The sequence below is a fragment of the Oncorhynchus mykiss genome, chromosome 11, assembly GCF_013265735.2.
Source record: "Oncorhynchus mykiss isolate Arlee chromosome 11, USDA_OmykA_1.1, whole genome shotgun sequence".
Classification (NCBI taxonomy): Eukaryota; Metazoa; Chordata; class Actinopteri; order Salmoniformes; family Salmonidae; genus Oncorhynchus; species Oncorhynchus mykiss.
In genome coordinates, this window is record NC_048575.1 from 22686877 (window position 1) to 22758965 (window position 72089).

General features: G+C 43.4%; 2 protein-coding genes across 6 annotated transcripts; both read left to right on the forward strand.

Moving 5' to 3' along the window:
* Positions 1-25700: 25700 nt before the first annotated feature.
* tlcd4a (TLC domain containing 4a) lies at positions 25701-54387 on the forward strand. Of its 3 annotated transcripts, none has more exons than XM_036935197.1 (8): positions 25701-26002; positions 40063-40232; positions 41161-41250; positions 41353-41411; positions 41643-41737; positions 45315-45388; positions 47278-47620; positions 51761-54387. In XM_036935197.1, exons 2-7 carry the CDS (start codon positions 40078-40080, stop codon positions 47591-47593), a joined length of 789 nt encoding a protein of 262 aa, XP_036791092.1. In that variant the 5' UTR covers positions 25701-26002; positions 40063-40077; the 3' UTR covers positions 47594-47620; positions 51761-54387. The 3 variants fall into 3 exon arrangements, with proteins under 3 accessions (XP_036791092.1, XP_036791093.1, XP_021476191.2); XM_036935198.1 differs by having other exon boundaries at positions 25702-26002; positions 51783-54387; XM_021620516.2 differs by lacking the exons at positions 25701-26002; positions 51761-54387 and adding an exon at positions 39657-39792 and having other exon boundaries at positions 47278-48144.
* Positions 54388-63846: 9459 nt separating this feature from the next.
* LOC110535493 (cytochrome c-type heme lyase) lies at positions 63847-70101 on the forward strand. 3 transcript variants are annotated; one of them, XM_021620517.2, is made up of 7 exons: positions 63847-64036; positions 64440-64612; positions 65114-65293; positions 66697-66845; positions 68193-68312; positions 68583-68669; positions 68852-70101. In XM_021620517.2, exons 2-7 carry the CDS (start codon positions 64475-64477, stop codon positions 69048-69050), a joined length of 873 nt encoding a protein of 290 aa, XP_021476192.2. In that variant the 5' UTR covers positions 63847-64036; positions 64440-64474; the 3' UTR covers positions 69051-70101. The 3 variants fall into 3 exon arrangements, with proteins under 3 accessions (XP_021476192.2, XP_021476193.2, XP_036791094.1); XM_021620518.2 differs by having other exon boundaries at positions 63852-64036; positions 64440-64613; positions 65118-65293; XM_036935199.1 differs by lacking the exon at positions 63847-64036 and adding an exon at positions 64075-64209 and having other exon boundaries at positions 64437-64612.
* The last annotated feature ends 1988 nt before the right edge of the window (positions 70102-72089 follow it).

A 72089-nucleotide genomic window follows, 5' to 3' on the forward strand; every position in this document is an offset into this window, starting at 1 on the left:
CGACAGGACAAGACAAGGTTACAGCAAACATGACGACAGTCTGGTTCAGGCATGAAACACAACAAACAAGAATCCGACAAGGACAGGAACAAAAACAGAGAGAGATATAGGGGACTAATCAGAGGGAAAAGGGGAACAGGTGGGAGAAGGGGTGACGAGGTAGTCAAGAGGAGACAAGGAACAGCTGGGGGAAAGCGGGGGAGAAAAGGTAACCTAACAACGACCAGCAGAGGGAGACAGGGTGAAGGGAAAGGACAGAGACAAGACACAACATGACAGTACATGACAGTACCCCCCCACTCACCGAGCGCCTCCTGGCGCACTCGAGGAGGAAACCTGGCGGCAACGGAGGAAATCCTCGATCAGCGCACGGTCCAGCACGTCCCGAGAGGGAACCCAACTCCTCTCCTCAGGACCGTACCCCTCCCAATCTACGAGGTACTGGTGACCACGGCCCCGAGGGCGCATGTCCAAAATTCTACGGACCCTGTAGATGGGTGCGCCCTCGACAAGGATGGGGGGGGGGGGGGGGAGACGAGCGGGGGCGCGAAGGACGGGCTTGATGCAGGAGACATGGAAGACCGGGTGGACGCGACGAAGGTATCGCGGAAGAAGAAGTCGAACAGCGACAGGATTAATGACCCGAGAAATACGGAACGGACCAATGAACCGCGGGGTCAACTTGCGAGAAGCCGTCTTAAGGGGAAGGTTCTGAGTGGAGAGCCAAACTCTCTGACCGCGACAATATCTAGGACTCTTAGTTCTACGCTTATTAGCAGCCCTCACAGTCTGCGTCCTATAACGGCAAAGTGCAGACCTGACCCTCTTCCAGGTGCGCTCGCAACGTTGGACAAAAGCCTGAGCGGAGGGGACGCTGGACTCGGCGAACTGAGATGAGAACAGCGGAGGCTGGTACCCGAGGCTACTCTGAAAAGGAGATAGCCCGGTCGCAGACGAAGGAAGCGAGTTGTGGGCGTATTCTGCCCAGGGGAGCTGTTCTGACCAAGACGCAGGGTTGCGAAAAGAAAGACTGCGTAAGATGCGACCAATAGTCTGATTGGCCCGTTCTGCTTGACCGTTAGACTGGGGGTGAAAGCCGGAAGAGAGACTGACGGAAGCCCCAATCAAACGGCAAAACTCCCTCCAAAATTGAGACGTGAATTGCGGACCTCTGTCCGAAACGACGTCTGACGGAAGGCCATGAATTCTGAAAACATTCTCGATGATGATTTGTGCCGTCTCTTTAGCAGATGGAAGCTTAGCAAGGGGAATGAAATGAGCCGCCTTAGAGAACCTATCGACAACCGTAAGAATAACAGTCTTCCCCGCTGACGAAGGCAGTCCGGTGACAAAATCTAAGGCGATGTGAGACCACGGTCGAGAGGGAATAGGAAGCGGCCTGAGACGGCCGGCAGGAGGAGAGTTACCGGACTTAGTCTGCGCGCAGACCGAACAAGCAGCCACGAAACGACGCGTGTCATGCTCCCGGGTGGGCCACCAAAAACGCTGGCGAATGGAAGCAAGCGTACCCCGAACGCCAGGGTGGCCGGCTAACTTGGCAGAGTGAGCCCACTGAAGAACGGCCAGACGAGTAGGAACGGGAACGAAAAGAAGGTTCCTAGGACAAGCGCGCGGCGACGGAGTGTGAGTGAGCGCTTGTTTTACCTGCCTCTCAATTCCCCAGACAGTCAACCCGACAACACGCCCCTCAGGGAGAATCCCCTCGGGGTCAGTGGAGGCTACTGAAGAACTGAAGAGACGAGACAAAGCATCAGGCTTGGTGTTCTTAGAGCCCGGACGATAAGAAATCACGAACTCGAAACGAGCGAAAAACAGCGCCCAACGCGCCTGACGCGCATTAAGTCGTTTGGCAGAACGGATGTACTCAAGGTTCCTATGGTCAGTCCAAACGACAAAAGGAACGGTCGCCCCCTCCAACCACTGTCGCCATTCGCCTAGGGCTAACCGGATGGCGAGCAGTTCGCGGTTACCCACATCATAGTTACGTTCCGACGGCGACAGGCGATGAGAAAAATATGCGCATGGGTGGACCTTGTCGTCAGAGAGGGAGCGCTGAGAAAGAATGGCTCCCACGCCCACCTCTGACGCGTCAACCTCGACAACGAACTGTCTAGAGACGTCAGGTGTAACAAGGATAGGAGCGGATGTAAAACGATTCTTGAGGAGATCAAAAGCTCCCTGGGCGGAAACGGACCACTTAAAGCACGTCTTGACAGAAGTAAGGGCTGTGAGAGGAGCTGCCACCTGACCGAAATTACGGATGAAACGACGATAGAAGTTCGCGAAGCCGAGAAAGCGCTGCAGCTCGACGCGTGACTTAGGGACGGGCCAATCAATGACAGCTTGGACCTTAGCGGGATCCATCTTAATGCCTTCAGCGGAAATAACAGAACCGAGAAATGTGACGGAGGAGGCATGAAAAGTGCACTTCTCAGCCTTCACAAAAATACAATTCTCTAAAAGGCGCTGGAGGACACGTCGAACGTGCTGAACATGAATCTGGAGTGACGGTGAAAAAATCAGGATATCGTCAAGGTAAACGAAAACAAAGATGTTCAGCATGTCTCTCAGGACATCATTGACTAATGCCTGAAAGACAGCTGGAGCGTTAGCGAGGCCGAAAGGAAGAACCCGGTATTCAAAGTGCCCTAACGGAGTGTTAAACGCCGTCTTCCACTCGTCCCCCTCCCTGATGCGCACGAGATGGTAAGCGTTACGAAGGTCCAACTTAGTGAAAAACCTGGCTCCCTGCAGGATCTCGAAGGCTGAAGACATAAGAGGAAGCGGATAACGATTCTTCACTGTTATGTCATTCAGCCCTCGATAATCTATGCAGGGGCGCAGAGACCCGTCCTTCTTCTTGACAAAAAAAAAACCCCGCTCCGGCGGGAGAGGAGGAGGGGACTATGGTACCGGCGTCAAGAGCTACAGACAAATAATCTTCGAGAGCCTTACGTTCGGGAGCCGACAGAGAGTATAGTCTACCCCGGGGGGGGGGGGTGGTTCCCGGAAGGAGATCAATACTACAATCATACGACCGGTGTGGAGGAAGAGAGGTGGCCCTGGACCGACTGAACACCGTGCGCAGATCGTGATATTCCTCCGGCACCCCTGTCAAATCACCAGGCTCCTCCTGTGAAGAAGAGACAGAGGAAACAGGAGGGATAGCAGACATTAAACATTTCACATGACAAGAGACGTTCCAGGAGAGGATAGAATTACTAGACCAATTAATGGAAGGATTATGACAAACTAGCCAGGGATGGCCCAAAACAACAGGTGTAAAAGGTGAACGAAAAATTAAAAAAGAAATGGTTTCACTATGATTACCAGAAACAGTGAGGGTTAAAGGTAGCGTCTCACGCTGAATCCTGGGGAGAGGACTACCATCCAGGGCGAACAAGGCCGTGGGCTCCCTTAACTGTCTGAGAGGAATGTCATGTTCCCGAGCCCAGGTCTCGTCCATAAAACAGCCCTCCGCCCCAGAGTCTATTAAGGCACTGCAGGAAGCTGACGAACCGGTCCAGCGTAGATGGACCGACAAGGTAGTGCAGGATCTTGAAGGAGAGACAGGAGTAGTAGCGCTCACCAGTAGCCCTCCGCTTACTGACGAGCTCTGGCCTTTTACTGGACATGAAGTGACAAAATGACCAGCGGAACCGCAATAGAGACAGAGGCGGTTGGTGATTCTCCGTTCCCTCTCCTTAGTCGAGATGCGGATACCTCCCAGCTGCATGGGCTCAGCACCCGAGCCGGCAGAGGAAGATGGTAGTGATGCGGAGAGGGGGGCGACGGAGAGCGCGAGCTCCTTTCCACGAGCTCGGTGACGAAGATCAACCCGTCGCTCAATGCGAATAGCGAGTTCAATCAAGGAATCCACGCTGGAAGGAACCTCCCGGGAGAGAATCTCATCCTTTACCTCTGCGCGGAGACCCTCCAGAAGACGAGCGAGCAAGGCCGGCTCGTTCCAGCCACTGGAGACAGCAAGAGTGCGAAACTCAATAGAGTAGTCTGTTATGGATCGATTGCCTTGACATAGGGAAGACAGGGCCCTGGAAGCCTCCTCCCCAAAAACAGATCGATCAAAAACCCGTATCATCTCCTCCTTAAAGTCCTGATACTGGTTAGTACACTCAGCCCTTGCCTCCCAGATTGCCGTGCCCCACTCACGAGCCCGTCCAATAAGGAGAGATATGACGTAGGCGACACGAGCAGTGCTCCTGGAGTAAGTGTTGGGCTGGAGAGAAAACACAATATCACACTGGGTGAGGAACGAGCGGCATTCAGTGGGCTCCCCAGAGTAACACGGCGGGTTATTGATTCTGGGCTCCGGAGATTCGAAAGCCCTGGAAGTGGCCGGTGGATCGAGGCGGAGATGGTGAACCTGTTCTGTGAGGTTGGAGACTTGGGTGGCCAGGGTCTCAACGGCATGTCGGGCAGCAGACACTTCCTGCTCGTGTCTGCCTAGCATCGCTCCCTGGATCCCGACGGCTGAGTGGAGAGGATCCGAAGTCGCTGGGTCCATTCTTGGTCGGATTCTTCTGTTACGGTGCGTGAATGAGGACCCAAAAGCGAATTAACTTAAACAGAGCTTCTTTAATTACCAAACATAGGTAGGCTCAGACGGACCGGCAGATTCCGACAGGACAAGACAAGGTTACAGCAAACATGACGACAGTCTGGTTCAGGCATGAAACACAACAAACAAGAATCCGACAAGGACAGGAACAAAAACAGAGAGAGATATAGGGGACTAATCAGAGGGAAAAGGGGAACAGGTGGGAGAAGGGGTGACGAGGTAGTCAAGAGGAGACAAGGAACAGCTGGGGGAAAGCGGGGGAGAAAAGGTAACCTAACAACGACCAGCAGAGGGAGACAGGGTGAAGGGAAAGGACAGAGACAAGACACAACATGACAGTACATGACAGTTCCAAACCTCTCTGCCAATAACAGCAAATGTTCACCCTCTGATAGGTTCGAAATTCTAGCAACCTATGAAACCAGAGGTTGACCCCTCTCTGAGGATAGGGGTCACCATAAAACAGAATTTAGACAGCATTCAATGCCCTAAGTGACATTCATCAGGTTAAGGCCGATGGCTGTAAATCAGCTATAGGCACTTTAGAGTGATATAGACGTCTAGTCCATGGTTCAATCTGGCCTTGCAAGTTGTCTTATGTTTTGACCAGGGCCCAGGCACTTGGAGGCAGATGGGGAGAGAACAGAAAGAAGGATGAGCATATACTGAATGTACAAAACATTAAGAACTGTTGAGTGTGAAAAACCCAGCTGCGTTGCAGTTCTTGACACAAACCATTGCACCTGGCACCTACTACCATACCCCGTTCAATGACACTTAAATATTTTGTCTTGCCCATTCACCCTTTAAAAGACACACATACATAATTCATGTCTCAATTGTATCAATGCTTAAAAATCCTTATTTAACCTGTCATCTTCCCCTTCATCTACACTGATTGAAGTGGATTTCTCAAGTGACATCAATAAGGGATCATAGCTTTCAACTGGATTCACCTGGTCAGTCTAGAGCAGGTGTTCTTAATGTTTTGTACACTCAGTATATAATGAGTGTCTTGTCTTTGGAATGGGACAGATTGCTATGAACCTCACAGAGGAACGTGTCTATGTCTGTCTATTGTTTGTCTATTGAACATTTAAGTATAGAAGTCATTCGCCTTCTCTTTGGGTTAAGCATTTTCCACAACTTGAGCGAATTCACAATTCCTGACACCTCCCCACTCAGGCCACTCCCAGACAGTCCTAGCAAAATTCTTGCTTGAAAAAATGCTCTTTGCTAAGAAGCTATTTTTATTTACTTTTTCTCATTTGAACTGGAAACCATTACATTAAGGTACTTAATTGTTACCCAGGATTGATATTGAGATAAAAACAGCTGCATTGGACCTTTGTTGTATTTAAGTGACCTACTCTCAAGTCCTTTAGCATGTCATGGTCAAGCTTCTAAAATGGTCAGCAATACGGTACCTTTCCACGTTGTAAGAGGCCAGAGTGGCATTTGTTACTGACCCACTTGTGTCATCCTCATAGAGGTCAACCTAAAAGAGCTCTGATTTCAAAAGATATGGTCTGTGTGTGTGCGTGTGTGTGTGAGTCATACCTCAGACATTACCTCTCTTCTGCTGGGTTTTTGAGGTTAGCAGTCCGTGTAGCCCATGCATGTTCCAAGACATATTTTCTATGTTGTCGAGATCCATCTCATCATTAACGTAAGGCCTGCATGTCTTTTACCTACCAGTCTAGAGTGATTTATTTAACTCAGACAAGGTGCGCCCAGCCCTACCTTGTCTAACATCTGGTATAACCTGATGATGACTCTGATAACATGAATTTGCAAATACAGACATGAATGCTCAGTTTTCAAATATGTATATTTTTTATCTAAATGAGACTAACCTGGTCAGATAAAATAAATACATCCTGCAAACATCTTAAAAAGCTCTCTAAGTTCGATCACTTCACCTTGTGTGTGTGTGTTGCCGGGACGAGTGAGTGTGTGTGTGTGTAGGGGCTCCTATTCCCATTGGTGTCTTGATGTGGGTTATGATGTGGTCTGTGAGTTAATTAAATGGCAGATGCTGCATGCTGCAAGCCTTTAGGTTTGTGTATAACTCATGGTTTGAGATGTATGGACTCGGGCCATGACAGTGGTTGTGCCCAGTGCGTTCTCAGCAGGAACAAGATGTCACACATCCATGACCATATTAGGTTGAATGAGTTTGTGCTCGTATCTGAACTTAAGGATGGACTAAACATACAGAGTTCTGAAAATGTGTCAACTTGCTTAGTCTCAATGTACATTATCCAATATGAAAGACCATGTGTTGTTGTAGGACATAAATAAGTACAATTTGGGGTTTGAGTCCCTACCAATTGTCTTTTATTTAACCATGAAAAAAGTATAGGAAAGCCCTGTGCCAAGTCTCTGCTGTTATCGACCGAGACAGATTTAGCAACGTGTATATTTGTCACACTGACATTCTAAGATAAGACTTATAAATAGCGGAAATGTCAGCAACAGAATACAGACTTTCCCCTTTCTCTGGGCCAGTAAAGCGCAACGTTTCCATTATAGTCTATGCCCATTGTAGTTGAACTGTCACGCCTGCTCCCGGTCTTCCTCCCTGGAGCTCGAGGGCGCCAGGCTTCCAAACATTACGCACTCCTGCCACCATCATTATGCACACCTGCCTTTCCCCATCACGCCCATCAGCAATTATTGGACTCACCTGAATCACTTCTGTCATTTCCTCTCCTATATCTGTCTGTGTCCCCACTCTGTTCCAGGCTTCAGCATTGTTTGTCATATGTCCTTGTATTCCCGTTTGCTGACACTGGTCCTGTCTTGTTTCATGTCTGTTCCTGATGAAATGTTTCACTCCCTGCTTCTCTACTCCAGCATCGGTCCTTACAGAATGCTGAAGCCACCAAACGAAGCATCGGGGAGTGGCTTTCCGGTTGGCGGTGACGTCGGGTTCGGAGACCGCCACCGATGGAACTGGGGGTGCCTAAGCCAGCTTGTCCGGCTGTCACACTCTAGCTGGCTCGAGAGGTTTCTTGCCCCAGTTGGCTCGGAAGGCGCCCTTTCCACGTCAGGCCTCAGCCGGCTCGTCAGGCTGCTCCGCCTCCGCCGGATCATCGGGCTCCCACGCCTCAGCGGGATCGACAGGCCTTCATGCCTCAGCCAGATTGTCAGGCTCCTATGCCTCAGCCGGCCCGCAAGGCTCTCATGCCTCTGCCGGTTCGTCGGGATTTCACGCCCAGCCGGCTAGTCCAGCGCCCCTGCCGGCCTGTCAGGCTCACCCATGTGGGATGCCGGGTCGTGTCCCTAGACGGGAGGGTACTGTCACCCCTGCTCTCGCTCTTTCCCCCCTGGCGCTCGAGGGCGCCAGGCTCCCCAGCACTCCTGCCACCATCATAACGCACACCTGCTTTCCCCCGTCACGCAGATCAGCGATTATTGGACTCCCCTGAACTCTGTCATTACCTCCCCTATATCTGTCTGTTCCCCCGCTCTGTTCCCCGCTTCAGCATTGATTGTCATATGTCCTTGTATACTCGTGTGCTGACGCTGTTTCTGTCTTGTTTCATGTCTGTTCCTGATTCTTACAACAACATTCGTGACAGAAGATCCCACCACCCACGGACCAAGCAGTGTGCCCAGGAGGAGCAGGGATTCTGGGCCTGGGAGGAAAGCCAGGAGTGGAGGACATTCTGGACTTGGGACGAAATAATGGCAGGAGACAAAAGCCTGCCGTGGAAGCAGGCGGAAGCAGAGAATAAGGGACAGCGATGACACCGGGGTTCACGGCTACAACGTAGGCCCAAGAAGCAGCCTTAAAAAAAATTTGTGGGGGCACACGGGGTGGTCGGGTGAGGGGTGAGTCAGAGACCATGGAGGAAGCATTGGGTAGATTGAGAAAGAGTGAACGGAGGGGTGGGATAGAGACCTTCGAGGAGTGGTTGGCGAAATGTGAAGAGAGTGAAGCGGAAGAGCTGTTGGTTTGGCTGGGGAGGCAAGACAGTCACCCTGAGGAGCGTGTTAGCCGTCCGATGCCACCTGTGCCAGCTCTCCGCACTCGCTTTGAGGATAGTGTCATCGTTCCGGTACAATGTGTGCCGGTTCTACGCACCGTGTCTCCAGTGCGCCTCCACAGCCCAGTGTGTCCTGTGCCAGTCCCCCGCACTTTCCGTGCGAAGGTTGTTACCTGTCAAGGACACGTTGTGCCAGCTCTACGCTCCAGACCTCCAGTGCGCCTCCACAGTCCAGTACGTCCTGTGCTGGTTCTACGCACCGTGTCTCCAGTGCGCCTCCACAGCCCAGTGCGTCCTGTGCCAGCCCCCCGCACTTGCCGTGCGAAGGTTGCCTATAATTAAATATCATTGACTATCATTCAAGGAAGTGTTTGGTTGTCCGTTTCAGTCACACTTGATGCAAGCACACAAATGTGCTCTTAATTTGCTCTTCCTGCTGTGCAGGATGGAAAGGTGTTATTAGTGAGAGAGATGTACAAGTAAAACACAATGTCAAAGAGTACGGCCGAAATAAAACCTATCCTTCCACAACTCTGAAGACAGAGCTCGTCCTTTTCATTCCGGCAAGAGTATTAATTAAATGTGCATAAAACTTTTCAAAGATTTCCCTCATTATACCTGATGTTGTTCATTGATAGTACTACGTGGCATGGTTATAGAAATACTAATATGCTTTCTTGCATCTGTCATTATACTGGGTTTCTCTCTCACAATGACAGCTGCTTTATCACTACACAGCAATAATAAACAGCTGGTTCCACTGTTCTGTCTTTGACATAATGTTTTGGTGTGTTCTCTCTGTTCCTCTTTATCAGTTTTAATTCAAAACCAGAAAGCTGAGGTTGTGTAATAGCTTGATTAATTCAATGGTAGTTAGCCTACACCAACACCTCACTCGAGTCAGCTATAGCTACATATATTTTGTATTTCTTCACACTGTTCTCTGTACCATAAATGAAAGTGACATTACATAACACATTCCACGTATCCAAAGCATCTTTACGTAGTAACTACAGTGGGGCAAAAAAGTATTTAGTCAACCACCAATTGTGCAAGTTCTCCCACTTAAAAAGATGAGAGAGGCCTGTAATTTTCATCATAAGTACACTTCAACTATGACAGACAAAATGAGAAAAAAAATCCAGAAAATCACATTGTAGGATTTTTAATGAATTTATTTCCAAATTATGGTGGAAAATAAGTATTTGGTCAATAACAAAAGTTTATCTCAATACTTTACGTTTTCTGTAAGTCTTCACAAGGTTTTCACACACTGTTGCTGGTATTTTGGCCCATTCCTACATGCAGATCTCCTCTAGAGCAGTGATGTTTTGGGGCTGTTGCTGGGTAACATGGACTTTCAACTCCTCCAAAGATTTTCTATGGGGTTGAGATCTGGAGACTGGCTAGGCCACTCCAGGACCTTGATATGCTTCTTAAGAAGCCACTCCTTCGTTGCCCGGGCGGTGTGTTTGGGATCATTGTCATGCTGAAAGACCCAGCCACGTTTCATCTTCAATGCCCTTGCTGATGGAAGGAGGTTTTCACTCAAAATCTCATGATACATGGCCACATTCATTCTTTCCTTTACACTGATCAGTCGTCCTGGTCCCTTTGCAGAACAACAGCCCCAAAGCATGATGTTTCCACCCCCATGCTTCACAGTAGGTATTTTGTTCTTTGGATGCAACTCAGCTTCTTACGAGTTAGAAAAGGTGACTGGAGTCAGCATTGTCCTCCAAACACAACGAGTTGAGTTTTACCAAAAAGTTATATTTTGGTTTCATCTGACCATATGACATTCTCCCAATCTTCTTCTGGATCATCCAAATGCTCTCTAGCAAACTTCAGACAGGCCTGGACATGTACTGGCTTAAGCAGGGGGACACGTCTGGCACTGCAGGATTTGAGTCCCTGGCGGCGTAGTGTGTTACTGATGGTAGGCGTTGTTACTTTGGTCCCAGCTCTCTGCAGGTCATTCACTAGGTCCCCCCGTGTGGTTCTGGGATTTTTGCTCACCGTTCTTGTGATCGTTTTGACCCCACGGGGTGAGATCTTGCGTGGAGCCCCAGATCGAGGGAGATTATCAGTGGTCTTGTATGTCTTCCATTTCCTAATAATTCCTCCCACAGTTGATTTCTTCAAACCAAGCTGCTTACCTATTGCAGATTCAGTCTTCCCAGCCCGGTGCAGGTCTACAATTTTGTTTCTGGTGTCCCTTGACAGCTCTTTGGTCTTGGCCATTGTGGAGTTTGGAGTGTGACTGTTTGAGGTTGTGGACAGGTGTCTTTTATACTGATAGCAAGTTCAAACAGGTGCCATTAATACAGGTAACAAATGGAGGACAGAGGAGCCTCTTAAAGAAGAAGTTACAGGTCTGTGAGAGCCAGAAATCTTGCTTGTTTGTTGGTGACCAAATACTTATTTTCCACCATAATTTGCAAATAAATTCATTAAAAATCCTACAATGTGATTTTCTGGATTTTTATTCCTTATTTTGTCTGTCATAGTTGAAGTGTACCTATGATGAAAATACAGGCCTCTCTCATCTTTTTAAGTGGGAGAACTTGCACAATTGGTGGCTGACTAAATACTTTTTTTGCCCCACTGTATGTATAGGGCTCTTTGTTCCAAAGTCTTTCCATTGGAGTTGTAGAAAAAATGTCCATCACAGTATATCAATCAGGCAAACTATTAAGCATTTTTTTCCAGAGCAAAGTGTTCCCATTTGTAACATAAGGAAAAAGTTGTATGAAGTCTGAGAGGGTAGAGGATCTTCCCACAGAGGGACAGGCTCTCAAACCTACAGATGCTTTCGACGTAGACAATCAGGACCGTCTTCAATCCCTGGATAACTCCTGCATCGCACAAGGGGACGCATGTCCCTGAGCTGTTACACAGCACCTGAAACAACAAAGAGAGCGAGAGAGAGAGAGAGAGATGTGAAATAGAATGGTAAACGCAGCAATCTGGCTGGTTCCATCAGGCTAGGTTATCAAGGTGAGAGTGAGTAAGTAAAACAGAGGGATGAGCACAGGTTCAAACACCGTAACACTCCAAGCCACTCACAAGCCCGCAAACATCACCAAGTTGCACCTCCACTCCTTCTCAACTCACTCTTGGGAAACAGAATGTGCTGTACTCTGCTGGCTCTGGATATACAGTCAGGAGGGAGGGATGGAGGGAGACGGAGATTTCGAGAAAGAGTAGGGAGATGGAGTAAAACTGAGAAGAGGGGACATAGATCTGGGCCTATAGAGAGCACCTTCATGCCTGAAGGAGTCTGAGAAGAAAAGGAAGAAAACTAAAAATAATAGGAGCGAGAGAGACAGAGAGAGAAAGAGAGGATATAGAACTATGGAGACTCCATGCCTTGTGGGCTAGAGGAGCGTGAAGGAGTATGGTCTGGGGAGTAGGGGAAGGAGGAGAAGAAGAGAGTGAAAGAGGGGGTAGGGCTAGGAGAGAGTGAGGGAGTAGTGTTTGGGGAGTAGGGGAATTACAGGAAAGCAGACAGACAGACGGCTGTGGAGACACAGGGCCGCAGGGTCTGGAATATACATCATACAGCTGTCTCTCTCATAAGGTTGGCTCTCTCAGCACAGACTTAGTCTGGGCACACACACACCAACCAACACTGTAATATCCTCTCCTCTCCACACACACCGTCATGGAAATCAAGTCATACTGGCACTACAATCATACTGTCATTAACAGGGTTGGGGGGGTGGCTGATGATACTTGAATTATTACTACTGAAACAATCAGATAACTACTGTTATTTACCAAAAAAGTCATAATTCACACAGTAACAGTACTAGAAGTACAATATCTCATATTAATACAGGTGTGATTGATAACCATGCCTGACATCCGCATATTTCATATGACCTCACAGCTCCAGTTCCTAGCATTAAGTTCAGTGTCAGCCAGCAGTAAAGAGCTGAACAGCTGACTCGACACTCTAGCTCAAAAGGTTATATAGCTCAGAGCCATGAGATCTGAGAGTGTTTGCTCTCAGCTAGGCCCTAATTGGGAAAAACACTGTCTCCATCTGTCATCACACAGGTGCAAATTTGAGTGGAAGTAGAGTGAGCCTTTCACACAAAATAAATCAAAGGCTTGAGGACTCTCTGTGCCCCCTCCCTTCACCCTTCTGTACTGTACCTAAGATACTGGATTCACTGTTGGTGAATTGATTGAGAAGTTGACCAATATTTGCTGGTGGTTGCAATGAAATGCCATGTTTAACTACTACTCCTGTACACTTGGATTATTGCTGCTTTGTACGGGAAACCCCCAATGTAGGTCAGCGTTCCATTTCGAAGAAACGTATTGAGTGAAATATTCAGTCAAAAACTTCCACCCCTGTCCACTATACTGTTCTGTTCATACATCATGTATTCCTGAAAAAAAAGCAGTAGCCTTTGCTGGGAAAGCTTCTTAGATTGGGCTTTGTTTGGGCATTTCTAGCATTGGAATCACAGTACACCTCACGTAAGAAGAGTGTTGGCTCTCTAAAGCCTTTCTTTTGTAGCGCTGCATTCATAAACCTGACTGGAACATTCCTAGCATGCTTTCCCTGGCACGGTGTGTGTGTTGGCACCGTGGGGTTTATACCATAGGCCGACTGACTATCCCTTCTTCTGTTGTGCTGTGTTCTGGGAACAGGAATGATTCAGCCCCGCTTCACAACCTTGCTGAGGCCTAGAATGAGCAGAACCCGCACCTGATGTCCATGACGATCAGCTGTATGACGTCAGACCACATCCGCACTAGGCACACCTGGTCATTTGTTCAAGGCCCATAATTTGTTCAGTCGACCGACAGACAGAGAGGTACTAATTGCACTTCACATCTGAGTGAGGTGTTCATGATGCATCACAGGTTGAGGAAGAGCGTTCTAGAACGGGAGAGAAGTCGCATACCTGATAACATCATCACAACAAGCACTGCACCAGGCACAGGCCTATAGTCAACAACACATTGAGCAATAGAAGGTAAGGCCTCTGTCCGTCTGTCTATCGTCAGTTGTAGTCACTTTCTGATTCACTGTCTGGGGTAGATGGGGTGAGTCACCAGACAGCAGACTAGACTGTCTACAGGTGTTAAAAAGTGTTAAAAGAACTACCAATTACTGTCTGACTTAAGAAACCAGATCTGGACGTTACGCCCGCTATACTGACTGTACTAAGCTATCTGTAAGCAGTAGAGGAGTCTAGCTGGTGTCAATTCAAACCAGAGTGAACATACGAGTAACTACCAAAATAAAGGAAACACAAGTAAATGAAGGAGACAAAGTATATTGAAAGCAGCTGCTTCCACACAGGTGTGGTTCCTGAGTTAATTAAGTAATCAAAACATTAAAATCAAATCACTCAAATCAATCAAATCACATAAAATTTTATTAGTCACATGCGCCGAATACAATAGGTAACCTTATAACGAAATGCTTACTTACGAGCCCCTAACCAACAATGCAGTTTTAAAAAATGCAAATAGTCTTGGTAGCCATTTGATTATATGTTCAGGAGTCTTATGCACATTTCACATGCTGATAGAAATTTGGTAAAAAGGATTTAAGTTTCCCTGCTTTAAAGTCCCCGGCTACTAGGAGCGCCACCTCTGGGTGAGCGTTTTCTTGTTTTCTTATGGCGGAATACAGCTCATTAAATGCTGTCTTAGTGCCAGCCTCTGACTGTGGTGTATGTAAACTGTTACGAAAAACTCTCTAGGTAGATAGTGTGGTCTACAGCTTATCATGAGATACTCTACCTCAGGCGAGCAATAGCTTGAGACTTCATTAGATATCGTGCACCAGCTGTTATTTATAAAAATACATAGTCCGCCGCCCCTTGTCTTACCAGACGCCGCTGTTCTATCCTGCCGGTGCAGCGTATAACCATCAACCAGTATGTTGATAGTGTCGTCGTTCAGCCACGACTCTGTGAAGCATAAGATATTACAGTTTTGAATGTCCCGTTGGTAGTTTAATCTTCCGCGTAGGTCATCGATTTTATTCTCCAAAGATTGCACGTTTGTTAACAGAATGGAAGGAAGTGGAGGTTTATTTGATTCCCTACGAATTCTTAGAAGGTAGCCCGCCCTCTGGCCCCTTTTTCGCCACCTCCTCTTCACGCAAATCACGGGGATCTGGGCCTGTTCCCGAGAAAGCAGTATATAACTCGCGTTGGGCTCGTCAGACTCGTTAAAGGAAAAAAAGGATTCTGCCAGTCCTTGGTGAGTAATCACAGTCCTGATGTCCAGAAGTTACTTTCGGTCATGAGAGACGGTAGCAGCAACATTATGTACAAAATAAGTAAAAACACAAGTTACAAACAACGCAAATAAACGAACAAAGAAACACAATCGGTTGGGGACACGGAAAACGTCAGCCTTCTTCTTCGGGCGCCATTTTATCAAAAAATGCCATTGTGTATAAAAATGCCCAGTTGCCCATTACTTTGGTTATCATGGCTAGAAGAAGAGATCTCAGTGACTTTGAAAGAGGGGTCTTAAATGAGCATAGAGGGTTTAAATGATGTGTGCATGTGTCTCAGTCACCAGATCTCAACCCAATTGAACACTTATGGGAGATTCTGTAGCGGTGCCTGAGACAGCGTTTTCCACCACCATCAACACCAAATTATGGAATTTCCCATGGAAGATGTTGCATCCCTTCAATAGATTTCCAGGAATTTGTAGAATCTATGCGAAGGCACATTGAAGCTGTTCTGGTGGTTCTAGTGGCTCGTGGTGCCCAACACCCTATTAAGACACTTGATGTTGGTATTTCCTTTATTTTGGCAGTTACCTGTATATCTTTGGCCATTTTCGTCATAGAAAGTTCTAAATAACCGCACCTCCTCCTTTCAATACTATCAGCCTCTACAAATACAGTATGGTTCATAATTGAGTGGAGAGAGCGATAGATCTGTGAATGTAAGACCGGAACCTCATTAAGTGCCAGAGAAATATCGATTCATCAAAAGAGTTGGGTTGAGTCAGTGGGTTTATGAGTTGGCCCGCCACATGCCCCCCCCCCCCCCCCCCCCCCCCCCCCCCCCCACAGACAGACTAGATGCATTAGACCGCGCTGACTTGCTGACTGTCTCTCTGATAGATCGGTGGTTTGCACAGCTGCTTGAAGTAAATGTCTGTGAATGCTACTTTTCTATTATTATTATTTTTGACAGCTGGAGTGGAGACGGGTTGGGTTACTGGGGAGGTGGGGAGATGTCACCGAGGCTCTGTTTGAACAGATGGAACTGCTGGTCCCAGTGAAATACAGACCGACAGTGAATAGGGCCCACATTCAATCTATAGATGCCTGAAAGTTTTATATGAAGGAGATAACAAGCAGAGAATGTTCTTACTAGTAATTACAGTGTTACCACACAGGTATAAAAGCAACCTAATGTAAAGGGTTGCCTTTTATTTTAGGCAGAGCACAAAGATCCCAAAGGAAATTGCTTATCCAGGGCTACTGGCAAAGTTTAAACAGTAACCATCTGAAACCAACTTATATGGATGCATTTAACACAGACAGTGGCTCGTTAATGTGTGGTGCAGTGTCTCGTATACATACATGAGCTAATATCCACACATTGAATTTCTGAGGTGCAGCTTCTTCTATATTCCAGCATGCTGGCCCTGACGTGTTTGGTTAACAATCAATCCAAAAGCCTGAACAGAGTCCATGTCAGTACCATTAAATATCACATGAAAGCAGAGGAAAAGGGAGTGATGGTAGGATCGTATTTCTTGGTCGGAATCTTTCAAGAAACAACCAAACAATCCGTTCCATTCTCTAACCTTATTTCCTAATAAGGTTAAGATGAACCATATGGTGTTCCACCGCTGGAGCGGAGTGAGCATTCAGGGGGAAAACAAATGTAGAAAGGCTAAGGCTGGCTTTAGCTTAGCCTTGGCAGAGGCTACTGTAACAGCTCACACAGGAATGCCAAGTAATGGGAAGGCCACTGAGTGGATCCTTGGTCATGGTCATTTGGTTTGGTTCAATGTTTGACCTTCAATCAAAGCCATTGCACTATATAACATCTATAGTCTTCCATCACTATTCTTGGTTCTCCCAATTGTTTTCCAGTCATGGAAAAGTTGAGTGTGTCGAGAGGATCTAATTGACATATGACCTAGTCTGTTGAGAGGCAGGACCTAGGCTATCTGTCACTGCTATACATGATTCGGGTTAACATTAGCCAGCTTAACCGAGTGTTACTACAGACTGAGCCATGGTTTGTCTGTATGTCATTTCACCTTTAGACCAGGTGAGGTCATTGTCATATGGGGAATTCAATAAGACACCTGATTGTGAGAAAGGTGTAAACCCTATAAGATCTGCTTCCAAATAAGAATACATTTCCTTGTCTGAAACCGGCCTTGGGAAAACACTACTCACATCAAAATACAGCCCAAATTTATTCTGGAATGCATTATGTAACCAGGTTTTATTCTAGCAAAACAAAAGTATTAATATGCCCCTTTGAGCACACTTCAAACCTCTCACTGTGAAGAAGCTGTCATCTCATTGGATTGTGCTGACACATCTGGGGAAGGAAACAGAGGGGGTGATGGGGTGCGTGTAGGAGTGTGATCTCACAAATGCCCTTTTATGGCTAACACACGCTTAACAACCTTCCCCTCTCCTTACAGAGACCCCCACTCCCCCTCTCTTCCCACCTGCCCAGCACTCTGGCCTGACCCCACACTTCACTGTGATTCCTCCCCAGAATGTGTCCTGCCTCCACTGTGAAACCCCCCTGCTTCCTGCCACCACTCCCACACAGACATGCTCATGTTTGGTCAAAACAAATAAACGTCAGCATTTTAGTTATGCTCAAGAATGGATCCTGCTAGTGCTGACACGAAAACTATACGTTGGAAGGAAAGAGGGAGAGTGTTGAACAGAGTTGTAAAACATTGTATGTACTGTACATCCCTACAGTATAAGGGTAATAAACTCACGCTCTGCACCACACCCCTTTTTTCCCTTCCTCCCTCTCTCCCACCATTCATCCCTGTTGTCCAGAGCAGAGCTGCAGACAGGCTACAGTCAGCTGGCTGTGAGGAACCAGTCAGGTCCTGCCACATCCTGTGAACAAGGCCCTTCTCCTTCTGTCCGGCACCCAGCCCCCACCATTACACAACACACAGAGGGAGAGAGGAGACGGTAGAAGAGAGGAGCGGTGGAGAGAGAAAGTTGGAGGTCCAGGTTTTTCTGTTCAGTCCTGTAGAAACCTCCCACCCAACTATACCTATTTTCCCCTTCCCCTTCCTCTTCCCCTCTCTGTCTCTCTGTCTCCGTCACTCCCTCTTCCCCTTTCTGTCTCTTTCTCTCCCTCCCTCGGTCTCTCTCTCTCCCTTTCAAGAGGTAGAAATAATAAGCTATGCAGCCACTTTTACAGTACCAGACACTTCATACATCTCATAAGCTGTCTGATGTAAGGTTAAAGTTAAAACTGAAGAAGTATGCAGCCTATCAATTACTTCAATAGAATTGTGCAGTCGTGGCCAAAAGATTTGAGAATGACACAAATATTAATTTCCACAAAGTTTGCTGCTTCAGTGTCTTTAGATATTTTTGTCAGATTTTACTATGGAATACTGAAGTATAATTACAAGCATTTTACAAGTGTCAAAGGCTTTTATTGACAATTACATGAAGTTGATGCATAGAGTCAATATGCATCAGTGATGACCCTTCTTTTTCAAGACCTCTGCAATCCAACCTGGCATGCTGTCAATTAACTTCTGGGCCACATCCTGACTGGTGGCAGCCCATTCTTGCATAATCAATGCTTGGAGTTTGTCAGAATTTGTGGGGTTTTGTTTGTCCACCCGCCTCTTGAGGATTGACCACAAGTTCTCAATGGGATTAAGGTCTGGAGAGTTTCCTGGCCATGGACCCAAAATATTGATGTTTTGTTCCCCGAGCCACTTAGTTATCACTTTTACCTTATGGCAAGGTGCTCCATCATGCTGGAAAAGGCATTGCTCGTCACCAAACTGTTCCTGGCCTCAGGATGATTTACTGTTGGCATGGCACAGGACTGATGGTAGCGCTCACCTTGTCTTCTCCGGACAAGCTTTTTCCGGATACCCCAAACAATCGGAAAGGGGATTCATCAGAGAAAATGTCTTTACCCCAGTCCTCAGCAGTACAATCCCTGTACCTTTTGAAGAATATCAGTCTGTCCCTGATGTTTTTCCTGGAGAGAAGTGGCTTCTTTGCTGCCCTTCTTGACACCAGGCCATCTTCCAAAAGTCTTTGCCTCACTGTGCGTGCAGTTGCACTCACACCTGCCTGCTGCCATTCCTGAGCAAGCTCTGTACTGGTGGTGCCCTGATCCCGCAGCTGAATCAACTTTAGGAGACGGTCCTGGTGCTTGCTGGACTTTCTTGGGCGCCCTGAAGCCTTCTTCACAACAATTAAACCGCTCTCCGTGAAGTTCTTGATGATCCGATAAATGGTTGATTTAGGTGCAATCTTATTGGCAGCAATATCTTTGCCTGTGAAGCCCTTTTTGTGCAAAGCAATGATGACGGCACGTGTTTCCTTGCAGGTAACCATGGCTGACAGAGGAAGAACAATTATTCCAAGCACCACCCTCCTTTTGAAGCTTCCAGTCTGTTATTCAAACTCAATCAGCATGACAGAGTAATCTGCAGCCGTGTCCTCGTCAACACTCACACCTGTGTTAACGAGAGAGTCACTGACATGATGTCAGCTGGTCCTTTTGTGGCAGGGCTGAAATGCAGTGGAAATTTATTTTGGGGATTCAGTTCATTTGCATGGCAAAGAGGGACTTTGCAATTAATTGCAATTCATCTGATCACTCTTCATAACATTCTGGAGTATATGCAAATTGCCATCATACAAACTGAGGCAGCAGACTTTGTGAAAATTGATATTTGTGTCATTCTCAAAACTTTTGGCCACAATTGTACTTCATTATTCCTAATTCACAATATCAAAATGACAATAAATATCAACGTTGATATCTGGGCATATCTACAAGTAGGCCTACAATAAGACAAAGTTATGAAGAACATAGTCTACGCCTAGAAAATTAGATGGGAATGAGTTGATTGAACTGGTTTCCTCTAAGAAATTGACCTAGACCACTGAAAGGCCCATGAATCATGAATATGTAATTAATCTTACAGTACAGGAAGAGATTTTACACATCAACTGGGAGGGAGGGACCTTTGACTGGTGAGAGGACTGAAAGCCAATTAAATGTTTAACATTCTAGATTAATGCTGGCAGACACATGTTGATAGTGATGTGGTAGCAAAGGAATCTGAAAATTACAAGTTGTGAAAATGGTACTACAACCTGGTCCCAGATCTGGCGAGATTATATTCTATTATGAATAAAACTTCCATGTCTGATCTGAGAGTGAATACCTAGAGTACTATGTCAGACCTGATCAGGAAATATGATATATTATATTATGATTCAACCTACCATGTCTGGCCTGAACACCAGAGAGAAGGAGTACTGCAGGGTGTTCAGAGTGGTGACCACAGAGGAACCCCAGGACTGACAGACCTCAAGGCTACGGGAGATACTCTGGATGGTAAACTGATGGGGAAGGGAAGTGATGAAATGAGTAGGCTCAATTGATAGGACAAAGTAAGCTAAAATGATACAAGTTACAGCAGGGACAAGTAACACATGCAATGCTGAATACACAGAGATACAGATAGTCTCTCTATGGTAAGTCGTGCTGGGAAATTTTTACACCGAATAAAGAAGGGGTTGTCTCCATCTGCTGGTGAGAATGGGATTTGCACTGAGATCTTGGGTTTACACCTCATTTTCTCATGTCAATGAGATCTAATTATTTTTATTTTTTATTGATATATATATATACATATATATATATATATATATATATATATATATATATATATATTTTAAGTCATTGGTTTTTCAACTTTTAAAAAAAAAATATTTTCTATTATGAACACAACAAATACAAAAACAGAAATATAGAAACAAGAGTACATAAACCTAACAGTCAGAGGGGTATTACATATCGAGTACATTTCAATTTGTCAAAACGTTTTATGGTGCGTATTGCTTTTTTGTTTTTACATTTACTGATCATTTCAAAATAATATTTAAATTATATCTTAAATAATGTGAAGAAGGGTTTGTTCTCTGCCCACTTCATTTTATGGATAAAGAATCTTCCATGAAAAATAAACAAATTAACAATGAAAGTTAAACCAGGGTCATATCATTTGGATCAAAATAAAACATTATCAGAGTCTCTTAGATTAACATTAATAGTCATTTATTTTCAAATAAAATCTTCTAACTCACTCCAAAATCTTCTGACATAAGACCAGCCCCAAAATAAATGGTCAAGAGTTTCTGGGTCACAACCACAAATTACACATTCGTTATCTATAGCTATTTTAAATCTATGTATAATTGAATGTAGATTCATAGAAGATTTTAAGAATGACTAGATTCTGTGAATGAGTGTGTATGATACTTCTTTCACCTTATTAGATATGCAATATTTGCCACACAACAACAAGACTTTGTTCCAGTTCACTTGTCCTAGTGCTGTATTCCAGTACATTTTAGCAGAGGGAATAGTAACATCTCGACGTAGTGGTCTCATATATAGTGCCTTGCGAAAGTATTCGGCCCCCTTGAACTTTGCGACCTTTTGCCACATTTCAGGCTTTAAACATAAAGATATAAAACTGTATTTTTTTGTGAAGAATCAACAACAAGTGGGACACAATCATGAAGTGGAACGACATTTATTGGATATTTCAAACTTTTTTAACAAATCAAAAACTGAATAATTGGGCGTGCAAAATTATTCAGCCCCTTTACTTTCAGTGCAGCAAACTCTCTCCAGAAGTTCAGTGAGGATCTCTGAATGATCCAATGTTGACCTAAATGACTAATGATGATAAATACAATCCACCTGTGTGTAATCAAGTCTCCGTATAAATGCACCTGCACTGTGATAGTCTCAGAGGTCCGTTAAAAGCGCAGAGAGCATCATGAAGAACAAGGAACACACCAGGCAGGTCCGAGATACTGTTGTGAAGAAGTTTAAAGCCGGATTTGGATACAAAAAGATTTCCCAAGCTTTAAACATCCCAAGGAGCACTGTGCAAGCGATAATATTGAAATGGAAGGAGTATCAGACCACTGCAAATCTACCAAGACCTGGCCGTCCGTCTAAACTTTCAGCTCATACAAGGAGAAGACTGATCAGAGATGCAGCCAAGAGGCCCATGATCACTCTGGATGAACTGCAGAGATCTACAGCTGAGGTGGGAGACTCTGTCCATAGGACAACAATCAGTCGTATATTGCACAAATCTGGCCTTTATGGAAGAGTGGCAAGAAGAAAGCCATTTCTTAAAGATATCCATAAAAAGTGTTGTTTAAAGTTTGCCACAAGCCACCTGGGAGACACACCAAACATGTGGAAGAAGGTGCTCTGGTCAGATGAAACCAAAATTGAACTTTTTGGCAACAATGCAAAACGTTATGTTTGGCGTAAAAGCAACACAGCTGAACACACCATCCCCACTGTCAAACATGGTGGTGGCAGCATCATGGTTTGGGCCTGCTTTTCTTCAGCAGGGACAGGGAAGATGGTTAAAATTGATGGGAAGATGGATGGAGCCAAATACAGGACCATTCTGGAAGAAAACCTGATGGAGTCTGCAAAAGACCTGAGACTGGGACGGAGATTTGTCTTCCAACAAGACAATGATCCAAAACATAAAGCAAAATCTACAATGGAATGGTTCAAAAATAAACATATCCAGGTGTTAGAATGGCCAAGTCAAAGTCCAGACCTGAATCCAATCGAGAATCTGTGGAAAGAACTGAAAACTGCTGTTCACAAATGCTCTCCATCCAACCTCACTGAGCTCGAGCTGTTTTGCAAGGAGGAATGGGAAAAAATGTCAGTCTCTCGATGTGCAAAACTGATAGAGACATACCCCAAGCGACTTACAGCTGTAATTGCAGCAAAAGGTGGCGCTACAAAGTATTAACTTAAGGGGGCTGAATAATTTTGCACGCCCAATTTTTCAGTTTCTGATTTGTTAAAAAAGTTTGAAATATCCAATAAATGTCGTTCCACTTCATGATTGTGTCCCACTTGTTGTTGATTCTTCACAAAAAAAATACAGTTTTATATCTTTATGTTTGAAGCCTGAAATGTGGCAAAAGGTCGCAAAGTTCAAGGGGGCCGAATACTTTCGCAAGGCACTGTACATGTTATTACATTTACAGTTTAAAATGTCAATTCCTTCTAGTTGTATTGAGGCTACAAAATCCTCAACAGTTGCAGTTGGAGAATTGATATATTATCCTAAAAGAATAGCACCTTTAGGGGCAGCTCAAACAACAATTTGATGTCAATGAGATCTAACAACATAGATGTGTGAATAGAACTGAATTTACAAAGATCACAGCAATGAACAACTTTGTTAGGTAAGCTGTTGTAAAAAAAAATAAAGGCTTCATACTTCATTCAAAGAATTGAGAAAACGCATCTAAAGGATCGTATTATTAAAACACACTTTCCAAACATAGGTCTTTGTAGACCCACTTTCTCTGTGCTTGAACCTCGTGTGAAAATAAAAGTCCAGCACATGCGCCATATGTGGACAAAAAAAATATGAATAACTTATGGGGGACCTATCGTGTGATTGTGTGTGAATCTCCAACGTATCTGTAATTCGATACCCATAGGATAAAGCGCATTGGGAAGGTCGGCTCTTTTTAGTGACTCGAATCTTTTCGACTCGTTCAGTCAAAATAAAGAATCTTTCGACTCATATCGTTCATTTGAGTCAATAATGCCCAGAGCATGCAGGACCCCTACAGGCGAAAGATAGAAAACAAACTCGAAAGAGCCATGATTCTACGAGCCTCTCCTTAACCATAGGAGTTAATGGACCTGTAATTTGTGACTGAGACTTTTAAACAAACGTATACTTTAAACAATTTTCATGTTTTAGACATACAAAAAATATAATTTCTTGATACATTTGAAACCAGGTCTAGTTGTGTCCGGAACCGGACAAGATTGTGAACGACTCTTGGCGGAATGCATTGCTAGACTGCCGTGAGGGTGATAAGTAGGTAAACTCAATTCTTCCGCTGCTCTCTCCTTCGCCAAATACTTCTCACATTGCAGAGTAGAAACGTCCGTGGGCGTGGCGTGGCGTGGCGTTTGATCGGAACAAGGAGTCTGGGTAGCCAGGCAGGTTGATAACAAAGATTATAGAGATACTGACAAGATACCTGTCTCCGCCCTAACAATGGGAGTCGTTGTACACAAAGCGGTACGGTGGGCTGTCTAGCTCCCGCTTATACTTTCTTTAAATCGGTGCATATATCTCATTATGGAAACCCTTTTTTGAATATTCGATTAAGGTTGTTGACGTTAATCGCCTGTAATCAATGGGGAGAGATGCTTTGCTACTAGCCTCGTTTCACGAATAGCCAGAGCCTGGGTTTAAACAAACATCTTCTCTTTTCAGGAAGAGAAAAGCTCAATTATTAGGGGCAGAATAGAAAAGTCATTTTTTTGTATATATCTTCGAATATTATAGGCTGCAGCTCACCTTCAAAATGTCATAGAGAGGAATCAATATATCCCCATATGCATCGGAGTCACGTCTTTCCCAGGCATAGCTTGTTGTTACCATACGGTATCACCGAGTTAAGCATTGTTATATAACGCTTGATATCATTTGGATACGTTTCATTTATTTAAAGCAAACAATAGATATCCGTATTTGCCATTTTCTTTAACAAGGGTGTGTTGCCCTCACTCAATTCGAGCCCTGGTTTTAACCAAACACACCAAACCCTTCCCAGACACGGAGATATTTAATCAGTGCATGCGACAATATTGGAGTATTTGGCTATACCAAAATCAATGAAAAGCATAACTGTGTCTGTCAAACAGGTAGGCTTAACACTTATTTTTTGGAATAGGAAGAAATAGGCTCAAATTATATGTCATTCTATGATTATGCCCATAGAAAATGTTGGTGCGTGCGTGTACATCTGCATGGGAGTTACAACGTTACAATCACAATGCAGCCAACTGCCTATAGTAGGAAACCGAGTTTCTTATTAAACAATTTGCCTCCTGTTATCACACATGGCACAATCCCATAATTGTTACAATCAATAAAAATAACATATTTAACATATATTTGTATATTCCCGTAGAACTGTAAAAAACTAAAAACATATTTGAGCTTTAGAAAAAAGTGCTTTCATAAATGCATGGCGGGCCTCATTTCGCTGGAGCAGTGTAAAATAAGCTCTATGTCAATGATCCAGCCTTAACGAATTTCGTTTATTTACATATCGAATTTGATTGCCCAACATCAGTTTCAGCATTTATTTATTTTGTCTCCAAAAAGTGTCCTCTTTCCTCTTCTGTTTTTTCTCCCAAAGTTACAGGGATGTCACGTGTTCCTACTTATAGCAATACACTTGTAACAACTTAAGTATTACGAAACTTATGTTCGATCAATTAAACCTCACGTAGCAAATAAGCCATTCTTTTTTGTTGACCAAATTCGACACTCTCATTGGACATCCATTCAAAAACTCCTTGCTTGGTAGGCGAAACAACGAACAAACGCCACCTGCTGGAGGGAGACCCATTTTCCGCCAAGTTGGGCCTCTCTCTTCCTCTTCCTCTCCTGGTGATAAGAACAGTCGTTCGCGAAATGCAGCCCATGGAACGATTCGATCTAGAGTTTGAGTTTGTTAAGCAGAGGCTGTGTACGTTTTTGTTTTACAAAGCTTTGTCCATCACAATATTCAATAATAAATTAATTGCAGTCATTCTTGCACCATGCGATCAAATGTTAATTCTAAACATGTATTTTTCCTCTCTAACTCATTGTCTATTTTTTTGCGCGCATATGACAGACGGTGGTCTTCGCACGTCTCTGCAATCGAACGACTAAAATGATCCAGTCACGTAGAAAAACGAATCATGACTCTCGAGTCAGTAAAAAGAATCGTTCAAAAAGAACGAATCATTCGCGAACTGCACATCACTACCCTATAGTAACCTCGCCCGTCATTTCCATAAACGACCATCAGTTATGCAGTTAGGCTACTCTGCTGCATCCCACACCGCTGTCAATATGCGTGTTTTGTGGGGTGGATTTATCATCTATTTCATTGCAATTTAGAACAATGGTCTGGCATCCTTTTGCTAGGTAGAAGCAAGCTAATAGGCTATGAGTCAGAGAGCTATCCGTTTGAACAAAATGATTAAACATGGCATTCGACAGAATTTGCTATGCCTTAGCACCATCACAAACCAGTTGAGTGCTGAACATATTTGAATGAGAGGTAAGTCTCGAGGATTTGTGTAAATTTAGGCTATGTGCGTTTATAATTTAAGCATACACTATATATATATTATAATAGTTATTCTTTGACATTTAAAGGGAATGCTGCGGTTCGGCCAATGCGGCGTGAACTGGCCCATTCATGTTGTTGTTGGTTACATTGTTTTACATTAACATTATGTTGCATCGATTGACTGCATGATCTTTGATTATAATGCATCTGCCGTGTAATTGCAATATTACACGTTACGTCACAGCAGATGCTGCGATTAATAGCCTACATTTTGTTGGGTGATGATTTGCAAGTAAAGACCATGACATCCAACGTATCGCCACATTTAGCAACATGGTGGAAAAAAATCTGATTTGATATGCCCGACGCAAAATAGGTTTATCTAGAAAATAATGTAAAATAAGTAATAGTTTAATACATTTGCACCAATTGGCCAAAATATTGTGGGTGTTTTTATGTTTTGTGAACAAGAACCCCCCCCCCCCCAAAAAAAAAACTGATACCATGTGTTGTCTCATTGCTGAAAATGTTAACGTTTCCCTCATGACTGCCATGCACCCTCAAACCCCCATTACTTCTTCGTGTGGCCACTCCCATGACTTATTTGAAAATACATGTAAAAGTCATTTACACGTGCTTGAGGCAGTTTGTTTTAGTTTCCTCTACCTTGTTGAGGCAACCGCATGACCCTGGATGTATCTTGACCTAGGCCAATTCCAACCTATTCCAACAACTGTCATCAGCAGCGTTGACACACTGAGTGGTAGTTATATAGATTTCATAGTGAGGCAAAAACTGTTGCTCAATTGCGCTATGGACACCATTATGCGTCAGCTGTCTCTATATGTTGACATTTGACCTCAGACATCTATCTGCCCTAGGAAGCACTGTGTGTGTCTCTGTGTCAAACCAAATCATATAACTGCCCCTGCATGTGTTTCATGTGCTGCATCCAGTTGTGTAAAGTAAATAAGTAAAATACTTTGAAGTAGGCTACTAAAGTAGTTTTCTTGTGTATCTTTACTTTACTATTTATATTTTTGACAACTTTTACTCCACAACATTCCTAAATAAAATATGTACTTTTTACTCCCATACATTTTCCCTGACACCCAAAAGTAATCGATTGTATACAAGTTAAATCATTTATATAATCATTTATTTAAACCCACTCCCCCCATTGGTGTAATGTTAGCTAGAAACCGCAAGTGTCTATCCAGTTAATGAAAAGGCACCCGCAAAAGAAAGTTCAAGGAACTTGCATTTGCGTTGTGCATGATCACGAGCAAGGTCATTGTAGCCTATCATTTCTCTTCCCCTGTGAGAACCATGAGCACGGGCTGACTTGGATTTGCTGTGCCGCAGCCTGCCAGCAGCATACCTACTAAAGGCTGCACCATGTCCATACATGTAGAAAAAACAAAGACGTACACTGCTCAAAAAAATAAAGGGAACACTAAAATAACACATCCCAGATCTGAATGAATGAAATATTCTTATTAAATACTATTTTCTTTACATAGTTGAATGTGCTGACAACAAAATCACACAAAAATTATCAATGGAAATCAAATTTATCAACCCATGGAGGTCTGGATTTGGAGTCACACTCAAAATTAAAGTGGAAAACCACACTACAGGCTGATCCAACTTTGATGTAATGTCCTTAAAACAAGTCAAAATGAGGCTCAGTAGTGTGTGTGGCCTCTACGTGCCTGTTTGACCTCCCTACAATGCCCGGGCATGCTCCTGATGAGGTGGCAGATGGTCTCCTGAGGGATCTCCTCCCAGACCTGGACTAAAGCATCCACCAACTCCTGGACAGTCTGTGGTGCAACGTGGCGTTGGTGGATGGAGCGAGACATGATGTCCCAGGTGTGCTCAATTGGATTCAGGTCTGGGGAACGGGCGGGCCAGTCCATAGCATCAATGCCTTCCTCTTGCAGGAACTGCTGACACACTCCAGCCACATGAGGTCTAGCATTGTCTTGCATTAGGAGGAACCCAGGGCCAACTGCACCAGCATATGGTCTCACAAGGGGTCTGAGGATCTCATCTCGGTACCTAATGGCAGTAAGGCTACCTCTGGCGAGCACATGGATGGCTGTGCGGCCCCCCAAAGAAATACCGACCCACCGCCAAACCGGTCATGCTGGAGGATGTTGCAGGCAGCAGAACGTTCTCCACGGCATCTCCAGACTCTGTCACGTGCTCCGTGTGAACCTGTTTTCATCTGTGAAGAGCACAGGGCGCCAGTGGCGAATTTGCCAATCTTGGTGTTCTCTGGCAAATGCCAAACGTCCTGCACGGTGTTGGGCTGTAAAGCACAACCCCCACCTGTGGACGTCGGGCCCTCATACCACCCTCATGGAGTCTGTTTCTGACCGTTTGAGCAGACACATGCACATTTGTGGCCTGCTGGAGGTAATTTTGCAGGGCTCTGGCAGTGCTCCTCCTGCTCCTCCTTGCACAAAGGCGGAGGTAGCGGTCCTGCTGCTGGGTTGTTGCCCTGCTACGGCCTCCTCCACATCTCCTAATGTACTGGCCTGTCTCCTGGTAGCGCCTCCATGCTCTGGATACTACGCTGACAGACACAGCAAACCTTCTTGCCACAGCTCGCATTGATGTGCCATCCTGGACGAGCTGCACTACCTGAGCCACTTGTGTGGGTTGTAGACTCCGTCTCATGCTACCTCTAGAGTGAAAGCACCGCCAGCATTCAAAAGTGACCAAAACATCAGCCAGGAAGCATAGGAACTGAGAAGTGGTCAATGGTCACCACCTGCAGAACCACTCCTTTATTGGGGGTGTCTTGCTAATTGCCTAAAATTTCCACCTGTTGTCTATTCCATTTGCACAACAGCATGTGAAATTTATTGTCAATCAGTGTTGCTTCCTAAGTGGACAGTTTGATTTCACAGAAGTATGATTGACTTGGAGTTACATTGTGTTGTTTAAGTGTTCCCTTTATTTTTTTGAGCAGTGTATATACAGTGGGGCAAAAAAGTATTTAGTCAGCCACCAATTGTGCAAGTTCTCCCACTTAAAAAGATGAGAGGCCTGTAATTTTCATCATAGGTACACTTCAACTATGACAGACAAAATGAGAGAAAAAAAATCCAGAAAATTACATTGTAGGGTTTTTAATGAATGTATTTGCAAATTATGGTGGAAAATAAGTATTTGGTCAATAACAAAAGTTTATATCAATACTTTGTTATATACCCTTTGTTGGCAATGACAGAGGTCAAACGTTTTCTGTAAGTCTTCACAAGGTTTTCACACACTGTTGTTGGTATTTTGGCCCATTCCTCCATGCAGATCTCTTCTAGAGCAGTGATGTTTTGGGGCTGTTGCTGGGCAACACGGACTTTCAACTCCCTGCAAAGATTTTCCATGGGGTTGAGATCTGGAGACTGGCTAGGCCACTCCAGGATCTTGAAATGCTTCTTACGAAGCCACTCCTTCATTTCCCGGGCGGTGTGTTTGGGATCATTGTCATGCTGAAAGACCCAGCCACGTTTCATTTTCAATGCCCTTGCTGATGGAAGGAGGTTTTCACTCAAAATCTCACGATACATGGCCCCATTCATTCTTTCCTTTACACGGATCAGTCGTCCTGGTCCCTTTGCAGAAAAACAGCCCCAAAGCATGATGTTTCCACCCCCATGCTTCACAGTAGGTATGGTGTTCTTTGGATGCAACTCGGCATTCTTTGTCCTCCAAACACGACGAGTTGAGTTTTTACCAAAAAGTTATATTTTGATTTCATCTGACCATATGACATTCTCCCAATCTTCTTCTGGATCATCAAAATGCTCTCTAGCAAACTTCAGACGGGCCTGGACATGTACTGGCTTAAGCAGGGGGACACGTCTGGCACTGCAGGATTTGAGTAACTGGCGGCGTAGTGTGTTACTGATGGTAGGCTTTATTACTTTGGTCCCAGCTCTCTGCAGGTCATTCACTAGGTCCACCTGTGTGGTTCTGGGATTTTGCTCACCGTTCTTGTGATAATTTTGACCCCACGGGGTGCGATCTTGCGTGGAGCCCCAGATCGAGGGAGATTATCAGTGGTCTTGTATGTCTTCCATTTCCTAATAATTGCTCCCGCAGTTGATTTCTTCAAACCAAGCTGCTTACCTATTGCAGATTCAGTCTTCCCAGCCCGGTGCAGGTCTACAATTTTGTTTCTGGTGTCCTTTGACAGCTCTTTGATCTTGGCCATAGTGGAGTTTGGAGTGTGACTGTTTGAGGTTGTGGACAGGTGTCTTTTATACTGATAACAAGTTCAAACAAGTGCCATTAATACAGGTAACGAGTGGAGGACAGAGGAGCCTCTTAAAGAAGTCACAGGTCTGTGAGAGCCAGAAATCTTGTTTGTTTGTAGGTAACCAAATACTTATTTTTCCACCATAATTTGCAATAAATTCATTAAAAATCCTACAATGTGATTTTATGGATTTCTTTTCTCGTTTTGTCTGTCATAGTTGAAGTGTACCTATGATGAAAATTACAGGCCCCTCTCATCTTTTTAAGTGGGAGAACTTGCACAATTGGTGGCTGACTAAATACTTTTTTGCCCCACTGTAAACCCTAGATTGCCAATGCTATGTATTGGTCAGTGGGAGGCTTTGAAGCCACCGGTCGGCCATATTGGCACTCCCCAGAAGGAGCAGTTCTCCATAGGAATGACTGTAATTCTACAGTATTTCAATGAAGTGTTTAAACAACAAAATTACATGTATGAGTTTTAGGATCTCATCACGGTATCTCTGCATTCAAATTGCATTCGATAAAATGCATTTGTGTTCATTGTCCGTAGCTTATGCCAGCACAAACCATAACCCTAACGCCACCATGGGGCACTCTGTTCACAACATTGACATCAGCAAACTGCTCACCCACACAAGGCTATACACGCTGTCTTCCATCTGCCATGTACAGTTGAAATTTGGATTAATCCTTGAAGAGCACACGTCTCTAGCGTGCCAGCGGAGGTGAGCATTTGTCCACTGAAGTCGATTACTAAGCCAAACTACAGTCAGGTCAAGACCCTGGTGAGGACAACGAGAACGCAGATAATCTTCCCTGAGACATTTCTGACAATTTGTGCAGAAATCGTTCAGTTGTGCAAACCCACAGTCTCATCAGCTGTCTAGATGGCTGGTCTCCGATGATCCCACAGGGGAAGAAGCTGGACGTGGAGGTTCTAGGCTGGCGTGGTTACACGTGGTCTGCGGTTGTGAGGCCGTTTGGACATACTGCCAAATTCTCTAAAACGACATGGTTTATGGTAGAGAAACTAACATTAAATTATCTGGCAACAGCTCTGGTAGACATTCCTGCAGTCAGCATGCCAATTGCGCGCTCCCTCAACTTGAGACGTGTGGCATTGTGTTGTCTGACACAAATGCATTTTATTGTCCCCAGCACAAGGTGCACCTGTGCAATGAACCTGCTTTTAATCAGTTTCTTGATATGCCACGTGTTTTAGGTGGATGGATTATCTTGGCAAAGGAGAAATGCTCACTAACAGAGATACAGTGCCTTACGAAAGTATTCGGCCCCCTTGAACTTTGCGACCTTTTGCCACATTTCAGGCTTCAAACATAAAGATATAAAACTGTATTTTTTTGTGAAGAATCAACAACAAGTGGGACACAATCATGAAGTGGAACGACATTTATTGGATATTTCAAACTTTTTTAACAAATCAAAAACTGAAAAATTGGGCGTGCAAAATTATTCAGCCCCCTTAAGTTAATACTTTGTAGCGCCACCTTTTGCTGCGATTACAGCTGTAAGTCGCTTGGGGTATGTCTCTATCAGTTTTGCACATCGAGAGACTGACATTTTTTCCCATTCCTCCTTGCAAAACAGCTCGAGCTCAGTGAGGTTGGATGGAGAGCATTTGTGAACAGCAGTTTTCAGTTCTTTCCACAGATTCTCGATTGGATTCAGGTCTGGACTTTGACTTGGCCATTCTAACACCTGGATATGTTTATTTTTGAACCATTCCATTGTAGATTTTGCTTTATGTTTTGGATCATTGTCTTGTTGGAAGACAAATCTCCGTCCCAGTCTCAGGTCTTTTGCAGACTCCATCAGGTTTTCTTCCAGAATGGTCCTGTATTTGGCTCCATCCATCTTCCCATCAATTTTAACCATCTTCCCTGTCCCTGCTGAAGAAAAGCAGGCCCAAACCATGATGCTGCCTCCACCATGTTTGACAGTGGGGATGGTGTGTTCAGCTGTGTTGCTTTTACGCCACACATAACGTTTTGCATTGTTGCCAAAAAGTTCAATTTTGGTTTCATCTGACCAGAGCACCTTCTTCCACATGTTTGGTGTGTCTCCCAGGTGGCTTGTGGCAAACTTTAAACGACACTTTTTATGGATATCTTTAAGAAATGGCTTTCTTCTTGCCACTCTTCCATAAAGGCCAGATTTGTGCAATATACGACTGATTGTTGTCCTATGGACAGAGTCTCCCACCTCAGCTGTAGATCTCTGCAGTTCATCCAGAGTGATCATGGGCCTCTTGGCTACATCTCTGATCAGTCTTCTCCTTGTATGAGCTGAAAGTTTAGAGGGACGGCCAGGTCTTGGTAGATTTGCAGTGGTCTGATACTCCTTCCATTTCAATATTATCGCTTGCACAGTGCTCCTTGGGATGTTTAAAGCTTGGGAAATCTTTTTGAATCCAAATCCGGCTTTAAACTTCTTCACAACAGTATCTCGGACCTGCCTGGTGTGTTCCTTGTTCTTCATGATGCTCTCTGCGCTTTTAACGGACCTCTGAGACTATCACAGTGCAGGTGCATTTATACGGAGACTTGATTACACACAGGTGGATTGTATTTATCATCATTAGTCATTTAGGTCAACATTGGATCATTCAGAGATCCTCACTGAACTTCTGGAGAGAGTTTGCTGCACTGAAAGTAAAGGTGCTGAATAATTTTGCACGCCCAATTTTTCAGTTTTTGATTTGTTAAAAAAGTTTGAAATATCCAATAAATGTCGTTCCACTTCATGATTTTGTCCCACTTGTTGTTGATTCTTCACAAAAAAATACAGTTTTATATCTTTATGTTTGAAGCCTGAAATGAGGCAAAAGGTTGCAAAGTTCAAGGGGGCCGAATACTTTCGCAAGGCACTGTATATAAATAAATGTGTGCACAAAATTTGACAGAAATAAGCTTTTTATGCGTATGCAAATTTCTGGGATCTTTTATTTTTAAATATTTTTTGGTCGAGTGGTTAGACCTCCTCACTATGGTAATAACCAATATGGCATTGGAGTCCTCTAAAATGGAACCCAGGCCAGAGAGAGAAGTAGAGATTGAGTGTTTTTCAGGAAGATAAGGTATATGTCTAGCCTAGCTGTTTCAGAGATGTACATCTTTGGAGTTCGACATGGAGGGTGGTTGACTTATCCAAAAGCCAATCAAATCAGCCCTTTATGCAAATTATTCAACTGTGACAGACAGGAAAAGAGTGCAGAGGGAGCCATGACTCCCACACCAACTGCAGTAGCCTGCTGTGGCTGACATGCAATTGTTAACATCAGCCATGACACTGCTTTGTTGGCTGGGACCTTTGTTGTGTTTGAGGGAGCTGGAATTGGAGAAAATCTAGGTGCACTGACTGACTAGGTATATTTGTGAAACTTTGTGTAGGCCCATCCCAAAGTATCACATTTAACAATTCCGTCATCCTTGTTTTGTATAAAGAGTAGTCCTCCGGTGGTGCGTGTATGCATAGGTTATACAAGTAGGTCTAAGCGTAGCAATAGGATAGCCATGTTTTACAGATTCAAAAGTGGAGCATGCCTCTGTTTTTGTTGACATTTTCTCGGTACTAGGCCCACATTGAACCATTTCCATTCCAATAAGTGTCCAAGTGTTCATAGCCTATATGATATGAATACACACACACACACACACACACACACACACACACACACACACACACACACACACACACACACACACACACCACTACTAGGGCTCCTTAGTGGCTCAGCGGTCTAAGGCACTGCATCTCAGTGCTTGAGGCGTCACTACAGACACCCTGGTTTGATTCCAGGCTGTATCACAACTGGCCGTGATTGGGCGGCACACAATTGGCCCAGCATCGTCCGGGTTTGGTCGGTGTAGGCCGTCATTGTCAATAAGAATTTGTTCTTAACTGACTTGCTTAGTTAAATAAAGGTTCAATTAAAAATAATAATTTACTAATGCTCTTGATTGTAAACCACACTGATTGAACTGGCTCACTGGGAAGGTATTCAGAAGGTATCAGGAGATGTCCTGTGTGAGTGTGTGCGTGTGTTTGCTTTGCTTTCTGCAGTGCTGATGAGTGTATCTCTGAGTGGCAGGATCGGGTTGGTTTACTGCCACACACCACTGCTGAGGCAGAGACAGGCTGTCTCCTGGGTCATAGCCCCAACCGACGTTCTGCTCTACTGCTGCTGGGATCTGAGCCCTTACGGTCATGGATTCACAGTGTACTAGCCCATTATCCTATCGACTGGTATAGGCAATAATAATAATAATGAAGTACATACAGTTGACATCGGAAGTCTACATACACTTAGGTTGGAGTCATTAAAACTCGTTTTTCAACCACTCCACACATTTCTTGTTAACAAACTATAGTTTTGGCAAGTCGGCTTGGACATTGTTCCAACAATTGTTTACAGAAAGATTATTTCACTTATAATTCACTGTATCGCAAATCCAGTGGGTCAGATGTATACATACACTAAGTTGACTGTGCCTTTAAACAGCTTGGAAAATTCCAGAAAATGATGTCATGGAGTTAGAAGCTTCTGATAGGCTAATTGACATCATTTGAGTCAATTTGAGGTGTACCTGTATATGTATTTCAAGGCCTACCTTCAAATCAGTGCCTCTTTGCTTGACATCATGGGAAATCAAAATTAAATCAGCCAAGACCTCAGAAAAACATTTGTAGACCTCCACAAGTCTGGTTCATCCTTGGGAGCAATTTCCAAACGCCTGAAGGTACTACGTTCATCTGTACAAACAATAGTACGCAAGTATAAACATCATGGGACCACGCAGCCGTCATACTGCTCAGGAAGGAGACACATTCTGTCTCCTAGAGATGAATGTACTTTGGTGCGAAAAGTGTAAATCAATCCCAGAACAACAGCAACTGACCTTGTGAAGATGCTGAAGGAAACAGGTACTAAAGTATCTATATCCACAGTAAAACGAGTCCTATACCGACCTAACCTGAAAGGCCGCTCAGCAAGGAAGAAGCCACTGCTCCAAAACCGCCATAAAAAAGCCAGACTACGGTTTGCAACTGCACATGGGGGCAAAGATTGAGAAATGTCCTCCAGTCTGATGAAACAAAAATAGAACTGTTTGGCCATAATGACCATTGTTATGTTTGGAGGAAAAAGGAGGAGGCTTGCAAGCCGACGAACACCATCCCATCCGTTTAGCACGGTGGTGGCAGCATCATGTTGTGGGGGTGCTTTGCTGCAGGAGGGACTGGTGCTCTTCACAATATAAATGACATCATGAGGGAGGTAAATTATGTGGATATATATTGAAGCAACATCTCAAGTCATCAGTCAGGAAGTTAAAGCTTGGTCGCAAATGGGTCTTCCAAATGGACAATGACCCCAAGCATACTTCCAAAGTTGTGGCAAAATGGCTTAAGGACAACAAAGTCTAGGTATTGGAGTGGCCATCACAAAGCCTTGACCTCAATCCCATAGAAAATTTGTGGGCAGAACTGAAAAAGAGTGTGTGAGCGAGGAGGCCTACACACCTGACACAGTTACACCAGCTCTGTAAGGAGGAATGGGACAAAATTCACCCAACTTATTGTGGGAAGCTTGTGGAAGGCTACCTGAAGCGTTTGACCCAAGTTAAACAATTTAAAGGCAATGCTACACTCAATTAGTATTTGGTATGTAAACTTCTGACCCACTGGGTATGTGATGAAAGAAATAAAAGCTGAAATAAATCATTCTCTCTACTATTATTCTGACATTTCACATTATTAAAATAAAGTGGTGATCCTAACTGACCTAAGACAGGGAATTGTTACTAGGATTAAATGTCAGGAATTGTGAAACTGAGTTTAAATGTATTTGGCTAAGGTGTATGTAAACTTCCGACTTCAACTGTAACTGTCATGTGTATACAGTAGAATCATCTGGAGATCAAAACTAACATGCTGTGTTGCCGAGTAGAAAATGTAGGCCTAATTTTAGTAGCTGCATTTTACTGCATGAAAGGTATTGTCTGCATGCATTGATATTCATAATGTGGCAATATGGTACAGAATGAAATAAGAGCCAGAACATCAGGACGTTCAAGGGTGTCCAATCGCAGCAGCACCCAAGGCAGCATGACAATCTCCACAGCGCACTGTGTGTGTGTGTGTGTGTGTGTGTGTGTGTGTGTGTAATGGCTTCTGCTGGTCTGAGCTGGTGCTTGGTTGGCTGGTGATGTTTGAGCCAAAGGCTTATCTGTATGGATCAGTGCTTTCTCTACTCTGCACGGGTCAGAAAGGAAGATTCTACAGCAGAATCCATCTCTCTACTGTATGGGGACTAAATGTACAACTCCAGACATGACTGTTGTGTGCTAAAGTTTGCCTTCTAGAATCCTGACAATAGAGGTCAATAGAAACACGCACAATTTATGTTTGTTTGATGCATAGGCCTATATGGTCAGATTTCTGAAAATTTTGCCCCAGTTACACGCACCATATCTACACTGAGTATTCAAAACATTAAGAACACCTGCTCTTTCCATGGCCGACTGACCAGGTGAATCCAGGTGAAAGCTATGATCCCTTATTGATGTCACTGTAATATCCACCTCAATCAGTGTAGATGAAGGGAGACCGGTTAATGAAGGATTTTTAAGCCTTGAGACTAGAGGTCGACCGATTATGATTTTTCAACGCCGATACCGATTATTGGAGGAGCAAAAAAAGCCAATACCGATTTTAATCGGACGATTTAAAATTAAAAAAAAATATATATATTTGTAAAAATGACAATTACAACAATACTGAATGAAAACTTAATATAATACATCAATAAAAATCAATTTAGCCTTGAATAAATAACGAAACATGTTCAATTTGGTTTAAATAATGCAAAAACAAAGTGTTGTAAAAGTGCAATATGTGCCATGTAAAAAAGCTAACGTTTGAGTTCCTTGCTCAGAACATGAGAACATATGAAAGTTGGTGGTTCCTTTTAACATGAGACTTCAATATTCCAAGGTAAGAGGTTTTAGGTTGTAGTTAATATAGTATTTATAGGACTATTTCTCTCTCTACCATTTTTGTATTTCATATACGTTTGACTATTGGATGTTCTTACAGGCACTTTAGTATTGCCAGGGTAACAGTATAGCTTCCATCCCTCTCCTTGCCCCTACCTGGGCTCGAACCAGGAACACATCGACAAGAGCCACACTCGAAGCAGCGTTAACCATCGCTCCACAAAAGCCGCGGCCCTTGCAGAGCAAGGGGAATAACTACTCCAAGTCTCAGAGCGAGTGACATTTGAAACACTATTAGCGCGCACCCCGCTAACTAGCTAGCCATTTCACATCTGTTACACCAGCCATTAGGCTGATAGGCTTGAAGTCATAAACAGCGCTGTGCTTGCGAAGAGCTGCTGGCAAAACGCACAAAAGTGCTGTTTGAATGAATGCTTACGAGCCTGCTGCTGCCTACCATCGCTCAGTCAGACCACTCTATCAAATCATAGACTTAATTATAACATAATAACACACAGAAATGTGAGCCTTTGGTCATTAATATGGTCGAATCCGGAAGCTATCATTTCGAAAACAAAACGTTTATTATTTCAGTGAAATACGGAACCGTTCGGTATTTTACGTAACGGGTGTCTAAATATTCTTGTTACATTGAACACCCTTCAATGTTATGTCATAATTATGTACAATTCTGGCAAATTAGTTCGCAATGAGCCAGGCTGCCCAAACTGTTGCATATACCCTGACTCAAGAGAAGTGACACAATTTCACCTGGTTAATATTGCCTGCTAACCTGGATTTAATTTAGCTAAATATGCAGGTTTAAAAATATATACTTCTGTGTATTGATTTTAAGAAAGACATTGGTGTTTATGGTTAGGTACAGTCGTCCAACGATTGTGCTTTTTTCGCAAATGCGCTTTTGTTAAATCATCCCCCAGCGTTGCATCGATTATATGCAACGCAGGACACGCTAGATAAACTAGTAATATCATCAACCATGTGTAGTTATAACTAGTGATTATGATTGATTGATTGTTTTTTATAAGATAAGTTTAATGCTAGCTAGCAACTTACCTTGGCTTCTACTGCATTCGCGTAACAGGCAGGCTCCTCGTGGAGTGCAATGAGCAGGTGGTTAGAGCGTTGGACTAGTTTACCGTAAAAGTTGCAAGATTGGCTCCCCCGAACTGACAAGGTGAAAATCTGTCGTTCTGCCCCTGAACAAGGCAGTTAACCCACCGTTAGGCTGTCATTAAAAATAAGAATGTTTTCTTAACTGACTTGCCTAGTTAACTAAAGGTATTAAAAAATAGGCAGAATCAGCGCCCAAAAATACAAATTTCCGATTGTTATGAAAACTTGAAATCGGCCCTAATTAATCGGCCATTCCGATTAATCGGTCGACCTCTACTTGAGACAATTGAGACATGGATTGTGTATGTGTGCCATATTAGAGGGTGAATGAGCATGACAAAATATTTAAGTGCCTTTGAACGAGGTATGGTAGTAGGTGCCAGGCGCGCTGGTTTGAGTGTGTCAAGAAATGCAACACTGTTTTTTCACACTCAACTTTTTCCCGTGTGTATCGAGTGGTCCACCGCCCAAAGGACATCTAGCCAACTTGACACAACTGTGGGAAGCATTGGAGTCGACATGGGTCAGCATCCCTGTGGAGCTCTTTCAACAGTTTGTATAGTCCATGCCCAGGCGAATTGAGGCTGTTCTGAGTGTAAAAGGGGGTGCAACTCAATATTAGGATGGTGTTCCTAATGTTTGGTATACACAGTGTATGCATGCCTTTGAACGAGGTATGGGGTGGCAGGTAGCCTAGTGGTTAGAACGTTGGACCAGTAACCGAAAGTTTGCTAGATCGAATCCCCAAACTGACATGGTAAAGATGTATTGTTCTGCTCCTGAACAAGGCAGTTAACCCACTGTTCCTAGGCTGTCATTGTAAATAAAGATTTGTCATTAGCTAACTTGCCTAGTTAATTAAATGCCTTCACTTTTAATATTTAACCTACTCTGTGTTTATAGTCTGTCAGTCCATATTTACTACCCATATTGATCTACTACAGGGTCTCTGGAACAATTCCTGGGGGACATTCTAGGTAAATTATTTAGTTTATGCTTTGCCTGTCCCTGGCCATAACGTATGTCAGTATAGCCACAAACCTTATATTCTCCACAGCACAGCACCACAGCTTCCTCTGTTGGTGTCAGTATGTCTCTTTGGGCCAGTATGACGGTTCATTAGCCTAAAGCACCCGTCTTCTCCACTCCCTTAGTTTAGTCAAGCCAAAGGTGAGTTCTGTTAAACATTGACTGACTTTGGATTTCCCTGACTGACACACATTTAACACCATCACACTGAGACAGTCACACCACAGTCATGCCATGGACTTGCAAGAAGTGATTTGTCTGGTGCAATTCAAATGGATAAACACAGGCTGAAGAAAATAACTTTTCTAGGATAAATAGTAGGTGAGTGAAGATCAACTCTGTTGATTTGGATTTATAAGTGATAAGCTTGAGGTTGGGCCGAAAATGTTTGTGTTCCTTACTGCCTGTAACCTAAAACTTAGTATACTGCCTGTCTACCTAGTTGTTTCCACAGTTGTTCTTTGTTTTGCCTATATGTTTTCTCAATGCAACCTATATGTGTTTTGTTGAATCTATCCAACTCACCGTTCACCTTTCACCCTCTTTCTCCCTTCCTCTCTCTCCTCCCACTCTCTCCCTCCCTATCTTCAGTGGGCTTAGGCGGCCATGGACCTGTTCAGCCAGCTCATCCTTGTCATCTCGGTCACCAGTTTCCTCTCCTTCCAGTGGCTCTTCCACCGGGTCAGTCCCTGGGTCTCCACCCGTGTCAGCCCTGGCTTCTTACGCCTTGCAGACAAGCAGAAGGTGGAGTGGAACTCAAGGTATAGAACACTGGCTACTGGCTGCAACACACACTGATAATATACTTTGTGTCAGCACATTAATGCATACATTTTAGTGGATGTAGAATAGAGTCATCGTCCATATTTCCATAATGGGCACACTTGGTTAATGTTTTCGAACGTATCCCACAAAATTGTGGGTCGGAATATTTACAGTAAAGTGTCGACAGTCTGCTAAGTTGTTAATTTGTCGTGCAGTTGTTTAACACAGTTCATGACTTCCAGTTGTTTAACACAGTTCATGACTTCCAGTTGTTTTACACAGTTCATGACTTAATGTGCCGCCATATCTCACCAGATTTACTAATCAAAATATCGGACAAAAATACACTCTTATCACACCGCATGGTACACTGTGTACCATGCACAGTTATGATATAAAATCCTTATGGTGTCAGTTGTTGTTGTTGTTATTATTACAACTGTCCATAGTAGAGTACTGTATACTGCAAAGCCACAGCTGTCTTGAAGATTACAGATTACCCTCAGATGACCCTGTCTGTGAAGGTTTTGTAGTGGTCTTGTCTTTCTCTGGCAGACTGGCAGGGAGATGTTGATGTGGGTCGTTACAGGAGGAACACAGACCTGGCTTACAGTAGATACAGCCTAACTGAGTCCGCCTGGGCGCCTGATTTACTTGACAACCTGTCTAACTTTCTCGACTGACTGACTGGCTTTCTGCCTGTCTGACTGCCCGCTTGCCTGTCTGACTGCCTGATAGCCTGCCTGTCTGAGTGACCCCTGAACGGTGTTTAATCTCCTGTTCTAATTGGGCTGAATCTGTCTGCCGGTGGCCGTGCAACCAATCAATTAATTCCACCTGCACTGTGCACAGGAACGCTTTATCTGCATCACTTATTAAAGTGTTTTATCACAGATTTGACCAGGGGTGTGTGTGTTCTTTTAGGACAGTGTCCACGCTTCATGCCCTTGTGGTGGGACTCTTCTGTCTCTACATCCTGCTCTTTGATGACGCCATCAATGAAGACCCCGTCTGGTGAGGACTCTGTCGCTTTGTTGAAGTGCATGATGGAACCAGTGTGTTGTGTACATACTATTTACCCATTTTGTGTCTTGTCCTGTCTTTTTCTGCCAACAGGGGAGATCCCACACTTGTGAAGATAAATGTTGGCGTGACAACAGGCTACCTCATATCTGGTGAGAACAAAGACACTTTAGTCTCATACCCACTTGCAAAGGTCCTCATTCACTACAGGACGTCTTGGCAATCCCTAGCCACTCTTCGGCGACATTGGCAAAATCAGTTTTGTTTTGCCCTTTTTTGTCTGTACCAGAATTTTTGTTGTTGTTGCATTTCTTAACACTTTTGTTCACCTTGATGTAATATCTTCTGTTTAATATTGTGTTGTTCTTTTCGTCTGTTCCCAGATCTGCTGCTAATATTTTACTATTGGAAGGCGATAGGCGACAAGTTTTTTGTAGTGCACCACCTGGCAGCGTTATATGCTTACTACTATGTACTGGTGAGTTCCCTATTGTCCAATAGCAGAACATGCAGGCAAGATGGGAAAGAGACGACTAAAGGTGAACAGCTGTGCCATGTCATGCTGGGTGATTGTGATGACAGGGCCGGGAGATTGGGTGTAAGGAAAGTGTGAACGCGTAAGTGTAACGCGTGAACATAGTTCTGTTCCTATTAGCTCTGCTAGGACTCTGCTAGTGAGAACATGTGGCGCTAGCCTGCCGGCACTATTTTCACCTTCTTCTAATGCATCTCATTAGCTAATCCTCAGCTGTTGAATATATGTGTATGGGAATCAATAGTATAGGGCCATACTGTTGGCTTGATAGTATATCATTCACCCAGGAGCTGGACTCTTGTGATCTCGTGAAATGTGATAGCCTATGTGTTGGAAGTTATTGGGAATTGCTTTCGTTGGTAATGTTTTGTCTCACGTGAGGGATTGTGATTGAGTTCGAAAAGGGTTGAGGTTATGATACAAGAAGAGTGCATACATTTTGGTTAGGATGATTATTAGGGATAGTTTGGATTGAAAGAATGACTGATATGTTTGTTGATTGTCGGGTATTACCATGCTTAATCGGCACTGTCTAGTCAAGGAACATGCTTGTTTGTCTGGACAGTGACAATGGACCTGGTTATAACCACTGGTTATAATGGTGAAGCAGGTTGTATGCCCAGCCATCCAGGACACTGCTGTTCACCCTTGGTCTGTAGCCATCCAGATCACCAGGTTCTGTAGCTCATAACAATGTTGGTATTTTTTGCATGGAATGCTTAATGATGGTAATGGCCGACACCCTCCTTCCCTTCTTCCTCACCTTGCCCTTAAGTCCTGCATTTATTTCACTGATCCCTCAGCCTTTTATGGAGCTGGACTGAGCTGAGCTGTGCATGCCTCCATTTGTCCTGGCATTCCCATTGTTGGTGGAGGGGTCTCCAACTACTGTATGTGCATGCCAAAACAACGTTACTGCCTCTTACTGTTTTGTGGCAGAGATGAGCTCTGCCTCCTTTCTCTCAAACTCTTGTCCTCTGCCCCACTATTTCCAAAGCTGCTTCTTCCTAGACTGTTATGGCAGACGACCCTTGAGAATAACTGAAATGTTGATGATGATAATAACACTTTGCCATGAATAATGCTTAAGTGTGTCTCATCTATGAATGTGTCCTCACTGTAATGCTTTAGCTCTGTGAGGGCTTGCCTACTTAACTTCAAGCCTCACGTGTCCCTGTTTTAAGAGTGGCTTTGTTTCAAGCCAACCCATAACCTTAAATCTTTCTACAATAAGCTTAGTTGAGTTTATCCCTTAGCGTTGTATGCAAATTGTATTCATATCCAACTTGAAGGACCAAAAATGTACAGTGTATGCATTGCAAAGCTACTCTGAGGTACAATGCATTTCAATGTACATTTGAGAGAAAATGTGAAAGTAATTTTTTTTTTTAAAGGCCATACTGGTGTAGGCCATACGGTCACTGGACACTCACGACTGCTTAGCACAGTCATGCTTGTTATTACAAAATACAAAAACCAAGTAACTTTGGGACATACTATACACATTTGCTACAATCTGTTCAACTTAAAAGCCCTTTATAACTTGTTATACTAGTTGATGGATTTTACTTTTTTGGTCTGGCTTTCTATCAAAGCTGTTATGTCAGTATGTTGTTAATTTGGTGACTATTATTAATTGATCCAGCTGTTTTATGTAGATGTAGATTATATTAGATCATTGTAAAAACAATAAGGCTATTATACCCAGAACAAGCAAACTAATTCATAGGCTAATATTTGATTGCTGTTTGATTTCTAAAGTGCATGTTATCAATGTTGTTGCTTCTTTATGCTTCTAACTATAGTTGCACCTTTCTCTCTAATCTGTCTGTCTCATAGAGATAGATAAGAGGACTCTAGTGCCCAAAAGCCAGTTTAAGAATGGGCAGCGCCATTAAGGACATTCAACATTTTGAAGTAGTCAACTGGGTTTCACTTCCTATGGGTTAGGGTATCAGCAATGAATTATACTTGTGAGCAAACATTCCATAATTGCAGGTGGCAGTAAATTGCCAACCTTGGTTTTATACCTGTTCAAACAACCCACTCCAGGTGGCAGTGTGCACCCTTTCCATTTGTTTACCAACTCATAGAAGTGGTAGAAGAGGTAAATTGACTACTTCAAAATGGAGATGGCCTCAATGGCGCTGCCCATACTCTCACATACGCCGTAATGGGCCAGATACAACGTTGCGACCTGTAACTTTCTCTATGGTCTGTCTCTCTATCCTTTGCTAATACAGTCTCTTAAAATAATATAGTCTCACAATTACCAGCAAAACATTCATGCAAAAACTACCCAATTCAAATTAGGTTGTGTAAAATGTAAACGCTTAAGATCAGGCCTGACTCCTCGAGACTGAATCCTTCCTGTCTTGTCTGCTGTTATTGCCTTTGTGCTACACTGAGCAGATATGACCTATCTGTCCAGTAACGGTATGGATTTACCAGTACCTAGAGGTCCTAGCATGGAGATGCTGGGAAAGTTCATATCCTCTCTGGTATAACTTGAACCATGTCCATACATGAGAGTAAGTATATGCCACGTATGAACTTTTGTTTCAGTCTTATAAGGTAAGTTTCCACTTTTGGTGTGTGCTATTTGGATAATCTTGCCCTGTGTTAAGCCTGAAATACCAATAGGATATGGAAATGAGACTTGTTTTTATGAGCAGATTTGTATACCACCCGGAAGAGAGCGAGCTGATACCAGCCCTTAGATCATACCAGCACTCATGTCCGAGGGTGATAATATAGGGTCGATACCTTCCTATAACAGCTTGTGATTATAAGCATTGCTCTTATATGCATGGCTAATCATTGCTCATTTGGCTAGTAGCTGAATGTCTACACGTCAAACCCTGGCTGTGCGTGCACACTATGTTGAGGTTTACTTAACACTATGCTATTAGAAATGTTGCCAACCCATTCATGTTGTGTGTGTGTGTGTGTGTGTGTGAAGGGACTGTAATTTAGCTGTTTCACCGACACCGTAATTTTACTGAGTCACTAACTTCGTGTTTTTTTTTAGTCCTGGAACCTCATTGCTGTCATCGAGGCTGTCATCGTAAATATACCCTCAGTGATATGAATGAGCACTCCGTATATTGGGTTCTACTGAAGATTAAATAAGAACACAGACTAAATGTGGACCCTTGAAAAGCCTGAAGACGTTAGCTGAGTCTCCTGAAAAATAGCCACGGAGCAGAACTATAATCAGAAAGTGATTTAAATGATTACATTTTAGATCCAAACCCCTCCAAAATGGCTCCTTAATTAATTAAACATTTCAGTATGGTAAAAGTGAGATCTTAAGTCGTTTCCCCCCCCAAAATGTTTTACCATCATCATGTGTTCTTTTGTTAATGATGTTGGATCCATCTTTCTGTACACACATGGTGTGAAGGCCTTCCTTTAACTATACTGATGTGATGTTTGATCAAATGAAAGTATTTTGAGTCCCTTTCTTTCCTGTTTCATTGTTTCTCTCCATTTTCCTCTTTTTACCCTGTTCTTCCAGGGACATGGAATGTTGCCTTATTTTGCTAACTTCCGTCTGCTTGCAGAGTTCTCCACGCCGTGTGTCAACCAGCGGTAGGTAGCAGATGTATATAAACTCATTGAATATGTCTATGGTAGGTACCAACCACACCAAGGCCTGAGTTTAGACAGGACAGTGACACTCATGACCAATTGGCTCAGAAGCCCTGCAAAGCAGCTGCTGAAAAAATAAACCCTATTCATTTGTTAAGTAACTGTCCAGTGAAAATCTCACTTAATATTTTTCTAACTCACACCCAAATAATGTTGTTTACTCATCCTAAAACATAAACTCCACCTCAAACTTGATTCTCAAACAAATTGTTTAAATGCTTTCTTTTTCCTCATAGAGGATGATGCGAACTGGGCGATCAGCGGTCGTCTCGCGTGAATATTTTTACTGACCGCTATACGCCCACACCATTCTGTTGTTTGGGGTACGCCCACACCATTCTGTTGTTTGGGGTACGCCCACACCATTCTGTTGTTTGGGGTACGCCCACACCATTCTGTTGTTTGGGGTACGCCCACACCCACCATTCTGTTGTTTGGGGTACGCCCACACCATTCTGTTGTTTGGGGTACGCCCACACCATTCTGTTGTTTGGGGTACGCCCACACCCACCATTCTGTTGTTTGGGGTACGCCCACACCCACCATTCTGTTGTTTGGGGTACGCCCACACACACCATTCTGTTGTTTGGGGTACGCCCACACACACCATTCTGTTGTTTGGGGTACGCCCACACACACCATTCTGTTGTTTGGGGTACGCCCACACACACCGTTCTGTTGTTTGGGGTACGCCCACACACACCGTTCTGTTGTTTGGGGTACGCCCACACACACCGTTCTGTTGTTTGGGGTACGCCCACACACACCGTTCTGTTGTTTGGGGTACGCCCACACACACCGTTCTGTTGTTTGGGGTACGCCCACACACACCGTTCTGTTGTTTGGGGTACGCCCACACACACCGTTCTGTTGTTTGGGGTACGCCCACACACACCGTTCTGTTGTTTGGGGTACGCCCACACACCGTTCTGTTGTTTGGGGTACGCCCACACCATTCTGTTGTTTGGGGTACGTCCACACCATTCTGTTGTTTGGGGTACGCCCACACCATTCTGTTGTTTGGGGTACGCCCACACCATTCTGTTGTTTGGGGTACGCCCACACCATTCTGTTGTTTGGGGTACGCCCACACCATTCTGTTGTTTGGGGTACGCCCACACCATTCTGTTGTTTGGGGTACGCCCACACCATTCTGTTGTTTGGGGTACGCCCACACCATTCTGTTGTTTGGGGTACGCCCACACACACCATTTTGTTGTTTGGGGTACGCCCACACACACCATTTTGTTGTTTGGGGTACACCCACACACACCATTTTGTTGTTTGGGGTACGCCCACACACACCATTTTGTTGTTTGGGGTACGCCCACACACACCATTTTGTTGTTTGGGGTACGCCCACACACACCATTTTGTTGTTTGGGGTACGCCCACACACACCATTTTGTTGTTTGGGGTACGCCCACACACACACCATGTTGTTGTTTGGGGTACGCCCACACACACACCATTTTGTTGTTTGGGGTACGCCCACACACACACCATTTTGTTGTTTGGGGTACGCCCACACACACACCATTTTGTTGTTAGGGGTACGCCCATACCATTCCAACACAGAAAAGCTGCTTTTTAATTGTAAGGAAAAATTATTTCACTCATATTGTAATTATAGGTCATATTTCATACAAACCTGGAAACACTGGACAATTAATTTCATATATTGATTTCAATATATATGATTTTTTTGTTTTTATGTCCATCTGTGAGAGATTACCCTTTATATTGTTTGAATCCCATTAAGCCCAGAGTTGTGTTAACTTCAGTTTTTCTCCTCCTCTACTTCATTGTACTGACTGTCTTTCTTCCAGCTGGTTCTTTGAAGTGTTAGGTTACTCCAAGTCCTCCAGGCCCAACATCGCTAATGGGATGGCCATGGCCGTTGTCTTCTTCCTGGTTCGCATTGCCGTCATGCCCCTCTACTACAGCCGCATGTGGTTCGTGTATGGCACCGAAGCCTTCTACCGCGTCCCGCCGGAAGGCCGCGCTGCCTGGATCATCTCCAGCATCTGTCTGGATGTCATGAACGTCATGTGGATGCACAAGATTGCCCGCGGCTGCTACAAGGTTATGCGCTCGGCCCGACGACACAAAGTGGGGACACAGGAGAACGGAAAGGCTGAATAAAAAGCAAGAGGATGGTGGATGTTATGGGTAAGGAGAGCCCATTGAACCACTGTCCCCTTTTAGTGCACAATTCGATTAGTAACTTTACCTGACTGGGACTACTGTTTCAGTGTCAACTAACTTACAAAAAGCTAAGTCTTGCACTGACTGAATTTTATGGTAGTAGACGCAGGATATTGATGTGGACAAAGGGGCAATATCTTGGGCAGTGATGTGTATAACTGCCTCTTAGCAATACTTCCTGTGCATGGCAAATGTATTTTTCTGTTGCATTTTATCACAAAACAGCGTGTCTGGGATGAAGTCTGTTTTTCCCAAACGCTTCACCAAGTCGAACGTTTACTGCTTGTTCTAGACCATAGACTCAAATGTGTGAATGGTCCTGTGCTCCCCAAAACAACTTGAAGCACCTCCCTTTCATTTGGATTTTTATATACATTTGAAGTCGGAAGTTTACATACACCTTAACCAAATACATTTCAATTCAAGTGTATATAAGTTTAGGTTTTTCACAATTCCTGACATTTAATCCTAGTAAAAATTCCCTTTCTTAGATCAGTTAGAATCACCACTTTATTTTAAGAATGTGAAATGTCAGAATAATAGTAGAGCGATTTATTTCAGCTTTTATTTCTTTCATCACATTCCCAGTGGGTCAGAAATGTACATAGACTCAATTAGAGGTCGACCGATTATGATTTTTCAACGGCGATACCGATACCAATTATTGGAGGACAAAAAAAGCCGATACCGATTAAACGGACGATTTTTGAAATGTATTTGTAATAATGACAATTACAACAATACTGAATGAACACTTATTTTAACTTAATATAATACATCAATTAAATCAACTTAGCCTCAAATAAACAATGAAACATGTTCAATTTGGTTTAAATAATGCAAAAACAAAGTGTTGGAGAAGAAAGTAAAAGTGCAATCTGTGTCATGTAAGAAAGCTAATGTTTAAGTTCCTTGCTGAGAACATGAGAACATATGAAAGCTGGTGGTTCCTTTTAGCATGAGTCTTCAATATTCCCAGGTAAGAAGTTTTAGGTTGTAGATATTATAGGAATTATAGGACTATTTCTCTCTATACCATTTCTATTTCATATACCTTTGACTATTGGATGTTCTTATAGGCACTTTAGTATTGCCAGTGTAACAGTATAGCTTCTGTACCTCTCCTCGCTCCTACCTGGACTCGAACCAGGAACACAACGACAACAGCTACCCTCGAAGCAGCGTTACCCATGCAGAGCAAGGGGAACAACTTCTCCAAGTCTCAGAGCGAGTGACGTTTGAAACGCTATTAGTGTGCACCCCGCTAACTAGCTAGCCATTTCACATCGGTTACACCAGCCTAATCTCGAGAGTTGATAGGTTTGAAGTCATAAACAGCGCAATGCTTGACGCACAACGAAGAGCTGCTGGCAAAACGCACGAAAGTGCTGTTTGAATGAATGCTTATGAGCCTGCTGACACCATCGCTCAGTCAGACTGCTCTATCAAATCATAGACTTAATTATAACATAATAACACACATAAATGTGAGCCTTAGGTCATTAATATGGTCGAATCCGGAAGCTATCATCTCGAAAACAAGACATTTATTATTTCAGTGAAATACAGAACCGTTCTGTATTTTATCTAACGGGTGGCATCCATCAGTCTAAATATTCCTGTTACATTGCACAACCTTCAATGTTATGTCATAATTATGTAAAATTCAGGCAAATTAGTTCGCAATGAGCCAGGCGGCCCAAACTGTAGCATATACACTGACTCTGCGTACAATGAACGCAAGAGAAGTGACACAATTTCACCTGGTTAATATTGCCTGCTAACCTGGATTTCTTTTAGCTAAATATGCAGGTTTAATAATGTATACTTCTGTGTATTGATTTTAAGAAAGGCATTGGTGTTTATGGTTAGGTACACGTTGGAGCAACGACAGTCCTTTTTCGCGAATGCGCACTGCATCGATTATATGCAACGCAGGACACGCTAGGTAAACTAGTAATATCATCAACCATGATTAAGTTTAATGCTAGCTAGCAACTTACCTTGGCTTCTTACTGCATTCGCGTAACAGGCGGGCTCCTCGTAAGGCAGGTGGTTAGAGCGTTGGACGAGTTAACTGTAAGGTTGCAAGATTGAATCCCTGAGCTGACAAGATAAACATCTGTCGTTCTGCCCCTGAACAAGACAGTTAACCCACCATTCCTAGGCCGTCATTGAAAATAAGAATGTGTTCTTAACTGACTTGCCTAGTTAAATAAAGGTGTAAAAATATATTTTTGTAAATCAGCGTCCAAAATGACCGATTTCCGATTGTTATGAAAACTTGAAATCGGCCCTAATTAATCACCCATTCCGATTAATCGGTCGACCTCTACCCTCAATTAGTATTTGGTAGCATTGCCTTTAAATTGTTTAACTTGGGTCAAACGTTTCGGATAGCCTTCGACAAGCTTCCCACAATAAGTTGGGTGAAATTTGGCCCGTTCCTCCTGACAGAGCTGGTGTAACCAAGTCAGGTTTGTAGACATCATTGCTCGCACACGCTTTTTCAGTTCTGCCCACAAATATTATATAGGATTGAGGTCAGGGCCTTGTGATGGCCACAGCCATTTTTCCACAACTTTGGAAGTATGCTTGGGGTCATTGTCCATTTGGAAGATCCATTTGCGACCAAGCTTTAACCAAGCTTTTAATGTTGCTTCAATATATCCACATAATTTCCCCTCCCCATGATGCCATCTATTTTGTGAAGTGCACCCAGTCCCCCCTGCAGCAAAGCACCTCCACAACATGATGCTGCCACCCCCGTGCTAAACGGATGTGATGGTGTTCTTCGGCTTGCAAGCCTCTCCCTTTTTCCTCCAAACATAATTATGGCCAAACAGCTCTGTTTTTGTTTCATCAGACCAGAGGACATTTCTCCAAAAAGTACAATCTTTGTCCCCGTTTGTAGTTGCAAAACATATTCTGGCTTTTTTATGGCGGTTTTGGAGCAGTGGCTTCTTCCTTGCTAAGCGGCCTTTCAGGTTATGTCAATAAAGGACTCGTTTTACTGTGGATATAGATACTTTTACCTGTTTCCTCCAGCATCTTCACAAGGTCCTTTGCTGTTGTTCAGAGATTGATTTACACTTTTTGCACCAAAGTACGTTCATCTCTAGGAGACAAAACGCGTCTCCTTCCTGAGCGGTATGACGGCTGTGTTGTCCCATGATGTTTATACTTGCGTACTATTGTTTGTACAGATGAACGTGGTACCTTCAGGCATTTACAAATTGCTCCCAAGAATGAACCAGACTTGTGGAGGTCTACAATTGTTTTTCTGAGGTATTGGCAGATTTCTTCTGATTTTCCCATGATGTCAAGCAAAGAGGCACTGAGTTTGAAGGTGGGCCTTGAAATACACCCACAGGTACACCTCCAATTGACTCAAATGATGTCAATCAGCCTATCAGAAGCTTCTAATGCCATGACATACTTTTCTGGAATTTTCCAAGCTGTTTAAAGGCACAGTCAATTCGTGTATGTAAAATTCTGACCCACTGGAATTGTGATTACAGTGAATTGTGAAATAATCTGTCTGTAAACAATTGTTGGAAAAATGACTTGTGTCATGTACAAAGTAGATGTCCTAACCGACTTGCCAAAACTATAGTTTGTTAACAAGACATTTGTGAAGCGGTTGAAAAAACGAGTTTTAATGACCTAGGAGGGAGGTTCCTTGATGTGCAGAAGGGCAAAAGACAAAGGAATGTGTAACATTGGGGAAAGTAGTGGTATGTGTTAATTGTAGGGGTGCCCATTGGGCACAAGTAGGGGTGCCCGAGGGGTACAAGAAATTTGTGAAGTGGTTGAAAAACAAGGTTTAATGACTCCAAACTAAGTGTATGTAAACTTTCGACTTCAACTGTATATATTTTCTGGTTGCCTGAATCACAGAGGTTGAATATAAACATTTTGAACACAGAAGAACCAATGCAGGAAGTATTTCAGTAATGGTCTGTGTCATTAAAAAGCCCATGCTGCTGTCTGTCTGCTGAGGGAGGACAGGGTGTAGCAACTTCCCCTTTAAACCCAAACACAGTGTCTGTAAGAACTGGATGGACATCTACTGTAGTGCAATTAAACCTTGATTCCTTTCAGCTCTATCTCATTCACTCTCAAGGAGTCACTCTGAAACTGACCCAATGCTGAAGAAGACCTACCGTATATATCCTTGCTCAAATGGAATAAGGCCTCTCTCCACTCCATGGGAAAAAGGGAAAGTTAAAGAGGAAATGGATGAATCCATTCCTTATATTTGCCCAGCTGAGTTACAGATTTTGGGGGATTTTGAGTTTAAATATACTTTTAAAATATTTTTGTTTTACTCAAAAAGAGGACGGCGTCGGTTCATTTTGCTGGTATCGTCATAGGAAATGGCGTGCTGCTTGCCTGAGAAAGAGGATGTTGAAAGAGAACTTGAGAACGTGTCAGTTGAAGCGATAGCGAAATGCCTCGTGAGCATTGTTAGCTGGATTCTGACATTCTTCTCAGATTTGATTTGCTCAGATGTAATACATGAGCTTTTTGTCCTCAACATTTCAATAATTTGAGAGTTTAAATGCCATAATTTCATAATGTGTATGGTCACAAGTTGTTTTTCTCTTTCGAATTTACACACATACTGTCTGTCAACATACATGCACTGTCAACCGGGGCATGCTGTAATTAACTTTCAGTACTGGGTCTCAGATCAATATGAAACCAGAGTTTCCTCCATTTTTGGATGTGGGGCCATTGAGACAATATTATTGGATGAGTATGTCCCTTGTTCTAGGATCTTGGGGTAAGGAACTTCTTCTGAACTGTCTCAAATGTTATTTATTTTTTACCGGTTATATACTGGGGCAGCACGTCAATGTTTGTACCTACATATATTATTTAAGGAGATGTATGACAGAGGTATTGATGATGTACATTTATGAGGAAAAGCTTTCATGATACAGTGACATGCATTTATAATCAATGTTATATACCTGCTTTCTCACTGAGCAGTTGAGTATAGTGCGCACACACACACACACACACACAACATACGTGTACAGTCTTTGGAAAAGAGGGTGTGTCGTACTACATTAGTATTTTACTGACTGAATGACTATTTAACACAAAGGAGAATGATGACAAATGTTTGTGAGGATAAGGAACTACTAGCATTGTCCTCATCCAAATGAAAAGTAGACTTTTCAAAAACTTGTGTACTTGAATTTTGACTGTACTTTCATTTATATGGTGGACACAAATAAGCATATTTTTAATGGTCTGTGAAACAAAATAGGGAACTCAAGTCATCATATTTGGCCTTGTCATGCTCTCCAGTCTTCTTTTGTGATGGTTGCCTTTTTAAAATCAGATTTGAATTGCACAGTGAGCTTTTGTTACGGCTTTTCCAATGGAATGTCCAAAATATGTTCTCTCTACAGTGTTTGTTTTGATAAGCCCGCCTCAATGTAATTTCAACACATGTTCATTCTGAAAAGGATCGCATAATTATACACTATTGTGTGGGGTGGATTATGGCAATGAATGTACAGTAATCAACTATTTCTCAGTGAAACGTGTGCCAGTATAGAGCAGTGTTAACTGAAGCGCTATACATTTCCGTTGAACTAAACTGCACAAACCCTGACCATGTTCTACTGTCGTCTCCTCTCCTTATCAACTCTCCTCGATGTTCACTGATCTGAAAGGTTGGGGGGGGGGGGGAATATGGTTACGGAGGGAGGGATTATGGAAAGGAAGCTATGGTAGAGTTTTGGTATATAGTCACAATGAGACCGTCAGCCCTCAGTACTGTGTGTTGTGGCCATACAGTCCGTCTATGGTTGTGGCGGTATGCTCATGCATGATCATGTTCCTCTCTTCACACACCCTCTATAAATGCATGTGGTATTGCATGGAGATCACTGTAAACAAATAGCAATTTTTATTGCAAGCTGTATTTTGTTTCTTGTTTTGAAATCCATGTACATGATGTCTAAACCCTATTAGTATTCTTCTGTACTTGTTGTTCATGATGTTATCCAGCGATGATGATTGTGAACATGTGAAACAACTGTGGCTAACACCCAGCACAGAAATATCCAATTAGGGAAATTATACTTGATAATAATCAGCACAGTTGCAATATGGGCAGTGCAAATAAACATGAATACCTTAAGTCTCGCATTTTATTGTAATTGTGTATTTCTTCAAGTAATGGTCATGTTTATTAGTAAAAACCAATAGAAAGTACACACCACTGGTGATTGTACAAGATAGGCTTTCAAAAATACTAGTTCTCTCATTTTTCAAGTTTTTACTGAATGAAAGATGGGGAAATACATCCTACAGAGATGATTTAGTGAACTGAGCCCTGAATTGTTCCAAAAAATGTTTGGGTGATGGCTGTTGTTTACTTTTGTTGTTTGATCTTTTACAATACATGTCAAATCTGTGAAGATATGTGTTGCTTTTTATGATTTGAATGTTTTTGTTTTTATTACCATGTTCCAAATGTAATGAAGATATGGGGTCCAATGTTCACCCAAAGAGAGAAATATACTAGAAAACACTCAGCAGCATCCCTGACCTGTTTGTGGAAAGGGAACGTTTACATGTTGGCAAAAACATGAACGTTTTAACATTTTAATTCACACTTGTTGTTCTTAATTTTACACACCTGATGCCATTTGCCTGAGTAAAGCAATATGCAGCATTTTAAGTGTCAATAAATATTCTGAATTTAATTGTTTTCTTACTGTCTGTTTGTGTGTTCTACTTTATGAAGGGGATTTGGGACATGAAATATTACAAATGAACATATGAGGCTATTGCCAAAACTTTTCTAAACCCAGAGGCCCAACATTGTATGACTTCTAGGAACGCACGCTTGTGAAGCAGACCAGAACGGGTTTGGGTTTAGAGAACTCAATGAGAAGTGGAAAATTCATCCTTAGTTAGGCACAACCTAGATTCAAGCCAATGTCTTAAGTAACAACACAAACTCAAAAAAGTTCTGGGACATTGTAAAGTCCATGGAGAATAAGAGCACCTCCTCCCAGCTGTCCACTGCACTGAGGATAGGAAACTCTGTTACCACTGATAAATCCACTATAATTGAGAATTTCAATAAGCATTTTTCTACAGCTGGCCATGTTTTCCACCTGGCCACCCCTACCCCGGTCAACAGCACTGCACCCCCCCCCACAGCAACTCGCCCAAGCCTCGCTCCCATTTCTCCTTCTCCCAAATCCAGTCAGCTGGACCCCCACAAATCAGCCGGGCTAGACAATCTGGACCCTTTCTTTCTAAAATTATCTGCTGAAATTGTTGCAACCCCTATTCCTAGCCTGTTCAACCTCTCTTTCGTGTCGTCTGAGATTCCCAAAGATTGGAAAGCAGCTGCGGTCATCCCCCTCTTCAAAGGGGGGGACACTCTTGACCCAAACAGCTACAGACCTATATCTATCCTACCCTGCCTTTCTAAGGTCTTCGAAAGCCAAATTAACAAACAGATCACCTACCATTTCGAATCCCACCATACCTTCTCCGCTATGTAATCTGGTTTCAGAGCTGGTCATGGGTGCACCTCAGCCACGCTCAAGGTCCTAAATTAGATCTTAACTGCCATCGATAAGAAACAATACTGTGCAGCCGTATTCATTGACCTGGCCAAGGCTTTCGACTCTGTCAATCACCACATCCTCATCGGCAGACAAAACGGCCTTGGTTTCTCAAATGATTACCTTGCCTGGTTCACCAACTACTTCTCCGACAGAGTTCAGTGTGTCAAATCTGAGGGCCTGTTGTCCGGGCCTCTGGCAGTCTCTATGGGGGTGCCACAGTGTTCAATTCTTGGGCCGACTCCCTTCTCTGTATATATCAATGATGTCGCTCTTGCTACTGGTGAGTCTCTGATCCACCTCTAAGCAGACGACACTATTCTGTATACTTCTGGCCCTTCTTTGGACACTGTGTTAACAACCCTCCAGACGAGTTCAACGCCATACAACTCTCCTTCCGTGGCCTCCAACTGCTCTTAAATACAAGTAAAACTAAATGCATGCTCTTCAACCGATTGCTGCCTGCACGTGCCCGCCCGTCCAGCATCACTACTCTGGACGGTTCTGACTTAGAATATGTGGACAACTACAAATACCTAGGTGTCTGGTTAGACTGTAAACTCTCCTTCCAGACTCGCATAAAACATCTCCAATCCAAAGTTAAATCTAAAATTGGCCTCCTATTTCGCAACAAAGCATCCTTCACTCATGCTGCCAAACATACCCTCGTAAAACTGACCATCTTACCGATCCTTGACTTCGGCGACATCATTTACAAAATAGCCTCCAACAACCTACTCAACAAATTAAATGCAGTCTATCACAGTGCCATCCGTTTTGTCACCAACGCCCCATATACTACCCACTACTGCGACCTGTACGCTCTCGTTTCAAACTTGTCGCCAAACCCACTGGCTCCAGGTCATCTACAAGACCCTGCTAGGTAAAGTCCCGCCTTATCTCTGCTCGCTGGTCACCATAGCTGCACCCACCCGTAGCACGTGTTCCAGCAGGTATATCTCACTTGTCACCCCCAAAGCCAATTCCTCCTTTGGCCACCTCTCCTTCCAGTTCTCTGCTGCCAATGACTGGAACGAACTACAAAAATCTCTGAAACTGGAAACACTTAACTCCCTCACTAGCTTTAAGCACCAGCTGTCAGAGCTGCACCTGTACATAGCCCATCTATAAATAGCACAAACAACTACCTCTTCCCCTACTGTATTTATTTATTTAGCTCCTTTGCACCCCAGTATTTCTACTTTGCACACTCATCTACTGTCAAATCTACCATTCCAGTGTTTTAATTGCTCTATTGTATTTACTTCGCCACCATGGCCAATTTATTACCTTTACCTCCCTTATCTCACCTCATTTGCTCACATTGTATATAGACTTTTTTTCAACTGTATTATTGACTCTATGTTTGTTTTACTCCATGTGTAACTCTGTGTTGTTGTTTGAGTCTCACTGCTGTGCTTTATCTTGGCCAGGTCGCAGTTGTAAATGAGAACTTGTTCTCAACTTGCCTACCTGGTTAAATAAAGACAGTTCTTTCATGGTCTCAGCATTATAGTTTGCTGAGATAAATTCCTGAAGCTCCTTCTGATAGAAGGCCAGTGTTGCTGCTGAATTGCTAAGCGTTGCAGCTGTAGCAGTGCTGTCATGTGTCCTGCGTAGGAGGCGATCAGATGCCCTGCATAGTTTGTTAGGTAGCTCTTGGTCCGAACTGTGACAGAGAGAAACAGGCATAACAAGTGAAGCAAATTATTTGTCCATATGGGGGAAATGGCCAAAACCATTCTCATCTGCACCATGCTTGGCATGGCATGGGTTCTGTCGTTTGGCAAGTGCATTGGAGCTCACGCACAAAGTCTTTGAACAACGGAATGGATGTCGGTCATTGAAGAACTGAATTAATCAAATGTGGATGTGGCCGCCATGGCAGTAGGTGCATGTTCCTCGATGAGGTTTCTGCTTGCCCTCTCGAAGATTTCAGATGTGGATATTTTCTGGTCGACCATCACTGCCAGATCAGTAGGCTGAGACTGGATAATGCTAAAGCTGTGGTACATAGCATCATCATCAGAGTGATCATAGCCTGTGTCATAAAATTCAACAACCACACTTCGTTCAGAGGTAGGGTTGGGTTTGTTACCAGCGGGGGAAAGCTGGCCAGGATGTGCTCGAGAGCAGACTCAATGGTTGACATATGACTGTCCAGTAACTTAAGCTCCTTATGCATCTCACCGCGTTGAGATTTGTGCCCAGGCGATGGTGTTTATTGAGCAGTGGATCACAAGGGAAGTGAGACCAGTCATTAGACCTGGAGCTTTCTGAATAATCATTGATCTCTGTGGGAGACTCATCTGATGAGAATCCGGAGGCTTCGCCCTCAAAACGTGCAAGTTGAGATTTCAATGCTCTTGGTTTGAGCATTGAGGTCTAAAGCTGCTACCCGGTTGAGCATGTTCAGCTCCCAAGCAAAGAATGCAACATGTGTGCTCATCTATGGCTGGGAGTTGTGCTGCTGCCATGTTGCGTAGCTACCATGTTGTTGTCATGTTGTGTTGCTACCATGCTGTGTTTTCATGTGTTGCTGCCATGCTATGTTGTTATCTTAGGTCTCTCTTTATGTAGTGTTATGGTGTCTCACTTGTCATGATCTGTGTTTTGTCCTATATTTTTATTTTTATTTTATTTAGTATTTTTAATCCCCGCCCCTGTCCCCGCAGGAGGCCTTTTGCGTTCTGGTAGGCCTAAAAATTTGTTCTTAACTGACTTGCCTAGTTAAATTATTTTAAGTGTTCAAATAATACATTTTTACATAAGGGAAGTGTGTTCCAAGAAAAGGTAACAAAAAATGCCTTGTTTGTTTTGCTGTGTCTCATGTAAATCAAATCTAAATCAAATGGATTTATATAGCCCTTCGTACATCAACTGATATCTCAAAGTGCTGTACAGAAACCCAGACTAAAACCCCAAACAGAAAGCAATGCAGGTGATGAAGCACGTTGGGCTAGGAAAAACTCCCTAGAAAGGCCAAAACCTAGGAAGAAACCTAGAGAGGAACCAGGCTATGAGGGGTGGCCAGTCCTCTTCTGGCTGTGCCGGGTGGAGATTATAACAGAGCATGGCCAAGATGTTCAAATGTTCATAAATGACCAGCATGGTCAAATAATAGGTCTGGGACAGGTAGCACGTCCGGTGAACAGGTCAGGATTCCATAGCCGCAGGCAGAACAGTTGAAACTGGAGCAGCAGCACGGCCAGGTGGACTGGGGACAGCAAGGAGTCATCATGCCAGGTAGTCCTGAGGCATGGTCATCGGGCTCAGGTCCTTTGAGAGAGAGAAAGAAAGAGAGAATTAGTGAGAGCATACTTAAATTCACACAGGACACCGGATAAGACAAGACAGGAAAAGTACTCCAGATATAACAAACTGACCCTAGCCCCCCGACACATAAACTACTGCAGCATAAATACTGGAGGCTGAGACAGGAGAGGTCTGGAGACACTGTGGCCCCATCCGATGATACCCCCGGACAGGGCCAAACAGAAAGGATATAACCCCACCCACTCTGCCAAAGCACAGCCCCCACACCACTAGAGGGATAGCTTCAACCACCAACTTACCATCCTGAGACAAGGCCGAGTATAGCCCACAAAGATCTCCGCCACGGCACAACCCAAGGGGGGGCGCCAACCCAGATAGGATGATCACATCAGTGACTCAACCCACTCAAGTGACGCACCCCTCCTAGGGACGGCATGAAAGAGCACCAGTAAGCTAGTGACTCAGCCCCTGTAATAGGGTTAGAGGCAGAGAATCCCAGTGGAAAGAGGGGAACCGGCCAGGCAGAGACCACAAGTGCGGTTCGTTGCTCCAGAGCCTTTCCGTTCACCTTCATACTCCTGGGCCAGACTACACTCAATCATATGACCCACTGAAGAGAGGAGTCTTCAGAAAATACTTAAAGGTTGAGACCGAGTTTGCGTCTCTCACATGGGTAGGCAGACCATTCCATAAAAATGGAGCTCTATAGGAGAAAGCCCTGCCTCCAGCTGTTTGCTTAGAAATTCTAGGGACAATTAGGAGGCCTGCGTCTTGTGACCGTAGCGTACGCGTAGGTATGTACGGCCGGATCAAATCAGAGAGATAGGTAGGAGCAAGCCCATGCAATGCTTTGTAGGTTAGCAGTAAACCTTGAAATCAGCCCTTGCCTTGACAGGAAGCCAGTGTAGGGGAGGCTAGCACTGGAGTAATATGATCACATTTTTTGGTTCTAGTCAGGATTCTAGCAGCAGTATTTAGCACTAACTGAAGTTTATTTAGTGCTTTATCCGGGTAGCCAGAGAGTAGAGCATTGCAGTAGTCTAACCTAGAAGTAACAAAAGCATGGATTAATTTTTCTGCATCATTTTCGACAGAAAGTTTCTGATTTTTGCAATGTTACGTAGATGGGAAAAAAAGCTGTCCTTGAAACAGTCTTGATATGTTCGTCAAAAGAGAGATCAGGGTCCAGAGTAACGCTGAGGTCCTTCACAGTTTTATTTGAGACGACTGTACAACCATTAAGATTAATTGTCAGATTCAACAGAAGATCTCTTTGTTCCTTGGGACCTAGAACAAGCATCTCTGTTTTGTCCGAGTTTAAAAGTAGAACGTTTCCAGCCATCCACTTCCTTATGACTCTATGTGTATGCTTTGATTGCCTTGGTTAAGGCTTCGGAGGCTTCAAAATAAAGTTACACTTACCATTGGTTCCAACCCGTCGTGCTTCGGGGTTGAGACTCCCGCCTAAATATGTATCAAGGTCCAGGCTCGAAACTCCCACCAAGATGAAGCTATCTGACTGGCACAGTCAAGCGTGGACTGTCAGTCTCAGCTCTGGTGGACTTGGTCAAGTGAGGACCAGTAGCGGAATCAGTGGAATGGTATCAAATACATAAAACATGCGTTTTATAGTGACAGGTCACGTTGGTACAGTAAGGGTGTGCTGTGACTGTAAACATCTTGGACATTAATAAGCAACTCAATCACATAGTGTGAAGAGGAAGGAGTTCCCATAGGTCATTGGCAATCCATTTAAAAAATGAAAGAGAACAATTGATTTGATTACAAACCAGGTAGTTTGGGTCTGGATGCTGATTGGCTGAAAGCAGTGGTATATCAGTCAATACCACAGGGTATGAGTAAAATGACATGTTTACTGTTCTTATTAGGTTGGTAACCAGTTTATAATAGCAATAAGGACCCTTATTAATAATTAAAGCCTGAAGAGGTGTGGTATATGGCCAATATACCACCAGTAAGGGCTGTTTCCAGGCACTCCTCGTTGCTTTCTGCATAAGAATAGCCCTTAGCTGTTGTATTTTAGCCATATACCACACCTCCTCTGGCTTTAATTATAATTTACAGTAGGAAGGGGACCACACACTAAACCATCTTTGGTAGGACTACTGTTTCGCAAACAAATCCCCTTGCATCCTAAATAACTACTCAATATTATTTATCAATTAGTCAGTCAGTCACAATTTACCCATGATACACCACGGCTTTGACGCTCACGAATATGGGCTATGACTTTGTGGCTGGACATCCTGAGGGGTTCATGCTGATTGTACAGAGATTGTGACAGCCAGATAAGTGGCGTCCCTTGAGAAGGCAAGAACAAGATGTTTGTAAGGAGAAGTGCAGTATTATCATAAGGAGACATATACTTGGAATATGAAGGAAGAGGCAGAGGAGATCTCAGAGAGAGAGGGAGGAAGAGAGTGAGCTTGAGTCGGTTAAAAATTGCGGGAAAAGGGGAGATGGTTTGTTAAAGAAGAATGGTAGAAAGTGTAAGCAGAGTGAGCTGAAGACAGGAGGAGAAATGGAAGGGAATGAGGTCGAAGTATCGGAGGTGGTAGTTGTGGTGAAGTTCTCTGAGGCCGAGGCTTGCACCCAGGGTCAGGATGAAGATGAGTCTGTGACAGTAGGAGTGAAGTTTTTGGAAAAAGTGTACCCTTGCCTTTTGGCTGATTGCTTTGTGGTTTCAGGGTGGGTGAAAACAGAGTTGGGTGCTGTGGAATCGGTGAGAGTAACCAGAAGTGGTCTGGTAATAATTGATTGTGTTTCTGCTGGTCAGAGGGAAACGAATGGGGGCAAGACATTCAAAAAATGTTGCTCTTAAGGAAAGGGTGCCATTGAAAGGTGTGATTACTGGGGTAGCAGTAAATGTGTAAGTTGACCAACTGAAGGGTAAGATTCCCGGTGTTTGTGATGCTCGTCATTTGGTGCGATGCAGACAGGGTGCTGTGAGTGGTGAAACATAGTCATTGTCTGTTCTTTTGAGTTTTGATGTTGAGTCTTTGCCCGACAAAGTGATGTTAGGATATATATAGTTGAAGTCGGAAGTTTACATACACCTTAGCCAAATACATTTTTAAACTCAGTTTTTCACATGACGTTTAATCCTAGTAAAAATTCCCTGTCTTAGGTCAGTTAGGATCACCACTTTATTTTAAGAATGTGAAATGTCAATCTAATAGTTGAGAGAACAATTTATTTCAGCTTTTATTTATTTCATCACATTCCCAGTGGGTCAGTAGTTTACATACACTCAATTAGTACTTGGTAGCACTGCCTTTAATTGTTTAACTTGGGTCAATAGTTTCAGATAGCCTTCCACAAGCTTCCCATATAATAAATTGGGTGAGTTTTGGCCCGTTCCTCCTGACAGAGCTGGTGTAACTGAGTCAGGTGTGTAGGCCTCCTCGCTCACACATTCTTTTTCAGTTCTGCCCACAAATTTTCTATGGGATTAAGGTCAGGGCTTTGTGATGGCCACTCCAATACCTTGACTTTGCCACAACTTTGGATGTATGCTTGGGGTCATTGTCCATTTGGAAGACCCATTTGCGACCAAGCTTTAACTTCCTGACTGATGACTTGAGATGTTGCTTCAATATATCCATATAATTTTCCTCCCTCAAGATGCCATCTATTTTGGGAAGTGCACCAGTCCATCCTGCAGCAAAGCACCCCCACAACATGATGCTGCCACCCCCATGCTTCACAGTTGGGATGGTGTTCTTCAGCTTGCAAGCCTCCCCGTTTTCCCTCCAAACAGAACGACGGTCATTATGGCCAACCAGTTCTATTATTGTTTCATCAGACCAGAGGACATTTCTCCAAAAAGTATGATCTTTGTCCCCATGTGCAGTTGCAAACCGTAGTCTGGCTTTTTTATGGCAGTTTTGGAGCAGTGGCTTCTTCCTTGCTGAGCAGCCTTTCAGGTTATGTCCATATAGGACTCGTTTTACTGTGGATATATATACTTTGTACCTGTTTCCTCCAGCATCTTCACAAGGTTGTTCTGGGATTGATCTGCATTTTTCGCACTAAAGTATGATAATCTCAAGGACACAGAACACGTCTCCTTCCTGAGCGGTATGAAGGCTGCGTGGGTCCATGGTGTTAATACTTGCGTACTATTGTTTGTACAGAAGAACGTGATACCTTCAGGCGTTTAGAAATTGCTCCCAAGGATGAACCAGACTTGTGGAGGTCTACAATTGTTTTTCTAAGGTCTTGGCTGATTTCTTTTGATTTCCCATGATGTCAAGCAAAGAGGCACTGAGTTTAAAGGAAGTCCTTGAAATACATCCACAGGTACACCTCCAATTGACTCAAATGATGTCAATCAGCTTATCAGAAGCTTCTAATGCCATGACATCATTTTCTGGAATTTTCCAAGAGTTTAAAGGCACAGTCAACTTAGTGTATGTAAACATCTGACCCACTGGAATTGTGATAAGTGAAATAATCTGTCTGTAAACAATTGTTGGAAAAATCACTTGTGTCATGCACAAAGTAGATGTCCTAACTGACTTGCCAAAACTGTAGTTTGTTAACAAGAAATTTGTGAAGTGGTTAAAAAAATGAGTTTTAATGACTTCAACTGTAAGTTATCATGTATGAGCTTTTGTGCCGAATACATTACGTTGTTACAGGTGTCAAGCTTATAGGCATGTAGCAGCAGTGTGTAGGTAGGAGGGAGGTTCCTTGATGTGAGAAGTGTGCAGAAGGGCATTAGACAAAGGAATGTGTAGCATTGGGGCAGGGAATCAGAAATGTCCTTTGCGAGAGAGGCAGGTTGAGGTTTCCAGGGTCAGAGTAGTGCAGAATATTTTGATGCAGTGAAGAAATTAGAGGAAGATAGGTCAAGGGGGAGGTATCCTGAGAGGAGTGGCGTGAGTAGTAGATCTGTACCAGTACAGAGGGATAGGCCAACAACAGATATATGTTTATTTGTATTTTTAGCAATGGTTATCAACTCTACTGCAAGGATGGAACGTAAGTCACGGAAAATTGAATTTGTGGTGGCAGGTGCAGAGAGGTATTTGGGTGTTCAAGTCTTGACATCAGAAGAGGTACAGGGTGTGTTAAGTGGTGGTGTCCCATACTTTCAGGTTGTTGGCCTGAGGTAGGACTAAATAGATTTAAATAGTAGAGTAGGGTGGTGTTAATCTTTTTTTTTTTTTTTTTTTTTTTTTTGTGAATGTAGTGTTCGATTGTAGGGTATTTAAAAAATAATTATAATAATTCAAGCAACGTTTAAAACGTATAAGGGAGTTGTACTCCAGTCTAGTAGGTGGCAGTAATGTAACATTTATTGGATGCCAACCACCGTTAAACCTCATCGAAGAAGAAGACATACTGTTTCACAACTTCGGAGCAACACAGCAACCGATTGAACAACCAATGTGCCAAGTACATTGCATTGTGGGAAACGTATCCGCACGTTGACATTGGGGATACAGCGCCAGTGATTTCAAGGACCCAGGTAGGTGATTATGATGTTGGAAATTGTTCTTTTGAGTCTTTATGTTGATCAGATTGGTAAACTATACAGTGAGGACATATCCGATGGTGTGATACGCTTTGTTTTCAGTAACGTTACATCTATTTCTTAACACATAATTGAAGAAGTGCTAGCTAGCAGCTAATGCTAACATAGGTATGTAACTGAATTACACTATTTTGTAACAAGTTCGCTTTTTCTAGCTAGCGACATAACTGCATTTGCTGGCGTAGCTAGTTAGATCCTTTCTCCAGACTAGCTATCATTTATGAGACAGAAAAATAGCTGCTAGTAAACTACTGTATTATCAAGAAGCTAAGTAGTATTTTGGCTGATAGACTGATTCAGCTAGCTAACTAAACGTCTGACCACTTTTGTCCTCTAGCCCATCTTTCTGGACAAGGACAGATCAGTCCAGAAATGGGTGCCACTATGTCCAGTCCTGCTCCACCCACAGTCAAGGCCGAATCTATGATGGCCTCTCCCCCTCCTGCGTTTGTTGGCGGCGTGGCCCCACCACAGGGCTGTCCTATGCACCAGGCACAGGAACCAGTCAAAGGTAGGCTCCATCTCTGTTTCATCACCAGGACCGATGGCTTGCCGGTCTATATCGCTTTTTCTTGAGTTTTTCCTGAGCTTTGCTTACCACCTACTATTGTTAGTAGGGTAAATCCATTTTAAATAATACACTTTTTCATAGCACCTCTTTTGATTTGATTGAAACTTTCCATATATATTTGCCCAATGTAGAAGTGCTCAGAGGTGACTTTTTGGACCTGAATGCCAAAACCTTCAAAAGATAAAGCTTCTCCAAAGTATATAGTGTACAATTTGTAATCTGTGTAGTGATTGATTGTGTTGGTTGATCTTTGTTGTGTCTGACAGGTTGTGGTAACAATTTCCCCCTCTGAGGATGATAGAGGGTGTATCTATCACGTGGAGCTTTTCTCTTTGGGGAAGGAGTTATTCCTGACTGTGTGACCCACTTGACAAGGAACAACTCCTGTTCCTATTCCCTGGATCTGGGTTCTAACTTTTGTTTTGCCATAAATGCCCTCCGCAGTTGCCCCTCCATCAGAGTGCCCCATGCACCAGGCTACTGCTGCTGCCCCTACAGAAGAGAAGCTTGCTGCTGCAGCAGGGCCAGTGCACCAGGACCGGGCCTATGAGTTTGTGGCGTGTCCTATGAAGGCAGCAGCAGCCGGACAAGGCCAGACTGACATTGACCCCACTAACATGGTCAGTATGATGATAATGCATGTACATGTTCCATGTTAACTGTTCACTGCTGCGGGGACTTGCTTCCATTCAGCCATAAGTGCATTAATGAGGTCGGGCACTGATTTGGGCAATTACGCCTGGCTCGCAGAGTCGGGTTTCCAATTCATCCCAAAGGTGTTTGATGGGGTTGAGGTCAGGGCTCTGTGCAGGGAGTCAAGTTCTTTCAGACCGATCTCTACAAACCATTTCTGTATGGACCTCGCTTTGTGCACGGGGGCATTGTCGTGCTGAAACAGGAAAGAGCCTTCCCCAAACTGTTGCCACAAAGTTGGAAGCACAGAATTGTCATTATATGCTGTAGTGTTAAGATTTTCCTTCACTGGAACTAAGGGGCCTAGCCCAAACCATGAAAAACAGCCACAGACCATTATTCCTCCTCCACCAAACTTTACAGTTAACACGGTGCTTTTGGGCTGGTAGTGTTCTTCTGGCATTCGCTAAACCCAGATTTGTCTTTTGGACTGCCAGATGGTGAAGTGTGATTCATAACTCCAGAGAATGTGTTTCCACTGCTCCAGAGTCCAATGGCGGCAAGCTTTACACCAGCCAACAAATGGCATTTGCGTGTGGTGATCTTAGGCTTGTGTGTCTGCTCGGCCATGGAAACCCATTTCATGACTCTCCCGACGAAGTTGTTGTGCTGACGTTGCTTCCAGGGGCAGTTTGGAACTCGGTAGTGAGTGTTGCCACTGAGGAAAGACCATTTTTATGCACTACGCACTTCAGCACTTGGTGGTCCCGTTTTGTGAGCTTGTGTGGCATACCACTTCGCGGCTGAGCCGTTGTTGCTCCTAGACGTTTCCACTTCACAATAACAGCACTTACAGTTAGTTGACCAGGGCAGAAATTTGACGAACTGACTTGTTGGAAAAAAGGCATCCTATGACAGTGACAGGCCATTCTCTGCCAATGTTTGTCTATGGAGATTGCATGACTGTGTGAGGGATTTTATATACCTGTCAGCACCGGGTGTGGCTGAAATAGCCAAATCCACTCATTTGAAGTGTTGTCTACATACTTTTGAAGTGTAGCTCTCTAAGAGGAAAACTGCCATTTACTACCAAATTTGGAAATTGCACATTCTGCGTGCTACTATTATAACTCTCACCAGCAGTAAGTTGAAAGCCCGACTCAGTTGATCTACATTTTTTTGGTCGGGACCTGCAGTCACCCCGTTCTGGGGCAGTATGGCTGCTGTAGATCATATGTTTAGGGTTTTTTCTCACCATGATTTCAGCTGATTTGGTTGGTTGATATGTGCTCAACTAGAGTAGTGAATGGAAAAGTCACTTCATAAAAGTTGATAAACAGACCAAGGTTAAACATGTTGGCTAATGTTATTATCATCCTGTTCTGTCCAGATGCCTCCACCCAACCAGGTCCCTGCCCCAGACCAGCCCTTCCTTCTACCAGTGAACCGAGAGGAGTCTAAGATCCCGCGGGCTGGAACAGGCAAGAACTGGGTCTACCCCTCGGAACAGATGTTCTGGAACGCCATGCTCAGAAAGGGGTAAGGATACCCTCACTTTTGCTACAAAAATGTAGTTTTACAAAGGATACAATTGAGCAGATCTTGTTTCCTGAAAATGGTGGAATAGTAAGCTGTAAAATATAGGCTGGGCTATTGAAGTGCTGTGTATTGACTTTGCGAACACATTGTAATTGTGAGGTGTTTTGGTCTGACTTTTTATTTTGTCTTATTTAGTTGACATGCAAATACTCGTTATACATAACACTGCTTTCCAGAAGTAGGAGACGACACTGTACTGCACTGTCCTTTAGTGCTGAGCATTTATTTTTTTTACATTAAATGCATTGTGGGTTGAATACTGTAACACAGAATAAAACCATTTTTAAAAGTCACATGATGGTAGTAACTGCCCATTACTGCTTATTAACTTATTAACCATTTATTCACATTACTTTACTTTAATAAATATTTCAGTTGTTGTGTATATTACATTTGACTGTTATTCAATTCCAAGTCATCATCTCATCTCTATAGAGCTGCTGTCTGACAAAATCACTATTTTGTAGTTCAACCTAAATAAGGCATACTTTTATGACTGCTGAAAACCAACTATAAATCACTTAGATTTTGTATTTTCAGGTAGAGATACCTCGTGAAGCAACAGCTGCTCTCTATATCACCTCACCATTGCACATGCTTCTCTCTTCCATAGCAGGCGTAAAAGAAACAGACCAGACAAGTAGATGCGCAGTGTATTATGGTCATTGTAGTTAATTGTCACATTTTATGCATTAAACTATGTCTAATATTGGCCTGTTGGAAACTACAACTCCCTGCTACATCGCACAGTTCAGACTGGTCTGATTTATCTCTAGAGAAAATGCTTTGTGTGCATTGAGCTCACAGAAAAAAACGTATGAGTTTAAAAACTGAAAAATAACTGCAATTTCAGTTAATCACTCAGCACTTCTGTCCTTTAAAGATGCACTATGCAGAAATTGCTCTGCCATTTCATTTCCTGTTTGCTAAAATTCTAATAGTTCGCCTAATTTCCGTTTGTATAGTATAGAGAATGATTTTACCATCTAAACTGCTGTGAAATATCCATTCTGTAACCTAAATGATTGTATTTTCAGCTTTTTGAAGCTGGTGTACAAAACCGAAAGCATAAGGCGCAAAAACTAAACCTGAGCGTGGGAAACAAAGAAATAGCGCACATAGGACAGATATACTGCTTCTTAGACTTGCTTTCAATGAGAATGACCGATCTAAAACTCATATTTCTATGTGAATTTAGTTGGGTCACCCAAAAAGATACATATTGCAGCTTTAAAACAGCAGAAAGGTTCCATTTCTCACCAGCCGTGTTAACCTCTTCATCACCAGGTGGCGCTGGAAGGAAGATGAACTGGGTCAGCAGGACATGTCCAACATCATAAAGATCCACAACACCAACAACGAGCAAGCATGGCAGGAGATTCTTAAGTGGGAGGCCCTCCATGCCGGGTGAGTAGAAAAAATACGAAACCGTTTCAGAGCCACTATACCAAGTGCTTTAGTTAATCACAGATTTAGTTATTCATAGTTGGTCATAGTTAATACTTAAGCTAATCATGGATTACATCATTTTAGAGGCCTTCCAGACTGACACATCAATAACCTGTCTGGCCCCCAGATCCACAAGCACCTCTTTTACTTTGTTATAAAATAGTTTTTTTAAATGGGGAAATAAATGTAAAAAATTGACCTGTTCCCCACTGACATGTTACTTGTTAGGGAATGTCCATGCGGTCCATCCCTGAAACGGTTTGGTGGCAAAGCTAAGGAGTTCTCCCCAAGGGCTCGAATGCGTCACTGGATGGGGTGAGGAGTTTATTTATTTCATTTTTTTTACTTTAAAATGTTTGTGCAAGATGTTATTTGTACAGAGTACATTCTGAATTGAAGCCTTAACATGATATGCTCATTTGAAAGTGGAAGTGGCTTGATATGCTTACACAGTTCCTTTCACAGTATAATGTATTTACGTAAATGTGTTTCTACAGATATGAATTGCCGTTTGACCGTCATGACTGGATCGTGGACCGCTGTGGGAAGGAAGTCCGCTACGTGATCGACTACTACGACGGAGAGATCAACAAGGACACCTATGAGTTCTCCATCCTGGACGTCCGCCCAGCTTTTGACTCTATAGGTGCAGTCTGGGACAGGATGAAGGTGGCCTGGTGGCGCTGGACCTCGTAAGCAGCAAGCAAAACACTGTAAAACAAGGTTTTACATTCTTCATTTCGATACTAAGATGTTATAAAAACAACAACAACAACAACCCCAGAAGACCCATTCAAAACTGCAGTAAATGCTTCATCACGTGACTGTAATATACCAGATTCTCCATCATAATCCTATTGATTTCACATTTGATTTCACTGTTTGATGTGTTTTGAGGTGTTTCGGTTCTAGATTATTCTAGTGTAGTTTAAACGCCTTGGTGCACACATTATCCAGCGAGGGCGAGTGGCTTGCTTTAAGGGTTCGCTGGAGGTATGGTGCTTTGGTTCTATCCTCTCAGCCTTTCTAACATTGGTATAATTGCACAGAGAATGATTGGCTATAGCTAAATGCGATGGAGATGGATGGGCAACCCAGCAGGGATGTTGACCTTTAAACCAGACCAACTGCAGGATCCCCCCCTTCTATTTCCAGACTTTTTAGTTTAGATAATATGCCCTGTTTTGTTTTGGTGGTCAAATATTAAAAACTTCCGTTGAGTATTTCTAAAACAAAATAAGATGACCAAACCACTATCATTACATCTGTCTGGGTTTAATATACTGTAGAGCTTTGCAACACAGTGGGCTGTTTTTATTTGGATCATGCTTTCAAGCCTCATACTATTCAGTTGCATTTGTCACTTAACTGTCTATTAAAGTGAAGGTAAAACCGTAGTCAGCTCAGTCTTTTTAAATAGATGTTTTTTAGACTATTCTGTGGTCAAACCTTTTGAGTGTACTCCATTTTGCTTTTGTCTCAAGATACCCTTCCTGGTTTTGTAGTGATCAGATACACGTTGGCCCTATTCAGAATTGTAGCTCGTTTTCTTTCTCTCTGTTCTGTTCTCTGTCTAGTTGTATAGTCATGTCAAATTCCCCGTGGGCTACTGTGGGAAGCTATGCTGATTGATTGTATTTATTGTCTGTGAGGTTCATTTGTGTGTACAGCTGCTTGTTTTCTAAAATGATTTTATTCCTGATTATCCAAACGACCATTAAACTTGGTACTATTGGCTCTGAAACCATTTGTTCTCTATCTTGTCAGTTGTATTTTCAGCACCATCTTCTGGTTTGGTGATAAAACTGTAGCTGGGCTATATGAACTGCAGATGGCGCCATATCTCCCGGATATATCTCCTTCCATATCACTCATTTCTCGAGGACCTGCTTTGCACGCCAGGGCTCATTACGAGCCAGCCCAAAGGTCGGTGAATTTAAGTGTGGGTCACAGTGTGATGAACGTGAAAGAAAGGCACATGGTTTTTAAAAAGGAGATCTAAAGTAATTCAATAATCTCACCTGAAACCTTTTTTTTTACTAGGCGAGTCAGTTAAGCACAAACTCGTATTTACAATGACAGCCTACTGGAGAACAGTGGGTTAACTGCCTTGTTCAGGGGCAGAAAGACAGATTTTTACCTTGTCAGCTCAGGGATTCGATCTAGCAACCTTTCGGTTACTGGCCCAGCACTCTAACCACTTGGCTACCTGCCTAGTAGCCTACACTTTATGGAAAGGAGAGTAAATGAGAATCTGTACAGAGAACCAACCACTCCACAGTCTGAAGATAGATTCATTTCCTGATACAGTATTGTGTCTGTTCAGCTGGGGAATTTTCCGTTGCCTTTTGAAGAGGGGTGAGCAGAGATGGACAGATGTAGAGAAGGCGAGATAGACAGACAAATGGATAAAGAGAAGGAGTACCAGTGCTCCTGCTGGTGCTGAGTGGGTGTGGGAAAGGGAACTAAGATCACACCCTGGTTAGCTCTATACTCCTGAGCTTCCTGCTTTTTCTGCTTTATTTTCAACTACTCTACCTGATAAAGATGGGGGGGGGTGTTGTCTGTTTGCTGTCTTTCACGGGTCAGCCAAAGAGAGAGAGAGGGAGCTGGTTACACTGTCTGTTACCTGCTGGGACCTAGCCTTAACAATTGTCAGGGATGTTCTACTGCTTGAATCCCAATATTCTGGAATGACCTGCCCCCACAACACACACAGAAACCCCCCACAGCATGTGGACCCTAAACGCTCCACCACGAACACGTCTGCAAAATGTAATGTGCATCATTTTCTAACATTTCCACCAGGGCTGCTGCTTGGCAGGGTGCCATATAATTCCTGCTGTACGTAGCAGACAGACGCACAAACAGCCCGTGGCATTTTAGTAAATGGAGGATTTACTTTTTTTTTCATCCTATCTGGTCCCTCCAGTCTGTATTTACATGGCAAAGAATGCTTGTTCTGGTGTGTTTTGTGCGTGCACTACATTATAATGTCCACATGTCACCACTGTATCGTCGTTCGTGTCTGCTGATCACGTCCTGGTGTGGGTCTATGAATGTGCATGCGAGAGCGTGGGCCATGGATAGAGGAGACAAAGGGGGTCCATGTTAAAAAAATAAATAAACAGATTTTGAACTGCTTACTAATGTCTTACAGCACTATTGATCCCATCCTGTGACATTGATGGAAATGTATACACATTGTGTTTCATAACGAGTTCACCCAAATGACAAAATGACATAGGCTGCTTACAGAGTAAGGAAACCAATGTGTGACAGCAATGCGTTTTTGCCGTTGTGGCACAAATCCCATTCGTGTCATGGTACAGATATTAGCATTGTTTTTGTTTTTTCACGCGTCATGTTCAAATCAGTTATAAGTGACTTTGTTGAGCTTCACCATCAATTGTAGATACTTTCGGATGATTTGGACATGATGCGTGACAAATTATGTCCGTACCATAACTTGAATGGGATTTGTGCCACAAATGCTAAAATGTTAGCATTTGGAAACAGTACCAGGGAAATAAAACCAAAGAATGGATTACTGTCATACCTTGTCCAAAAGCACAATAAATAGTAAATGTGGAACATGATTTTGGCTGATAATCGTCGCACACGGTGTACATTGGCTTCAACAAAGCACTTATGAGGATAAAGCCATGCAAAGTGGGAGGCCTAATCTCCAAGGAATTCTCTGCATGGAACTCACTGCAAATGACAGTGAAATTT

Coding starts and splice junctions, on each gene's coding strand:
- tlcd4a (XM_036935197.1), top strand. CDS start 40,078: ATGGACCTGTTCAGCCAGCTCATCCTTGTCATCTCGGTCACCAGTTTC. Junction 41,251..41,352: donor ATCAATGAAGACCCCGTCTG/GTGAGGACTCTG, acceptor TTCTGCCAACAG/GGGAGATCCCACACTTGTGA. Junction 41,412..41,642: donor AACAGGCTACCTCATATCTG/GTGAGAACAAAG, acceptor GTCTGTTCCCAG/ATCTGCTGCTAATATTTTAC.
- LOC110535493 (XM_021620517.2), top strand. CDS start 64,475: ATGGGTGCCACTATGTCCAGTCCTGCTCCACCCACAGTCAAGGCCGAA. Junction 66,846..68,192: donor AACGCCATGCTCAGAAAGGG/GTAAGGATACCC, acceptor CTTCATCACCAG/GTGGCGCTGGAAGGAAGATG. Junction 68,670..68,851: donor CGAATGCGTCACTGGATGGG/GTGAGGAGTTTA, acceptor GTGTTTCTACAG/ATATGAATTGCCGTTTGACC.